Below are 53,002 nucleotides of genomic sequence, written 5' to 3'. Positions count from 1 at the left end.
AGTAGCACCAAAGATTTATTCCGTGGACACAAGAAAATGAAAGAATGTGATTTGTCATTGCTTAAACAGATGAGTTAAAGAAACCTATATGATATAATTTAGTTGTGTCATTATTAAGATATGAAATACCATATTTTAAGTTAAATTAAATCACCAGATTATATTTGTTTACACTTTAAAAGTTTAGGAGAAGCAACATATGATTCATGCGTTTGGAGAAGCAAGGTCTTGTTTCCTTATATGATAATGTACTAATGGAGTGACCTGTAACCACGTGGATCAGGTACCACGTGGATGAGTTGGCTGGATGACATTGATATCTTGTACCAAATGAAAATGACTCATATATAGTTCCATATTTATTACTCCGTTAACGCAAGTTGCAGCTGGAGTAGAGGACCACCATGGATTTCAATTTCATTAACAAGGTCAGAACATCTCTTTCCTCATCACCTTCTTTCTCTTCAATGATCTTAACTTTAGGCTAAAATATATAGATGATACTAGCTAGTAACTGGTAAGCACATGCTATAAAATCTGTAATTGTCTTTGTTCCATGTCCATGCCCCCTTGTTTGGTTTCTTTCTTTCTTTCTCTGAATACTCAAAATCTACGAACTTCTTTCTTATTGTGAAGTGCTAGTCAAATACAAAGAGAAGAGAAGGAAACAGAAAATGGAAAAAAGGGGGTGGAATGGGGGAAGTAGCAGTAGGTGGTTTTGGTTATCTTCTAGTGTTCTTGGTTCAGCTGAAGAATGTAATGCTAAAACTGCTAAATGATACACGGATGCTATAAAATTTTAAGTTTGCAGTGCTACAAGTATAGTAAGCTAAATTGAAACCATTGATCATCAATCTTTTTCTCAAAATAAATCTGAAAGTTCATCTTTTTACTTTCTTTCTTCAACAAAACTGCAAGTTTTTATTCAAGTATTTTTGACTTTTTGTCACCCCACTAATCTCTCCTCAATCATATTCTTGTTCAACAATGTATATTTTCTTTTATTTCTTATCCTCTATAAACTACTTGAATATCTGCAGGAAAAAGTCACGTTTGTAGAAAACATGGATAAGAATACATTAACCTTAATAATTGAAAAAGATTAACCTTAATTCCATACCACAAAGTAAAAACCACATAAAAAATTTGTGTATAAATCATTATTCATTAAAATAAGGTTTCATTTCTTTTGGTTTTTTGGCATTGCTTTGAATATATTCTCTTTCATTACTGCATCAATGGACAAGTTTTCATTATCTTACTATTTATTTAGGAGCAAAAGAAAACCGTAGACCAATCCATCTTATTGTGCTGCAAGTTATTTATTTCTGAATCACGTAGTATTGCTATTCTTGATGCAATCGAACGAGCTGCGAGGTTGAACCCAGAAACAGTCATTGTGAACACATTTCCTGATCGAGCTTACAACAGGGTAAGGTACACCCTTGTATCGTATGTTTTGCATGACTGCACAGGAAGTGCCATATACAGTCCCTTGCACCAAACTGTTGTAGCCATGGCTGAAGCAGCATTCAATGCCATCAACCTTGAATTGCATGATGGGGCTCACCCCCGTTTAGGTATAGTGGATGACATTGTTTTCCATCCACTTGCTCGTGCATCACTAGATGAGGCAGCGTGGCTGGCCAAAGCAGTGGCAGCAGACATTGGCAACCGATTTGATGGTAAGTCTCCAAGGACAAAACTCATGGAATGGAATACATTTTTGTGCGTCAAAGTTTGAGTTACATGATAAGAAAAGGCTTGTCCTACTAGAATAAATGTTGAATGTTATGTCACTCATCAGCTCCAAGTGACATTTGAATATGTATTCAAGGTTTTAAGGTTCAAAATATTCAACCATTGACAAGTTAAGGGTCATCATAGTATCATAGGACTCCAGTATGATGTGATGCAAGAGATTATGACAATCATTCATTTCTCTTTTAACTTTTTGTTTTGTTCAATTAGTTATATACTTATGCAGCTTTTCTTTTTATATGTGAAATGCAGTGCCTGTATTTCTGTATGCTGCAGCACACCCAACAGGGAAGGAACTTGACACCATAAGGAGAGAGCTTGGATATTACCGGCCTAATTTCATGGGCAATCAATGGGCAGGGTGGACTATGCCTGATATCTTACCACAGAACCCTGATGAAGGGCCTATTGTTGTTTCAAGAGCTAAAGGTATCTCAATGATTGGTGCACGCCCTTGGGTTGCACTCTACAACATACCAATCTTGTCCACTGATGTATCAGCAGCAAGAAGGATTGCAAGGAAGGTTAGTGCTCGTGGTGGAGGGCTTCCTACTGTGCAAACACTCGGGCTTGTTCATGGTGAGGATTCAACCGAAATAGCTTGCATGCTATTGGAGCCTAACCAGATTGGAGCAGACAGGGTGCAGAACCGGGTTGAGATGCTGGTGGCACAAGAAGGATTGGATGTAGAGAAAGGATATTTCACTGACTTTTCTCCAGAAATGATCATACAAAGATACATGAACCTAATCTCTGCTAACAGATTTTAACAGGCTTTGCAATTCCGTAAATAAAAAAATTGTAATTGCCTTAATGGTTGGCTGGAATGACAACCAAAAGGCTGACAAAAGCGAAGCAAGCACTTGAAAACTGCTGATGTGAGTGCCTGTTGCTTCTATAACTTTGAACCTAGAGTATCAAAATATTATAAACAAAATTATGACCTTTTGCATCATGAATATATGATCTATAAGCACACTTATGTACAATTGACCTTAGCTTACTTGGAGGGTTACACTTTCATCACAAACACTGCTTGCTTTGAAAATCTTCAGACAACAGCGTCTGAAACAGCTCATGCAGCCTCTCAGCACCAGGGCCTGGACTAAACACTGTATCATTGCCACGCAAAAAACATGGGTCTGCTCCACCATCTGAGGTACCAACACACCATGCGCCAGGCGAAAATCTATGTTTGCGCCCCAGAAGTTCTTTGTCAATCTTGTCCAGGACTGGATCATCCTTTGCAAACTTTCGGGCAAAGGGAGCCTTGCTTTCAACCATTTTGTCAAAGTCCTTCATAGTTAATGAGATGGGATGCTGTTTTGGGGGAGTGTCCCAAGCAATGTAGTGAAGATCATGGCTTATTGCAGTATGGTTGAATTTCTCAGTGTTAGAAATGACAGTGTGAAAATAACCCTCTGGAGAGGAGATAAAATTTGTATAATACATAAGGATAGTCCGTGGAAGGTTATCCCATCCCCATATGCAGTACTCCACAAAGGACCTGGTCAGCACAACCCAAGCTGAACCTGTTTATGAAAGCATACAACTATATATAAAGATCCACTATGCCTATCTAATGGCTAATATATGTTAATCTGACTATTTAACTGGATATTGTACAAACTTATCACTGCTAAACCTTTAAACAGCCACTTAGAATAAATATATAGTAGAAATGAAGCAATTGTTGTAAATAGACAACAGATACATACTTACCAGTATACAAATTAAAAGATGTAGGAAGTGTCCTTCGTTGAGTAGTCCATGCAATATCAGATTTCTTTGATAAGTGAAGGGCAGGATCAACAACAATCGGTCTTGCTCGATGCCTCCTAAGCATATAAGCAGTTAAATAAAGAAACCTCCATCAACAACCAGGGGGGAAAAAACAAATGGGGGAGCCGGCATATTTTACAGTAATTCCATATTGTATAATAATTAACTTACAGTTTCCAACCAGCAATTGGTGTATGCTCAATGAAATTCAGATCTCTTGACAGATTAGAGAAAATATGGAGCAAATCTGAAAAAACACGAAACAAATATGAAATATCAGATGACTTCACAAAGGCCTCTAGAAGGTTCAAGAAGGGTTATATATATATATATATATATATATATATATATATATATATATATATATATATATTATATTAGCATTGACATGTGTTTTTTCATGTGTGAACGAATGGCTGTACTAAGTACTAAGTAATGAAATACACACACAATTCCAACTCTTCTAGTCTAGCAACAATTATTAGGCTTATTCTTACCCCAAGCTAGTCCTATTAAGAAGGATGACCAACAGGAAAAAAAAAATCTAGTCCTTCAGTGGTAATGAAAAAAATGGTTATTATTGCCGTTCATTGTATGATCGTGAATTTTGGCATCCAACTCTAAGTATGTTTTGAAAATGGCTTATATGACAAAAAATAATGGCAAGGATATCTACTTTTTAATATTACAGGATAATCAGAAATACTTTGGATCAGCAACAAAGAAAGGCAGCATTTTCTAAACTTGGCTAGTCCTATAAACAAGTTATCAATAACTTATCATAGTAGTGTCAAAATTTATTTAAGACCTAAGCTGTTTTAGTACCTGCAACCTATGATAAAAAATAATAACACATGAGAATCCTAGGTAGAATAAGAGTGTAAATGAACATATTTAAAACAATGGGTGCCATAAAGTTACTTAATTTCTCACTTCTAATTGTGAATGCATAGAATATTCAAGAAAGAAAGTGCTTTCTGGGCACGAAAACAAGCAAGTAGCGTTGCAAGAGAAAATAACCTCTTAGCACTGTTACCTGACGGAGGCGGCGAGAGAGTTATTTAAATTAGAACATGAGAATCAAAGGGGTTGAAAGTTGAAACTACTATCAAATAATATCAACAGGGGAAAGAATATTGTTTCAGCCCGATTTTCACTATTGTTTGCCAGGCTTTGATGTGGTGGGCTAAATAGCAGTAGCTCAATCAATCATGAGATGCAGAAGAACATCATGTACGGTAGAGAAACACTTTTTATTCATTGTATTAAAACTTTAAACTAAAAAACAAAACAAAAAAATTATGAAAAAAATTCATAACTGGCCAACTAGAAATTACAATTACGGTACCAGTGGAAGCAGAGCGAGAAAACAGGGGGAGTGTAGATGAGTGAACTACCAGATCATATACAAGTAAATCATAATAAATTGGTTTTATCTGAAGAAAATAAGACAGCCTCAACTATATGGATGCAATTCAACTATAATCAGACTTTATCCAAACAGCATATGATACGCTACATGAATCTTTATAGACCCAGACGGAATACACTGATAAGAGCTTTGAGATGCACCACCCCAAAAGCTAGCTCAAAGGGTGGGATTGTCCAAGGCCTTATAAACTCCACATTAGTTGCCCATACAACCAATGTGGAACTCCAAGTCTCGTACCTTGCAAATGGGATCGTAACATTCCACCACGCTCCGCAGCCCCGGCGCCCACGCGGGCTGGCTTTGCGCTAGTCTTTTACTAGCCCCTGGCGAACACTGCAATGCCGACGTCACCACCCGTGCCGCTCGATTGCAACCGGGAGACATAGTAGAAGGCTCTGATACCATTTGATAAGAACCTTGAGATGCACCACTCCAAAAGCTAGCTCAAAGGGTGAGAGTACCCAAGGCCTTATAAACCCCACATTAGTTGTCCATACAACCAATGTGGGACTCCAAGTCCCATACCTTGCAAATGGGATCGTAACATACACCCAATGCCGCACACAAAATGTTGATGTCAGAAGATTCAAAGGTTACAAAATACCACCAAAAAAATTAATTTTCAGGTACTAGATATTTTCTCAGGGTCAAAAGTAAGGAGCAATGGGCAACTTAGGTGCAAAAAGGCTCCCGTTTTTGCGAGGGTAGGGGTAAGGGTCAATTGTACACAGCTTTACCCTTACAATTTCGCAAAGAGGTTTCCTGTATTCGAACTCATGACCTTCCGGTTACAAAGGAGTAACCTCACTGCTTGCTTCAAGGCTTGCCCTCAAGGTCAAAATTAATATTAAAAATAAAAATAAAAATTTGCATTTGATCTATCCAACACTTGTGTAGACTTGCAGGAGTAGTATAAATTTAACCATCCACTTCAAAGGGACAATTATCTAGATTGTTGAACATTTTTTACTAGGATTGCCCTAACCTCACCCTCACTAGTAGAGGTTTAATATAGAGTTATTTGGTTACAATTTTTACCAGATCAGTGGTTCTTGTCATAAAAAGAAGAAACTTAATCATCATATTATCCATGCCCTGCATATATTCAGAATTGATGTTGTGATGTGTGCGAAGATTCAACAACTGCTTAGATTATAGTGCACAGTGGTTTAGTGGAAAAGAAGGTTTTGACATTTCAACAAAACAATGACTATAGTTGCAGGAAAGAATGCCCATTTAATAGCTGCGAGGTTAACAATATCTTGAAAGTCCTTACTCTAGTCATCCTAGCTACAAGTCCCAGCCCATGAATGGAATCCAACAGGAATTAAGACTACAAAAGTGACTTGGAATTTAGACTCAAGAGTCCAGACAAACCACTATAAAATATGCAGGAAACGTGCACGGAAGATTTCCAATTTTCCAACAAAAATGCAAGGATGCAACAATAATGGGTACAAGGTTGCAACTTGTTGAGATATATAGTCCCACATTGATTAGATGGGCAACTAATATGGCCTTTATAAGGCCTTGGGCACTCCCACTCCTTGAGCTAGCTTTTGGGGTGGTGTATCCTAAGGTTCTTAACATGGTATCAGAGCCTCACCGTCCCCCGCTTTAAAAAGTAGAATTAAAATAAATAAAAAATTCCACGCTTCTAGCCTAAAAGGCTCTTGCGCGAGGGGGCGTGTTGAGATATATAGTCCCACATTGATTAGATGGACAACTAATATGGCCTTTATAAGGCCTTGGGCACTCCCACTCCTTGAGCTAGCTTTTGGGGTGGTGTATCCTAAGGTTCTTAACACAACTCAACAAAAGTAGCAAAGAGTGGAATATCAAAATAGCCTGAATTGTTTTTAGATTGCATTGCCCTTAAGCAAATCACAGAGGCAACATGAGCTCGCTAATTTTTGTCTTACTTCTTCATGCTTGAACTACTTAAGGAATCTATAATCAGGCCAGAATATCCAGGGGGTGGAAGATTGGAAAGAGAATTTCCCATAACTAGCAACACAAAATAAAACCTGAACAAAAAGCATGGCAAATAAACTTCAGTTATTATCTCCGGCCAAATTACATTTGCTAACCTCCTTGTATTCTTGAAGGCAACATAAAAAAAAAGTAAAGAAAATACATTTTGACAGTTTACAGCTCATCAATCCCAATCATTAGTAGTTTCAACAAAATTATATGAATATAATTTTATGTAGAGATCCATCATGATAGATCCACAATAATAAGAGAACAGATGAACTTTAATAATCTTCTGTCCTTCAAACAATAGTGCCAACTTTACTAATCTTATGTTTTTTGTCCTTCAAACAATAATGCTCAAGAAAAATAAAACAACAGCACTCTAAAAATGACAGGCAAACAACTCAAGTTCATCTAACTATTACTTGCCAAACATCAAAATACAATGAAGAGTTTAAAACCACTTGCAAAGCAGCATCATATGTTTAAACCCGAAGGATAAGTTAGTTATGTTTCCTGAAGTTGTGAAGGCTCACTCTATCATTCCACAACCAAGAAGGCAACAGTTTACGCAAGCATTTTAACAAGAATAACAGTCTATAACATCAACAAGCAATCACTGAAAAGGATCTGTAACTAACCATCCTGTGTCACAAGAGGATAATCTGAGGCACTGAGGTTTATAAACCAGTCCCAATGTGAGCTCCCTTTCAATAATATAGCTATAGCTTGGAGGGTGCAAGCAATCATGGTAGGACCCTTATAAGTCACCAAATTGGATTGAGACATAACACGCACATTCTCTACTTCACGAAATGTAGGATCAGCTTTCACTGCACTTGCCAATTCCAACCTTTCCCGGGGCGGCGCCTCAAGATCTAAATGCAAGATATACTGATTTCTTGGGTGATACACTGCCTCTAATGTCCTCATCATCCTAAGACTATCACCCTTAGTGCCTGAAATAAGATATGCCAACCTAGGTGCCTCCATTTTCTGAACCACATTAGCATTAAACGACCTTTCTATATCAGATTCTACAAAATATCCACTCGATCCTTCTGATATTGCAAATGAAATGATGTCAAACGGTGACGGCTCTCCCACACCAGAAGAGCTAAGTGCCCCCAATATAGCTGTCAGAACCAGACTCACGGTTACAAGCAAACTAGCCAAAAACGGAAAAGCCCACTTCCTGTCACTAAATAACCTTCCTGAATGAGAACTAGTATTCCTCCTCATACCCTTTTTCAGCACTGGTAAAATCAAAATCGAATTTTGAAACTGTTCACACCAATGGACAAGAACCAAGATCTCTATCTACCTAAATTTAGCTCCTGCAGATATGTTGAAAACAAAAAAAGCAGTACCCCACCAATCTTAAGAAGATAAGAGAACAACGAAAAGTTTGGTGGCTCGCCAACCTTCTTTTGGAAGAATAGTTAGCATCTAAGCGAAAGATCCAAGCTTTTTTTATGCAGGATAAAACATGGTTTTCAAAGCATAGATGCTTGATTTAAATCGACATAAATCCACACCAAATGCCAAAGATTTTGATTTGGGAGCTGAAATAGGCTCAGACCTATTATTACCTCAGCAAAAAAGGAACAATTTTTGAAGGTGCAAGAGGAAGATGAAAACCCAAAACAAGTCACCCTTCAGTCTCTTTACAAGTAACTTCAAAACACTTTAGTTCAGATTTCACCTCCAAATAATTAATGCAGCTTGTTCTTTTTCCTACACTTGTGTAGTATTTTTTTCCCCTTCTTGTGCTATTCCTTCCACAAACAGTGCCCAAGATCTACGTTAATGTCACCCCAAAATTAAATACAGTAACAGAAAAAGGACAGAACACGCTTGCAGTGTAAGGTTTTGCTTGTTAACTTGGGATTCAAGTGAGGAATAGTATTGGGGGGGAAAAATGGTCCATACCCAGAAGAGGCAGAGAGAATTAAAGGAAGATTCAGAGCTAAGGGAAAGGTTAAAAAAAAAAAAAAATAGAGAGATTAAAAAAGATGGGATTTTTAGGAAGTGGATTTGCAAGAGGGATGGGTGAGAGACCTTTGGCGTCAGAAAATGAGGGTTAGTAAGGATGTTTTGCTTTGATTGTTGGCAAAATCATTTAATTGTTAGTTTGAGGATTTTTAATGGAAATGTTTGGTTTTGATAAATAATAAAACGAAATATTACTCTAACTTTACACGGGTTAATTATCAAAAATATAGTATTTACTTTAAAAATTTCACCCATTTTTTTTTATCCTTTAATAATAGATGATTTCTTTCTGTAATATAAGAGAGATAATCTTTTATTTTGAAAATTTCACCAATTTTTTTTTTATTCTTTAATAATGGACCTCACGTGACTTTTTCTAGTAATATAAGAGAACTATTAGAATAGCATTCTCCACAATAAAAAAGGAAGTAGGTTCTTTCTTAAAAAATATGATAGGGTAACGTGCAAAATCATGATGATATAAAAATGAATTAATAATAATAATTAAAAAATGGGTTCATGTTTTCTTAGGTTGCATGAAAACATGAGATAACAAAAGTAGAGACAAATTATACATGAGTCCCACATTTTATATTAGAAAAGAAAAAAACAATTAATTAACATGGAAAACGAATTAGTGTAGGAAAACTTTTTACTCTCCTATTACATAAGAGTATAATTTTTCTTAAAAAATATTAAAATTGATAATTATAACGGATGTTTTACTTTTACAAAATTATAACGTGGAGAATCATATCATATATTTTGTTTTTTAATACGAGACGATTCATTTCCAAGAAAGAGTCTTCTTTCGATGAATGTTGGTTGGTTTTCCACGTCGGAATTCAGGCACGTGCACTGTTGTAACACGAACATTTGAAATTTGATTCGAAAAATAAATTTTAAATTTTTAAAATAAAAAAAATTGATAAGGTCTTTTTTAAAAAAAAAAGTTTAAAAATTATAACTATTTTTTTGTTTTGTTTTTAGAAGCAAATTTAGAGATATTTATTTTATGTTTTGATTTTTAACTTTCAAAATAAAATAAAAAACAATTATTTTACTAATTATTCTATAAAACAGTAAAAATCAGAATACGATCAAAAACAGACCAGAATTCATCGTTTTTCAAATTTGCGGTTTCTCATTCTTTTCTCAACTCATGCTTCATACCTGAAATCCAGATTTTCGACCAATATTATCTTTCTTTTTTTTAATATTTCGATTAAAACATTTTCTTCGTTTTCAAATTTGCGGGTTTCTCATTCTTTTATCAACTCATGTTTTTCCGATTCCCTTTAACACAGCTAGCATTCTATTAAATGCAAAATTGAATTAAACATTTTTTTTTTTCTTCTATCACAAATTCACCTTGAGCTAATACACGTTTTAATATGTCAAAATCTAAACACTTCTCTCAGTAGAATCATAAAGACAGAAGAGGCTATTTCTATTAGCCCAATGCATGTGGGCTCACGGCCCTACATTTTTAATTATTTCTTCTTCTTCTTATTATTAAACAAGTCCTAAAAGCCCGTTTGGATAAAAAAAAAATTCTTTCTAAAATTTCTTTTTTTTAAGAAAAAAAAATCTATTTGAATATCTACTTTTTAAAAAATAATAAATCATAAAAAAAAGTCAATTTTTTTTTTTTTTTGGAAACTAAAAATTTTAACTTTTAAAAAAACTCAGAAGTCAAATATTTAAAAAAAAAAAATTAAATAGCTATAGCTTTTTGTAAAAAAACACTTTTAAAATAAATAAAGCATAAAAAAAAATTGAGAGGGCAATCCAAACATACTCTAAGTAATGCACTGATAGCCAACTTCTGCAAGATGCATTTTCAAAATGGTACATTTGTGTGCTTATATATTAGGGAAATATTACTCTCCTTCAACATGAGATATCATCTCTCATTTTCTCTCTCTTCGATTTTCGTGCCCCACCTTTTTCTTTTTTTTTCTTTTTTTGGTAATGGTGGGACCCACCTATTTTCTCTCTACAACATAAGATATCTATCTTATGTTGAATGAGAGTAATAAAACCCTATATATTATTAGGATTTAATTCTAATACAGTACGTGTCCAAATTTTCTTTCTTTCTGTCCCAACTGAACAGTTTTCTTTCTTTCTTTCTTTTATTGAAGTTCTTTTAATTATGTGTACCAACATAATTTAATGATAATGTTTACATCATGACAATTTTCTTTTGTACACCCTCACCAGTAACTAAACCAGCATATTCTCAGTAATTTAAACCACTGGGCATGTCCATTTATAGTCTATGTAAAAAGATAGCACAACTCCTCAATGGGTGCGAGTAGTCGTGATTAAGAGTGATGGTTTGAATTTTGAAATCCCTCATATGTCAACAACTTCTAAGGATTTGTTTGGAAGAGGGTTTAAATCTTACCTCAAGCAAATTCTTAAAAAATCTTTGGAGTCATATGACATATTTCTCTTCTCGAATAAGGGATTAATTTCATAATACATCTGTTGTGTTTTAATAAGGGGTAACCTTCAGAGCTATACTTCTAGAACAAAATAACTGGAAGAGGTTGAATGAAAATACTTTGAGATTATAAAAAAAAAAAGTGATGTTTTGAATCCCAATATCAAAAATTGAATCCTTCATTTAAAGCAAAATTTTCGGAAAGACTTTTAACCTACATCACATTCGGTGAAAATATCAAAAACAATGTATATTTAAAAATAAATAAAAAATAGCACATCACAAATTAAATGGAGTAGGATCTGCAAACATATATGAAATCTTATGGCCTAAGCGAAAATTGAATTTTGTACTCCGTTATCAGCTTACCCAGTAATGAAAGCCAGCGGTTTAGGTAGAAACTTTATGAAGGAAAGCAAGTCACATGCAGACAGCAACTTCCCCCGAAACTTTTAATTAATTTTACATAAACTTAACAATAAAGTTAATATAAAAAGAAGATATGAGATTTTGTATGTCAAATCATTATATTTTATTCAACCCACCTTCACTTTGTCACAGTTTACATCAGAAAATTAATGAGTTCACTGCTTAATGAAAATGTTGTTTATATCTTTACATATATATATATATATAAATACTCTTTTTGGTCTTCAGTAAATTTTATGATACCCGCTTTAGTCCCTAACAAATAAAAAAGTCCATTGTGGTACTCAAAAAATTCAAAATGGACCCATTTTAGTCCTTTTAGAAACTAATATGGGTCTTTTTTGAATTTATGAGGGACCACGATTTCAACTAAATGGGTCCATTTTGAATTTTTTAAAGACTACGATGGACCTTTTTATTTGCTAGGGATTAAAACGGGCGTCGTGAAATTTGGTGAAGACAAAAAAGATATTTACTCATATATATATATATATATATATATATATAGTGTCAGGTTGAAAAATAATCGTCAGGTTGGATATGATAGTGAAGCACAATGGTTGATTCCGTGACAAAATGTGATCAGCAAACGATGATAGTTTAATTATTATACGTGAGTTGAACAGGTAGGACGAGAGAATATATTTGATTTTCTTTAGTACCGGTGTAAATGAGTTAGACGGATCTATAAGGCTTACGGCATAATCTATATTAGGTCAGATTTAATCTATTACAAATAGTAAAATAAAATAGACCTAAGCTTTTAAAATACCTATTTAAAAATGGGCCATATATTTTTTTTTGTATATTTTAGACCTATAAACTTACAGACCGGTTTGTATTTTAATAATAAAATTATTATTTTAATAATTTTGAATAATAAAGTAATATTATTGTAGTTATTCTTTTAATTATTGAATGTTTAATAGCTTAAACAGCCTAACAGACCTAGGCCAAAAATTTTATTTTTTAAATATAGGACCAGACTTGTAATTTGAGATCTACATAAATTAACAAGTCAAATCATATCCAATATTTTTTATACAGATAGAACCCGCTTTTAATATAATCGCCTCCCATTAAAAAAACACGTGATTTATAAAAAAAAAAACATGAAACAATGCAAAAGCTGATAAAAAATGTTGGTTCAAGTTGCGCTCAGATTCACAGGCAAGCAAGCATTGGACTCTGTGCAGCCACAGAACTTTGCATCCCTGAATAAGGCATTGCGTTGCTTTTCAATGATCATTTGACGCAAAAACACAACATAATAAATAAGATTTGGATCCTCATTTTGCTTTGTCAGCTACTACTGACGGTTATTGCAGCAATCCCCCACTATGCCACTTGATCAGGATCAGCACCTACTGGATGGCATGCATGCAATTGAATCAAATGTGTTCAACCACCAACGGGAGTTGGCTCAAATGGTAAAGTATTTGAGTTCGCTTAAGTAAGAACTCGAGTTCGAGATTTTATGTATGCAGAAAATTCTTGTTAGGAGACTCACCTGTCAATGCTAGGTAACCTACCCAGGTCGGACTGGACATAGTCGAGGCGAAGCCACGAAAACCAGTGGAGCAATCCAAAAAAAAATGTGTGGAACCAATGCACTCTACGAAAAGAATATAAAGGTTCAACGATTTTGATGATAACAAGCAAGCATGGAAAGAAAACTTCAAAGTGCAACCATAAAAAAGAAGTCTAAACAAGATCAAGACTCAAGCTTCAAGAGAAGTCTCTAAGTCCAAGCAATCTCCAAGTAACATATTATAGGACTTTGGATTATTTGAAAAGAAAATTGATTCCTTACGTGAACGAAGCTCAAAGTATTTTTTCAAATACATGCATTAAATCATTGCTTAACATTCAAATAGATTCCTAGCATAAAAATATAGTTTTCAATGTTTATCAAATGTTTAAGAAATATTTGAAACTGATTTAAATCAAGAGAAAATCATTTTAGGGTGAAATTAAACCTTTCAATAGGTTGGTAATCGATTACCCAATAAATGATAATTGATTACCTTTCATGGTAATCGATTACCCTACCAAAGGTAATTGATTACCTACTGCGCAGAAGACAAAATAACGGCTAATTTACGAAAATGAGTGTAAAAACAGCCATGGGCCCCTCTATAAATAGAGATTACTATTCTCATTGATGGGACACACTTCTTGATCATTATTACTCATTTATTATCATTCTATTTGCATTATTCTTGTCTTCTTGATCATAAATTCTCTTTGACCTTTATTCTTGTGAGAGTGTCAACAATCATTGTTCTTCAACCTGTGTTATTTGTACTTTGAGAGTACTTAGTCATTGTCAAACACCTCCATTTGATTTTTTGAATAGTTAGCGGAGTGAACCCTATACACTTGAGAGGTCACCAAATTCCTAAAAAAAATTAGAGTGAAAAATTGTAAGGCATCAAGAGCCCAAAGTCTCGAAAAGTTGTAGTGGTTTGTCAAGCACCCTCAAGCTTGATAGTTAGTGAAAAGAATTGATCGAGCGACTTCAGTCTGGACATAGGTCACGGTGGTGGTGACTGAACCAGGATACATCTAGTTTGCAATTTCTCTAACCTTAACTTATTTACTTAAGTATTGAAATTGCTTTTTAGATTGTCTTTATATATTCGCTTGCTTACTTTGTTCATCACTACACTTGCTCTCACACTTAGATTTTTTCCTATTAAATCACTTTATTGAAGAAATAGTCTTTAAAATATCAAAAGAGACACTTTGTGAAAAGATTTTGTAAAACTCAATTCACCCCCTCTTGAGTATTGAAGCCACTTGTCCAACAAAATGGTTTGGCAAACTTGGATAATTTTTTTACCCATGTTATCCTCACAAATCCTGTTTTGGGTTGTTTGATATAAGGGGAAATTTTAAAATTATGAGAAAATGAGATTGAGAATGTTATTTTCCTAAATTTGGTACGAGAAAGAGTAAAAATTTCTCCGAAAAATCTTGTTTTCATGGGATTTTAAGATGTAAACAAAAATCTCTTCGAATAATTCCACCCCACAGCTGGTATTTTACATGCTGGGAAAACATTCGCAAATTATTCAAACAAAAGTACCTTGCGTATCTTCGCCGCCAACGTTTTGCTTTCTTCGAACTTTGTTGGAAGCAAAGTTCTCCTATCCCCGAAAACAACCAAATCGACACCATTTATTTTCAAAACAAGGTTTATTAACACCAAATAAAACATCTTCAAGAACAAAAAGCCTCATCCTCAAGCTTTGGCCTTAGATAACATGAAGAAGGGCAAGGTTGATAGGGTCTGGTTCAACAAAGACAGTTCTGTCCTCCAACTCACCACCTTCAATGGCCGCCGAGCCACCGCCATCGTCCTCAACGACCCTAACCTCATCAACATTCTCAGTCGGGGTTATTTTTCAACAACCTGGTACTGGTTAAACCTAAAGGTGACCATTTGGAATGGTAGTAACTACTTATTGTTGCCTCAGTCTGAATAAATAAAAACGTTGATGAATAAACAAAATGAACGATAAAGGTTAATTTTGTAAATTCGATATACATTCTCATCAGTATTTCACAATCAACCAAACATAACATCAGGAAAATTGACCTAACAATCCCGGAAAATTCACTTTCCCATTCTCAGGTAAAAAAAAATTCTCCTCTATCAAACACCCCAAAATGAAAAATAAGTTTTTTCTCATCCTTCCTTTGCTGATATTATACGATGGTCACACCAAACAACTAAAAATATCATAACATATAGTATAAGTTTATACTATCAAGTCTTATACACATACCAAACAGACCCTTAGGACTTTGACCCATTTAATACATTAAGGGAAAGTTTTTTTTTTAAAAAAAAAATTTGATTCAAAATTCCAATATTTTATCAAAATAATATAGTGAAATGCACATAGGATGTAGTATCATAAGTCACACATCATCTTCATGCACGACTTGAATGTGCATACTCCATGCATCTTTTCTATACATGATTTAAATGCTTTAAAGGGTATTATTTTAATAAAATATTTATATTTTGAAACAATCTCGTATATTGATATGCCTCTAGCATATGTATAAATCTAAGCCAAAAAGAGAAAGAATCTTGAATAAAAAGTGGTGTAATTATTGTTAATTTGATAAATCTCAATCAGAGATCATACAACTGATTTTCTTCTGATTTTGTAGGAAAACAAACAATCAAGAGCCCAAATTAGAAGCAACAAACTGAAGCCCCACGCTGACAGCATGGGTGTGGCGCTAGTAGCGCCAGAAGAATTTTTCATCCAGAGGCATCTACGTTCACAGCGTGAAACTCGCGCTAGTAGCGCCAGACATTCTTTCCAACCATGCTAGTAGCGTGAACTCCCAGCCTTGTTAAAAGAACTCCCACGCTAGTAGCGTGGGAGGTGCAAACAAATCAGCAATAAATCCTATTCTGAATCAGAGAAAGGTTGGACTGAGATTTACGACGAAGATTTAATCAAGATATCTGAGCAAGACACAAAGTCATTAAATAGAGGCTTAGACTCCCAGAGACAGGATCTTTGGCTGGAGAGAATTGTGAGGATTAGAGAATTGAGAGAATTCTTAGAGACTCGTGCTGGAGAATAAGATTCCACCGGAGTTGAAGACTGAAGACCATTGAGTTTTTATTCTTCTTCTACTTTTCTTCTTAGTTTATGAACAATTTTTCTTATTTAAATTTGTTTAAGCCAGCTGTGTCTGGCTAATTTTTTTCTGTAGTTGGGATCACGAACCCGATGTGAATCCTTTATATTTTCTGTATTGTTTTTATAATTTAATTAGTTTGTTTGTTTTATTCTACTTGTGTTAATTTTTCCATATCCTGATTAGAATTGGCTACTCTAGTTATAAAGCTTTGAGGGTTAGAATTCACAATAGCCATATTGGGATTTTAGTCTGGACAAGGGTAGAATAACAATTTGTGTATGATCTAGACATAGGCTTACATAGATTGCAGACTTATAATTCATTTGCTTAATGCTTAATTCAAGAGAGATTACTAGGACACTAGGATTCTAATTGGGTTAAAGGGTTAAAATTACTAAAACATTAGGGTTCAACTAATTTATAGGGAAATAATGAATTGTCTGAGCAAACCAATTAGTTAATTATAAAATACAATATAGGAATATAAGGGAGGTTCGGATGTGAAGTGCATCCTGATCCTGGCTACAGTTTTTTTACAAATTTTTCATCAATATTTTCTTGTCATTCTTGATATTTTCTTGCATGCGTTTTAATAATATTGTCTTTAAATTCTGTTTTTAATATTATTGTTTTTAAATTCTGTTTTAAAAATTCCAAAATCAATTACTTTCACAAACCAAAAAAAAATTCTTTTCCAACTTAAGGGGAATAGTTAAATTAATACTTTGTGCATTAATCCTCGAGGGAACGATATTTACTTATCACTTTTATTACTTGAAACGAACGATATACTTGCCGATTTTGCAACATATATATTTTCTCATTTTGCATCACTATAATCAAAATGCTAAAATTTCATTTATAAAGCCTTACCTTGGATTTTAAATAGTGATTAGATGATTTAAACATGTGACATCACATATTGTTATGTTACTTTTTAATTGAAAATTAAAATAAAATGAAATGAAAGCATATAGAGAACTATTGAGCTATGTTTACTGCAATTTTTGATATCTTATAAGGGATTCTTGGAAACAGTGACCTAAATGACACATATCCCAAAAATAATTTTTCAAATGCTATGTGAACAGTAACATTTCTCAAATTATCACTTCTGTAAATTCACTACAATAGGTAACGAATTTAGTTTGCAAACGTGACATATTTTTAGTGGCCACCTAATTTGCTACTGGTAATAACGAGTTAGGTGGTCAAAATGCCGGTCCTTGCTATGAGCAAAAGCAAGACATGTGTAGATGTGGACAAATTTGTTACACAATATAGCAAATTAGGTGGAAAATATGCTCCAGGTTCTACAAATATCTTATTCTTATTTTTTGGATTTAGTTCGTGCTGCTACTCTTTCCTATTACTTATGCTTGAAATCCTTACCTTTCCATTTCAATCAATCAATGACTATGGTTTATGGGATTGTAACGCCCGACTGCTTCAAGAATCAATGACTATCTCCATATACTAACACGAGACTTTTCAGTGTACTTTTTCCTCACTCGCACACTTTCTTGAAAAACTTCTCAGGAGGTCACCCATCCCAGAATTACTGCAAGTCAAGCACGCTTAACTATGGAATTCTTCCGTTATGGGCTATCGAAAAATAGATGAATCTTGTTAGTATAGGTAGTACCAATTAATTCTTATAAGTTATCTCCAACTGTGCAGTCTCATATCTGCACAGTCTTTGGAATCTCTCTATTTCGGGTGTCGATTCGATTCATTCATGTAATCCCCAGCTGGAAGCTTGTCAGGAGTCGCTCCTTGTCCGTGCCCTTTCGCAACGACAATCATTCTCTACCCTCGTCAGCGCTCGGGATATTACATATGGGATATATGAGAATAGTAATTTGACAAATAATTTTTTTTGTTAACATATGTACTTCAAAATATATATATATATATATATATATATATATATATATATATATATATATATATATATTAGATACTGTTGTTAATAAAAATATTTTTTAAAGTTTTAAGAGATTGAATATTTTTATTGAGTTAAACAATTATGTAATTTTATAATAAATATCTTTTAAAATATATGATAGTAAAACTCTTTTAATGCTTGTTCTAATTATTAATGAATAGGATATTGAGCCGTTTTTGTACAATTAAGATATTAGATATATGCCTTACCAAAAATAAAAGATATTAGATATATTTATTTTTCATTTAAAATTCTTTACTAAATATTGAAAATACAACAAATATTTTGTTTGGTAACAAAATATATCAAATATTTATCATTACGTATCATATGAAAACATATATATTTAAAAATACTTTTAAAACATATCAAATATTTATTTTAGTAAATGTGTCTAATTTCGTACAATGTTATGTTAGTAACTTGATTCGGAGTACTAATATATTTATTAAAAATAAATACAATGATATTTCCCTACATATAAAAACAAATAAAATGCTCCTGTAAAAAATATATTTATATATTGTAAGATACTAATTATTCTTAACAATTTTTAAAAAAATTAGAGACTAAATTGACTTCTCTAAATAAATGATAGACCTGTTAAATAAAAGTGTGTTTATAATTTTTAATTATTTTTTTATTTGTCAAATTATTATTTCACTTTATCCCATAGACCATAGTTATTGATTTATTGAAATGGAAAATTGAAAATTTCAAGAAGAAAATAATATGAAAAAGTAGCAACAAGAGCACAATCAAAAAATAAGAAGAAAATATTCGCAGAACTGAAGTATATTCTTCACCTAATTTGCTACATGATGTAGGGAATTTGTTCATGTCTAACACGTGTTATGTTTTTTTTGCTAGGAGCATATTAATAGTTTTGATCATCTAATTCACTATTATTAATAACAAATTAAGTGGCTACCAGAAACTGCCACATTTGTAAATTAAATTCATTATGTGTTGTTATCAAAAAAAAAAAAAATTCATTATGTGTTGTAACCTATTTGTACACAACACTTTGGAAAATTTTAATATTCACGTGGAATTTACTTTTATCCATTGAGCGACGGTCTTTCCACTCGGTATCGTCGGATCACTAAGGCCGACTTTTGTCCCTGCTCGACGACTGGGTCTTGCAGTTAAGCTCCCTTTTGACTTGGCACTCGAGGGCTAATCTCCGTCTGGCCCGAGGGAACCTTTGCATTGCTATGTTACTTTTTGGGAGGCCTATGCCCCATAGAAACTGTCTACCTTAATGGAGAAAAAAAAAAAAAAAACAGAGTACCTAACAATATATCTTCACACACCAAGAACTACGAGATTGCGGAAAAGGTGTTTGGTATGAGTTATTTGTTTGAAATGATGGAAAAATAGGTGAAGAAGATTATTTTTCCATGTTTAGTATGGCTAAAAAGGAAAATTATTCAAGAAAAAAAATTTCCCATCTTTTTTTTTTTTCAACTACACATTCCTTAAACACAATATCATTCGACCCATGGTTTTTTTTCCCACGTACTCAGAATCGATAAACCAAATTTGGAGACTAAATTGCCCTCATCATACAAGACATCTCAGACCCATGTGCAAAACACACAATCGTTGTACATCAAGTTCTTCGACTTCGTGTACTCTTGCTCTGCGGTCTGGCTCGAGGTGTATCCACCATGACTCACTAGGTACTGCAATATCAAGGGCAGTGCACTGGTAGGATCACTATTCCCAACAATCACAACAGTAAAAGTTGATGGACCTTTGAAACTTTTGCTGAAGTATTCATAAGCTTTCAGTGGATCCACTTTTTGTAGGTCACTTTTTTCTAATAGGCCGCATTGCAAATAATAGCTGAAAGTAAAGAGCAGTTTATTCAGTGAATGATTTAAATTGACACCACAAAATACGCATACCCTGGAAAAATAGGAATTTCCCTAGTTAAGCTCCTTTACACGGTTTGCAAAAGCAGTGTATGGATCTCTATCTTGAGCACAGACCGCCTCTTCAGCCATCTGCATCACTATTTTGACATCTTCTTCGCAGTATATATGGTGTTAAATTTGTTGTGAACAGCTGATAGACAAGCTGGAAAACAAATAAATAAACAACGTCAAAATAATTATAAAGATATAATCAATAAATAGAACAGTGGAATTAGTGTGTGTGTGAAAGGATCCGAATAAAAACTAAAGAGTAGTGTCAGATAACATATTCAAGATTCAAAATTAAAGGGTATTTGTGTCATTTTATTTCATAATTTCATTAATATTTTATCACCAGCCAAACATAACATCTGTAAATTAATTCAACTTTTTCGATAAAATTTTAATTTACCAAACATTTTTTTATAACTTACCTAGACAATTTTTTTTTTTTTTTTCGATAAAAAAATATTTCGTATGTCAAATGACCCGTTGAGATTTTTGGAATATGTAGCATTTGGGTCACTGTCCGATTCTTTTGTTGTGCGAACCAAGGTAGTTAAGCCAGCGAATTCATTACTTTACATTTTATTTATTTATTATTATTATTAGGCAGTCCTTTTGGTAGTAGATGGTCGAGGCAGGTGTCGACCAAGGGTGGCGTGTAAAGAGTAAAGACTAGAGGTGACAATGTTTAAGCTCATTTCCTTCCTCAATTGGCTAAGGTTGCTGGCACCATTGTATTCAACATGCCAAATTCTTCTTCATTGGATTCGGTGGTAAGAAGGAGAAAAAAATAGAAGTCCCAAGAAGTCAAAATATTAGGTTGAGGGCACCAAACTATTTCTGTTATTCGGAAATGTGCTAATGAGTAGCAAGGACTAACCGCATAATAAGACGAACTCCGCATGCATATATATATAGTGTTTAAATTATCTCTTTTTATAGAAGATAATTATTTTAGTGAGACATAAAAAATTGTGTTATTCTTTTTTTTTTTTTTTAAAAAAATGGTGGGACCCACATAACTTGTTTCTATGCATGAAGTAAGTTATCTTCTATTGAAAGAAATTAATAAATTTCATATATATATAATTTGCAAATTTGTACTATCAAGCTGGAGGATCCTAGGTGATCAATTCATGTGCTCATGGTTGAACTCTGCTACCTATTAATCTTAGGCCAGCGGAAACTTTCAACACGTGATGATGTATCAAGAGTACTAAGGGAGACACTTTCATAGAGATATTGACCAGAATAACACGTTTTTCGATTTTTTTTTTTTTTTTTGAAATGTGATGCCATCAAAATATTTTTTCAAAATATCACGTTTCAAGACTTGCTATCAACAAAAGCAAATTCTTTCTCTTATGTGTCAAATGTTGAAAGGTGTTCGAATCCATTATCACAAAACTATTTGTAAATATATTTCCCTCAATCGTCAAAGCAGACTAGTGGACATAAAATTTAGGAAAATATATATTTTTCGTCAATGTCCCCACTTTCATACAAGGGCCTATTACGGTTTGATCATCAAAGTGAAAAAGTCTATCATCATTATAAACAGTACTTTGTCGAGGAAAAATAAAAGTAATAAACATTATCTTGGAGATTAATTATGTATGATATATATGCTACACTTGAAGGACCGGCTTGACTCAGCGGTAAGCTTGCTTGCCGTGGTGTGTCAGGTCGCGGGTTCGAATCAGTCTTTCCACAAAAAGCACTCGTTTTGGGGGCTTCAATAGCATGTCACAGTAAAAATGTTTAGCCTTTTCCGTTCTCACTGTAGCCTATTCACATATATCATATCATAAAAAAGAGGGAGTTTGTATTTGTCATTTAACATGACACAACAAATTTTCCTACACATAACTTTTTGTGGAGCCCATATTTTTTGAAGAAAAAAGAAAAAAAGAAAATTACGGCACGCAAAACGAATCTCTATAACATTACACAATCACTTTTCCTGCAACATAACCCTTGTAAAACCAAAAAAAAAGAAAAAAAAACGAAGGACAATCCAATCAATGCATTTCCTCTGCCTTTTGGCAAAATGATGATGATACTACATTGACTTGAGGCACAACACAAGTGCATGCGTCCTACCTTCCCAGTTAGGGGGTCCCAATATAGATAGATAAACCAATGCAAAATATGTAATTGAGAACTAAATAAAGTGTGTCCCTGCATTATCAAATCTCCAACACTTGGTACCAAACATGCTGCAGTGCAGAGTGAAATAAGTGCTGGAGACATAATAACAAATTGGACATAGATTTCTTAATCAACGGCTTCTATCAATGCTAAATATGCTCCCGAATCAAATGCATATAATAGCACATTGTCTACAATTTCAGTTGCAAATCAGACACATATTGGATTATTTGCAATTTGTCTTCATGAGTTGCAGCGTCAATGTTATATATTAATTCGATTGTTTGGTACTTCAGCTGCATCTGATAACATGATTAGCATATTGGCATGTGGTAACTATCATGGAGTGTACATTTGTAAGGAATAGTGAGCGACTTTTGTTATATATTAAACTCCCACAAAAGGGTATGGCGCACAAATTAAAGTGGCCACTATATGAAATGGCAACAAAAACAAATATAGATGTGAAAAAGCATTACTTTTGACAGTACTCGTGTTTCGCAACAATTAGGATATACATTTAAACTAGTGCATTTAGATTGTTTTTTTCTTGGGAAGATTTTTCATGTGTATATTCTCTTGGTAAACTAGCCTGCCATTTTGATCGAGTCCCGGTATTCATCTGCAACTAGCAAGTTCTGTGATATTCTTTTGAAATATTCAGCAATGTTTACTACGAAGTTCTCAAATGAAGACTTTGCCAATTTTGTCTCAAACGAAAAATACTAGCATAAAAGTGCTGCGCTTGACAGTCTGACTAGTCTTCTGTTCATCCTGTTTTGTATGTAGTGTAGAGCTAATTCTCCTCTTACCCTGTTAAGATTCTTAGCATAACACCTTATATCAATATTGTGGCTGTGAGTAACATAGAGTAATTATAAAAATATAATGGGAATAATTATAATGAATTTTATACTTCTCATATATTATATAAGATGAACCTTCTTGTATCATAAAGAAAAAAGTCATATGAGATCCATATATTGAAAAAAATTATGTGTAGAACTTATGTTAACACAGAAAGTGAAGAATGTGTAAAAAAATTTATCTTCTCGTATTATATAAGAATATGAGAAGTATAAAACTCAATTATAATTGCTTTGAAGTTCATTTAAGACGTATTATGCGGTCACCGTTTTGAGATAGGTCATGGTTCACGCCCCTTTTCTTGGGAAGCAACATGACAAACAATAAATACGAGGGAGTTTGCATTCTGAATATACATAATGAATCTTGAAAGCTGTAACGTAATCTCGATTATCACCGTGAACATAAAGATATCACCAAATGGAAATGGATGATCTCACGTGAAAAAAAAAATATGACAGTCACGTAGGAAGATCACAATTATATAAAAGTAAATCAACGATTATAATTTTATAACTACTTATTTTAATATATTTTGTTCTCTCTTCTTTTATTACCATTGATCCACTTGTATGGTTATAATTTCTTACCGGGATCCAGATGCTTACCAAATTAATCCATGCCATAACATTTATATTACATAATGAATGGGTTTGTGCTACACCGGTATAACTCACATCAATCATGTCGAACCGTATCGCTGTTTATGCAGTAGGGAACCAAATTCTTCTTCCAAATAGTCTTCTTCATTAAAACTAAACTCAATTTTCGTCCCATTTTTAATGCAATATCATCCAACTTGAACACTATTCCCCGAGAACAGTAGCACAGTGCAACTTCCTAGCAAATAAAAATAAAAATAAAAATAAAAAATTAGAACGAACAACTATCGAAAACCTCGACTATTCCCATGATAGGGACTTCCTATAAACGAATGCCCCCACCCCAAAGCAACCCCTCTCTCTCTCTCTCTATACTGTCATATCATGCAAATAGCTCCCTAAGCCTTTAACCCCCTCACATTACACAACATTTGTTTTGCTTCGCCAGCTCATTCATTCAAACCTATCACCAACCAAACCCCTCTCTCTCTCTCTCTCTCTCTCTCTCCTCTTAATATTTCAACTTTTTATGCCAGATCTCTCGAAGTAACCCTTGGGAGAAGCGTGCTGTGTTGGGCCTTCTCTTCTCTTCTCTTATCTTCCTGAGCGGTTTTTCTCTTCTGGGTATTTCTATCTCGTACCAAAAGTCCATCATTTGGAGGATATCCTTTGTACTTTTCTTTCTGGATTTTTCGCCGCGTATCTCGCTCGACCCACCCACCCTTTATTCGATTTTCCTTCCATACATACCCCTCTTGCCAAAAACAGAGTCTTTTTTAGGGAAAAAAAAAATGGCGAATGGGTTGGAGAGAGAGAGTGGGTTCGTGATGTTCAGTGATGATGAGCTGAGAGAGGTGAGTGGGGTGAAGCGAGTTGGTGACTATGTTGAGGTAACTTGTGGATGTACTAGTCATAGATATGGTGATGCTGTTGGAAGGCTTAGGGTTTTCGTTAATGGCTACCTTGAAATCACTTGTGAATGCACCCCTGGTTGCCAAGAAGGTCTCTCTCTCTCTCTTTGACAATGATGTTTTTGTTTATATGCATGTTGATTTCCTGTGCGTGGCTTTGTTTTGCGTCTTTTGACCTTGATAGGTGTCAGACCTTGAGAGTTTATGTGATGGTGGTTATTTTGCAAGTCTTTTTTATTTTTTTTTGTTGCCGGTTACCCAGTTGAAGTGTATGTTGTTTTGTCCCAGTGAACTCGCTGGTTTGATGATTCTAAACCAGTGGGAAGTGTTTTTTATGCAAATGTAGAAAGTTCTTTATTAGCATGGAGTCTTTTGGAGCTTGAACATAACTTCCTAGTTGTTACATGTTGAATATAATATATCTTGACCATTATGGTTGAGATGAGATGGTCTGACTCTAGGTTTCTCAAACGTCATTGAAATCTGCTTGGAAGAGTCAGCTATTATAAATAATGGGTTTGGTTGTAAAATTTGTTCTCTTCTTTAATGGTATATATATATATATATATATTCTCTGAAGTCTGAAGTGCATGTGTTTCATGAAATGAGCCTTTTTTATTTGGCTTAGGTCGTTGGAGGAAGATATCCCCACTCAAGAGTAGTTCTTTGCTAGGGGACCTGGGGTAAATCAATGCCTTGGGGCAGGGGTTGAAATTCGAATATTATCCTTAGATACACCATGCATCTGCATTGTCATTTTAAGTTTGTTTCATGAATAGATTATCTGCATAGTTTTGCTTTCAGAATGCATTTATATGTTCAGGCACAAGGTATCAAAGCACAGCATGAGAATTTAAATAATTTCTTCAATAATTCTACATGAAATACTGACATAGAAAATAAATTTTGATGGAGTTGCTATTGTAGCATGTCATTTTGATTGAATGTGATAATCACTTGACAGATCAGCATCCGAGGAAGAGAGTGTACCATTTATTGTGTATAAAATTCTGAATTTTTATCATTAAAAAATATTTCTTATCCAAATTTAATTTTCTACCTTCCTTGACATGTAATGTTGAATCAGAATGCTATATTTGTTTGTTACAGTGTTCTTCTTTCTAGAATTTTTATTTAAATCATGACTTTCTTATTTGCATAATGGTGTTTCACTATTAGAGAAGTTGACTCCTGCTGCGTTTGAGAAACATTCTGGAAGAGAGACAGCCAGAAAATGGAAGAATAATATCTGGGTAATAGTTAATGGTGAGAAGGTTCCATTGTTTAAAACAGTGCTGCTCAAATACTACAATCAAGTATCAAGAACTGCTAATGGGTCCCATAGATCCCAAAATGGACGAGCTTGCCACCGTGATGAGTTTGTTCACTGTACTAGGTGTAACAAAGAGCGCAGGTTCCGTCTCAGGACTAAAGATGAATGTCGCATTCACCATGATGCTTTGGCTGATACGAATTGGAAATGTTCTGATCTTCCATATGACAGGTATACTAATCTCTTGTATTACAATTCCTCAATAAGATAAAAGCTAAATGATTAAGTTATGCTTTCAATGCTGATGTTAGAAATGTCCATGTGTCGGATTAGAGCTCATATTTATCCCTAGTCCTTACTTTTAATTAATTTTTGTTTAACCAAATAGCATTTTCTATCTATAAATTTGTTTATTGAAGGAAATGGTTTATGGCTATTTTCCGAGGTAGGCTGCTTTTGTTATTTTTTCTGTTTCTGTTTCCCTTGTTAGCTTTTCAAGGTATTGTAAGGAATCCTTGATAACCTGTAGTCTCTTCCACCGTGCTGCTTAACATGAATTAATTTTTGTCTAAATCCAAATTGAATTTTCTATCTATAAATTTATATGAAATAAATGGTTTATTGCCACTTTCCAAGTTAGGTTAACTTTGATCCTTTTTCTGTTTTATTACCTTTGCTAGCATCTAAAGATATGGTAAGGAATCCTTGATAGTCTACCTCCACCACCACACACACTAAAGTTGCACTCATCATTATTCTACTGCCTTTAACTTTCTCAAATGTTGTATACAGAATATTGTCTCTATACAGTTTCCAATCCCTCTAAAGTTCCTCAAATAAAAGCATCTGGCCAAATCAAAATGTACCTTTCTGACAAACAAAAGGATATATTTTCCGGGATTCATATCAATATTACATATTAACCATGAATTCAGTGTTTTTACAATCCCAATAAGTTGATTATATTTCATCTGGAATTTATAAAATTGTCTGCATCCAGTCAAGAGGATAAAGCAATGATACAAGTCCAAGGTGTAAACTGTATAGTTAAAAATTTATAAAAATCCTTCAGAGATAACAGCTTCAGTTGTTCAACAATAGAATTTGTACTTCTCAAACCCAATTACTGGGATATTTTGTATATTCACCAGTACTATATTTACATGATTGCTATGCATTTCATGGAGAAATTATTAGTAATAACTGTAACCTATATTTCAGAATTACATGTGATGATGAAGAAGAAAGAGCAAGTCGCAGAGTTTACAGGGGATGCACTCGTTCTCCAACATGCAAAGGATGCACTTCTTGTGTGTGCTTTGGGTGTGATATATGCCGTTTTTCAGATTGCAGTTGCCAGACTTGTACTGACTTTACAAGGAATGCCAAAGCTTGAGTCCAAAGACTGGGTTCCTAAAGTTCTGATTTTGAGTACCATTCTCTTTGTATGGACTGTGAAGTACTTACCAGTCCTAGTTAAACATTCAATGTTCTCATTTACTGGATTATTAATTTCAATTAAATATTTTCTGTGTTTTATTAACCTGTCTTCCTAGGCATTAAAAATAAAAAAATACAAGTATTTAGTATATTAAAATCTTATTAAATATTTAATATTTTATTAATTAAGATGATTTAACAAAAGGAAATATATATTATTTTTAATCTCTTAACATATTTTTTAAAGGCAAATGAAAGATCATTTTTTATTTTTTTTAATCTTTTGAGGAAAGGTTTTGTACCTCACTCAGCCCAAGTAGTCTATGCACAGTTGGACATAGTAGTCCTCCCCAAAGGGGCTTGCTTTTCTCTGTGATCCACCGGAGGAAAGGGTATGTACGAAAAGGTTATCTTGTTTCTGAGACTCGCCTTTGTATCTTTTATGAGATTTATTATTCTTATGTTACATAAGAAAGAATTTATCTCTTACACACACAAATTCAAGATGAGTTTCATATTTTTTTTTTTTTTTTCTCCTCTGAAAGTGGATTTCACCCGCATAAATGAGTCTGTGGGAGATGATAATAATCTCCTACTGCACGAGAAAATTATTGCTCATCTTTTATCTCACAAACAGAGCATGCGGTTAATTATTTGGACTGACTATGGTAAACAACCAATGAGCGTTTGATGGTTCTAATTCATGTTTAAGATAAACGACTTCCAAAGGCTGAATCAGGTTAATTAGTGGCTTTTATGATTGGAATATTAAAGACTTATCCTTGCTGAATAGGGTTGGTAAGTTGGTGACTTTAATGGATGGAGATTAAATATTTATCAATGCTTTTGATTTAGATTATACTTCTCGTACATTTGACAATTGCTACATTTCCTACCATCATTCTAATGGAGAGGATGTAAGTCATTTGATCTTAACAATTAACATGAGGGGGCATAAATCATAGCGTGCTCATACCATCAGTGTATAAGACAGTTCAGTCTAGACATTTTTTTTGGAGGTTACCAAAAGAAAGTTCCAATGAGAATGCAAATGTTAGCCGTTTGCAAGAAACCTGATTAAGACTATGTTCACCTGTCTTGTATCCTGATTAATGAAGTATTGCTACCAAGAAACCCACTAATCAATGAAGTAGGCGTATGTCAAACTTGGCGAAGCTTGTAGCTATAACGTGCCACCGCATATTTTCTCTCGTCAACCAAAGAGGAAACCGTTGGTACCAAACTATACAAGCCAACTCTAATGAAAACAAGTGACGACGGTAAAAAATATAAGTTAAGAATTCATTCTAATTCTATGAATTACAAGAAAAAGTGAAGCACGCAGTGCCTCCACAATAGCCCAACCAGGAAAAATTGTTTCAATGTGCATTGAAGTAACAATGAACTTCACTTGGCTGGTCGCCAGCCTTTCCTACCACCTCTTTGAAATGTTTTTCTCCCGTGGTTAGCAGATGCGCCTGGATTAAATTGATGGGGAGTATACTGATTGAAAGGAATAGAACTAGAATGAACATTTATATTTGGTTGAATCTGCGGGAAGGGTGAGCTCAACCCAAATGTAATTTGGTTTTGATCCACAGGTCCTTGTGCATACATGGGTTGTGCAAATATATTGGGCTGTACTCTAGGAAATATAGGTGGTGGAGGAAACCCGTGGCTGGGATTTAACTGCTGTTGAAATGGAATTCCTGCAACAGGCAACTGATGAGGAATTTGATTATTTTCTAGGTACCATGATACACCATTTGTAGGATATCCATTAGGAAGCATTGCAGACTGTGGCAGCGGAAGTGCTGTCCGATTTGTCCAAACTCCACTTGTAGTTGAGTTAGGCCCTGCATTTGCGGGAGGAAATGGCCCAGAAAGGCCTTGTCCAATGCCTGAAAATGATGAACAATGTCCATGATCAAGCAATGGCGTCGCAGGTGCTACAGGGAATGCAGGCACGAAACCATCTTTTTGTGGAACTTTCTTTCTATTGTTTTTCCTCTTCCCAGGATTTTGACTATTTATGCCTCTCTTTGTCGTTCTTTGCATTCTCTTGTATTCGGCCTCTCTCTCATCATCTGAAAATTCTTCTTCATCGGACACCTCTTCATCATTTGCACCAGACGCATCATATCCTTTCTTGTAAAGATCCTTGTTATTAAGCAAATGACTGGCAAATTCGGGAACACAAGAGATCAAAGTGCCCCCATGGATCCCCTCAGGGACTTCCTTTTCAGAATTAAATCTCACGATATAATAAGGATTTTTGACTGGTCCAAAGATCTCATCAATTAATCCTAGTGGTGTTTGGCTTTCGGTCATCCAGAGAATAGAACCCTCACGAAGAGGGTCATGCTTCTCCACCCCTTCCACAATGACTTGAGCACCAAGAATCTGTAAAACGGGTTACTGGATTAAGTTGATTCCAACAGTAACTGGTATCCCTTCTGATCTGTTTCCTCTTGCCATATTATCCAATATAGTCGCAAACAAACAGACTAGGGGATACCATGCAACCTAAAGAAATTAAAAACTTGCAACCAATACAGTTTGCACTAGAATGCCTATTTTGCTTCTCTTATCAGACATGAGGTTTCTGTCAGCTTACCGACATAACAACTCCCACTGGCAGCATTTGATGATGTGGTTCTAAGGTCACATTCACAGGAGGAACTAAAGGAAGAATCTGAAAAGTTCACAACCAAAAGAAAAAACCCAAAGCAAAATAAAATTAAACAATATCCATTGACAAAATAAATAAATAAACAAAAAACAGCGCACAGCAAGGCCTGCTAGTTATTCAGATTAGTTTTAGATAATATAGAATAAAACGCACCCTTCACCGGCATTCGTGTGTAACATATATTCCATTGAGTAACAAAAGATTATACAAATTTCTTTTATTCAAACTTTCTTCAATTTCCCTAATATAGATTCAAAGTAAAAGATCAAAGACTCAACAGGTCAAAGGCTATGCTTTAACCGGTGAGAGTATAATCAGCTCACAATAATATGCCAGAACAGACCAAACTCATAATTAAACATCTTGAGAGTGAAATCACAGGATTCAAACCCACCAAGTGCATGTCTTTAATTGTAATGTGATAATCACCAATAAAAAAGGGTATAATATAGAATTTATCTGTAAAAGAGTTCATAGACTAGCTTAGGGGATGAGACTGTTGTTACGATCTAGTTGCAAGGTATGGGACTTGGAGTCTGACATCATAAACATAAAGGTTCTAATGTGGGGTTTATAGAGAGTTTGAGCTCTCTTATCTTACAAGCTAAATTTTGGGGTGAGACTCTCCCATGGTTCGTATCAATTGATATCAAAGCTTCTACTATGTCTCCCAGTTGCAAATGAGTGGTGCGACTGGTGACACTGGCATTGCAGTATTCGTCCAGGATTAGTAAAAAACTAGTGCCAAGCTAACTCGCGTAGAAGCCGGGGATGCAGAGCATAATGGGATGTTACAATCCAGTTGTAAAGTGTGGAACTTGGAGTCTCACATCAGAAGCATAAGGTTCTGGTGTGGGATTTATAGGGACTTTGGAATCTCCTACCTTACAAGCTAGCTTTTAGGATGAGACTCTCCCAAGATTCATATCAACTATAATGTCAAAAGGGGGAGAAAAAATGTAAAGTCACTTTTTTTTTGTATTTCGTCACTTTTTACTAAGAGGTAAATGTGGTTGGCAACTTTTGACTTTAAAGAGACACGGTTGGCATGATTGATGGTGCTGAAAAAAATAGGAAGAGGTTTTCACCTATAGATACATGCCTCATCCGTTAGTTTCGTCATCCTAGTTTAAGAGTGAAAATACATTTAGAGTCTTCTAAATACTTCTCTTATTTTGTACAGAAAGAGGTGTGTGCTCCCATTTCAAGAGAAAGTAATTGTTCTCGCCATGCATTGAGAGAGAAGTTATAATTTCCTCCATTTTGTGAAAAATCTTCTACTCTTACCCAGGGTTTTTTCCTTTTCAATTGATGGCTTTAACTTAAATAATGTGAGTCAATTCCTAATTTTCTGGACTCTTATGGTTTCTATAACTCTAGTACCCTACAGAGACCTCTCACCAGAATCCCCAACCACATCTAAATAAACCACTGATATCCATTATTTTTTAAAAAGATTATGTGAACGCATCTAAGAATAAGACTTCACAGCCAAACTTGTAAACAAAGTCAGACTCATCTGAACAGAATATACAGAAAGTGGTTCTTTCACCTGCATTACTAGCTCAATTTAGCCATTTATTAAAGAGTTTATAACAGAAATTTTTTCAATGGATGATAAATAAAAACAACACCTCAAGCTCATTCCTTGACTTAATGCGACCACCCTTGTCATGGTCATCATCACCAATATCATAATCATCATCATCATAATTAAGAATTCCCCAACTAGTAATTTCCTCTGGACCTTCTTCACCATCATCATCATTATCAACAGCATCAGAATCTACTATTTCACCTTCTTCGATTTCCCCTTTCTCATCCAGTGGTTCCTCATCACTATCACCGCTGCTGCTGCTGCTGCTTGCGGAGAAACTCGAAGACGATGTGGCGGTGTCACTGACACTCTCAGATTCAGAACTTTCACTCTCATCCTTAACCACATTATCAACTTTTATCTCATCACTAACATCGCCACTTCCATTTCCCCCAATTTCAACTAAGCTGATTTTCTCAATCCCTTTCTCAATACTATTACTGGAACAATCCAGATCGGAAGATCCTGACCTGGATCCGACAGCAATTGGGTCGGATCCATCGTCGTCATTTTGAACAGGAATGTCTGGCATGTAATCGAAATTGATGAACGAATCGGCAAGAGCAAAGCCGCTGAGTTGAAGCGAGTCTTCAACCTCAGCCATCTCCTGGCACTGGAAAATTAGGGTTAGGAACCCAGAGAATTGAAATTAATAGGAAGGGCACATTTCCCATATCGGTAAGGAGGGTTTGGGTTTTTGGTTTTGGTTTTGGAAAGTTTTTCGCTCCTAAAACCCTTAAACCCTAGACGCGCCCCTGCAGGGTTTAATTGGAGCAGTTTTGAAAGTTGGAATACGATGGCGTTTAATTATTATTAGTTAATATTTTTTGGTTTATTTATTTATTTTTATTTTTTTTGAAAGTTGGTTTATTTATTTTTTGACTTTGTCTTTTACTATACATATTTTCAAGTTGGAAAGCCCGTTGAGGATGTTGGGCCTATCGGACCCAATAATGGATTTGTTATTGGGTTATCTGACCAAAAAAAAAAATTATCTTTCAATTCCATCCAGCCTGTTGTGATTTTGGAGGAAAATTTTTAAGTTGTTTTTTTTTTAAACATATATATATTATTATAAGCTTTTAAGTTAACAAAAACATATGTTAGAAATTGCGGATTTTGGCGGCCATTGATAACCGACAATACTTTACCTCTCACAGACCAAAAAAAATTCAAATAAAGAAGAGACGAGTGCTTCTAGATAAAGTTATATTAAGTAATTCTAAATTATGCTATTTTAAGGTTTAAAAAAAATGCAGGGTGTTTTACAAATTTTACTTTCCTTTTATATTATGAAATTTATTAAAATACTTTGTATATTTTTTTCAAATCTCAAAATTATATCATTTTGAATTTTAAAAAAATAATTTTCTTATATTATCATAGATAAGTTCATTAAATTTTTAGTTGTCATTTGTGGCTTTTTATATATGTATATAAATAATTTTCACTTAGAAACAATAATACACTTTTAATTTTGTCCCATGCATTCACACGAAGAACACAAGACAATATTCTCGCTGAATGCATTCTTGGGGAGGGGGCTGAACCTTTAGCCATCACTGTTCCCCCGCACTCCAGATTAGTCTCATAGCCGGCTCAAAGAGTCGAAGCTCGTGGGGATACCGGAGGGAGCCAACTCGTCTCAAAGAGATAATTAGGGTTGGGTAACTCCAAAAAAAAAGAAAAAAAAAAAGAACACAAGACAATTTCTTTCGGTGGCGTTTGGTATAACATATTTTTTTGGATTCTCGAAAAATTGAATTTTTCTAAATTTTTAATTTTGAGATATTATCGTAAACTGAATATTTTCATCATATTTTTTAAAATCAAGATTCACAGATAAAAAAAATTCTTCTCCACCAAACGTTCCCTTAGTGTAAAATTAAGTCTGACATCTCGAAGTTGTAACATGCACCGGGGCAGAAGAAAAAGAGGAGTACCTAAATGAAAGGACACTGAAGTGCGCTATGAAGCACCGACACTTCGAAATTCCTAACGTGTCGTGTCCTACACTTTTCGACACTCACCGATACTCGGAGACTTCCCGACACTCCAATATTCATTGCAAAGACTCAAAAAGGTTCAAAGGTTACATTGCGTTATATTTTGAGTTCCAACTATTAGATTCCTTGGATTACAATTACTATTTTGTTGAATTTAATATAAACATTTGGGATATCTTGTGTTTCTTTACAAAATTGACGAGTATTATAAGTTTATCTTTACTTTTTTGTTAAATTATTGAATATTAAATATATTATACACTACATAAATTAAAAAAATTATATAATATCAAAATGTGTCGAAATTTAATATTTTTTAGAATTAACATGTCGTATCTCGTATCACATGTCGATGTCGGTCCAACATAACAAGTGTATATGTATGTGATCGATCGCTTGATAAAACTTCCCAAGTTGTTTTTAATGATTACCGCTTTCTACAATGGAACTGGACAAAAATGAAAAATAATATATAACTGTGCTGTAAATTTTCGAAAATGACCTAATAAAGAACTTAAATACTCTTTATCTTTTTGCTAAAAAATAAAATAAAATTTGTGGCAAACCAGCCTAATTTATAGATTTAAATTTTTGTCTGATTACTCTATTACCTAATAATTAGCACAATCACCAAACTGCGTGAATCAATTTATGAATATTGTTTATGCTTAATCAATACTCTTGAGTTCAAATCTTAATATGCAATTATGCAATTATATTAAGGAGAATATTGATAAGTATCACTTCAATCCAAAATCTTAAAGCATTAGGTAAAGTTAAATTAATTATTTTATATTTTTCTAACATATTCTCTCAGACAAGAACTCTTTAGGCTTGGATATGGTATATGCCTATTTTTGTTCTGCCTTGTGCTACACAAGCCTTTTTTATTTATTTATTTGCATGTGCTTTTTTTAATCCCACCTGGAAGTGAGGGTAGTAATAATCAAACTCATGACCTCGTGGTTACTGAAACTTTGATACTATGATAAACGTCACTTCAACTTAAAATCTTAAAATATTAGGTGAGGTTAAATTAATTATTTTATATCTCTCTAACAAATATATTTCTCATGTTATATGAGATAAATGTCTCATGCAACACATAAAAAAATAAATAAAACCCACTAAGGAGAATAAAGAAAGAGAAAAAATATGCTTACCAAAAAAAGAAAGAGAGAAAATATGTCTCACTCACTCTGTATATGTTGTACGAGATAAAATTATCACATATAATATGATAAACATATTTTCCTTATATTAGAAATATACTAGAAAGCAGCCTTTCTAATTGAATCATCTTGACCATCATCTTCCTTTGCTTATTCGAAATCCAATTGCATCTCAATGGTAACTCTAATTTATCAATATTTCAAAAAATTTGATGTGTTTTGTCTGACACTCTGACATTCTCCGATATTCTAACACACATTGCAAAGACTCAAAAAAGAATTCGAAGACTGTATTGCGCTGTATTTTTAGTTCTATTTATTAGATTTGCTAGATTATAATTATCATTTTATTAAATTTAATATAAATATTTGTAATATCATATGTTTTTTTTGAAAAATTAATGGATATTATAAGTTTAGTTTTATTTTTTTATTAAATTATTAAATATTAAATATAATATACATTACATAAATTAAAAATAATATTTAATATCAAAATATATTTTAACATGTCAAAGTCTAATAATTTTTTAAAATTAATTTAATAGAGTGTTATGCCATATAATATAGTGTTCCATATCTAATTTAATTTTTAAAATTAATTTAATATAGTGTCATTCCATATAGTGTTCCGTATCTCGTATCCCGTATTAATCAATCGTAGACTCTCATTATATATTTGTACAGAATTTGGTAAGCTACCCTAGTAATATAGCAGCAAGTGCTTTGATGTCAATACAGAAAAGCTGCGAATCATTAACTATTCTGCATTTCCATGTCTACCCACTGTCAATGGCAGTTGTGGGGCCTCTAATAGAGAGCATTTTTAATTTTAGTGCAACCGTCGAGTACTTAGTGCTAGAGCTCGGTGCCACCGTATTTTTATAACTATATATTTTGAAAAGTATATAATTATAATATTAAAATTAATTGTTTTTTATGTTAATTGACATTTAAAAAAATAGATTTTATAATTATCATTTTACATGAGAATTGAAATCTCATGTCATAGAGATAAAAAGCACGTGGAACTCATATGTTAGAAAAATCATATGCGGGACCCATATCGGAACAAAAAATGAAGGGTGTGTAAAAAAATTCTAACTCTCATGTTACATAAGAATTATAAAATCCAAAAAAATTTAAATTTACAATTATATATTCCTCAAAATATATAATTATAATATTATCATGCGATTGCACTCAAAATATTTTCCTCTAATAGAGGCACAGTATCTCATGGCATGGTTGCCTCGACACGCTTTGTGTAGAAAAATACATGTTGCATTTAAAGTTTACACTCCCATCCACATGTGACTGAATCTTTGCACTTTTTGTCGCATGGTCAAGGGAACAAAATTAGGGAGAGTAGTTGCATGAAGCAACCTAGTCAGATATCTCAGAGTAAACGCTCACTTCTCACTTCTCACTTCTCAGATCCGTGTATAATGGATCATTTGTTTATTGTTCGGTCTAGCTTTTGTTTATTTCAAGTGAATCATTTTATTAGGGGCAGGGTAGGCCTTGAACCGTACTAAAATTTGAAAATTAATCACATTTTTAACATGATTAAATAATTGTGGTTAAATTTTTGAATAAAATTTAATTTTAAGTTTTATCTAAATTTTTATTTACCCTAACTCAATAAATGAGTTGGTTCCATCAGTGATATCACCTCTGTGAAATGAAGCATTGACCCCGGATTCTTGATTTATTTGTTCTAGGGAAAAATTCATATATATATGGATGAATTCATATTTAATTTATATTGATGCTTTATTACACTATTTTTTTTGCGTAGATCTTTACATATCCGTATTTTATATCATTGATATCTCTCTCTTTCTTTCACCTCATCACCTTATTTATCCATATATTTTTATTGCTTTACAACCCAGAATCAGATTCGTTTTTTTCTTTTTTTTGTTTATGAAAAATTTAAGTTGCTTGTTATCAAAAAAATAATAATTTAAGTTGCTATAATCATATCCACTAATATATCAAATCTTTATTTATATTTTCTATTTTTACTAGTTCTTGAGATCCGGAGAAAGAAAAGCAATGAGTTGGTTATTAGTTCTTTATTCATTAAATTCATATTATAGATTGTTTTTTTGAATTTAAAGCAATCTAAAAAAAACCAACGAGTCGCACACTAAGCATAGCAATTCTATCAATATCCAATGATTCATTGAACTTTTTTGGATCTGCAATGCACTATTGCTACAACAAACCCAAATTAACAAACTTATCCTTGTTCCAACGCTCACTCATTTCTTTCAATATTGACAGAAAATATATATTTAATTTAAAACCTATTAATCACCGACCCACAATCTTTTTCACCTAAAGCCCCTTATTTAAGCAACTTTGCTGACTTAGGAGGGTGTTTGGTAGAAGAGTTTTTTTCGAGTGTCTAGGAAAGTTGAGATGATTTTCCTAATTGATCGTGTTTGATAAGAGATTTTAAAAAATTTGTCCATCATTCAGATTTGCATATCAATCTTAGTTTCTATGTAAAGTTAAAAAAATTGCCCATCATTCGGATTTGGCCAGTCAAGCATGAGCCCAAGACCAACCAATCCAGTCAAGCATGAGCGCAAGACCAACCAATCCAGTCACGCATAAGCGCAAGACCATCCAATGCAGTCAAGCATAAGCGCAAGTGTAACACCCCGTGTATACCCGATTTGTTATCATGTTATCGTATTAAGCAGCGCTTAATAAAAATGCAAAATAAACTTTTTGCTTTCAATTATGACGTCATTGTTAATTACCAAGTTAATTACTTAGTCCTTTTCAAAATATTGTCTGTATATAAATTTCAATAAAACAACTAATTGAAATACCTCAATATATAAATAACTGTGAGTATCTAAATCACGGAGCTACAACACGTAGTCCGGACTATAATCCTGATACAATTATACAACTCGAATCTAAATCAACAAAGTCAACACAATGTGGCATGGACAACCCCCACGCTCACCAAATAAGGCAGCAAAGCCTAACATAGTCTCAAATCAAATAACATGATAATAAATAAATAACATGTCAACATCCAAGCATATTATCATAAACAACATATATCTCAACTCAGCTCCGGCCTCCTGCCGCCCAAGGTATCAACCCCCGAGTTACCTGAACCTGAAAATGTGCCCCCAAACGTGGGGTGAGATCTCTAAAAAGAAATCTCACTAAGACAAAGGGTCCTCAAGGATTTCTCCACCCCAAGCTCACTTATATGTGCAATATAAGTTCAAAAATCAGTAAAAACAGTATAAGTTCCAAAATCAGTGCAACGCAGCAGAATAATCATGTCATGTGTGTCAGATATTCTATTGGCCAGAGAAATGCAGGATTTACATACGTCTATTACCTACAATTAGTGCAAGACTCCACTTGCACTCACCCACAGAATCACCCTATTGTATGTCTCATACACGCTCAGGCTTACCGTCTAGGTGGAACAACACAAGCATATCATAAGGCACTTGCACATACAGCTCAACAACATTTTAAATATCCAAACATGAAAACACATAATGTATATAAACCATTCCCCCATGGGGTATGGTGGAACCAACAATGGCTAAACCGAGGACACGAAAGCTTACCTCTTAAGTAATCAATCCAAGCCAAGTCCACACAAGCTCGAAGTCACCAAACAGCACAATCATAGTCTGTTTATACAATAAATAATCATTAATATTCATTGTTCATGGCTCAATTAAGTGATTAAGGCTTTCCAACTTGTTTTAGGTGATGTCATGCAAATTCTGCAGGAGGTATTCGAATACTCCTCGATGAGTATCCGAATACTCCAAGTCTCTAGAAAGTATCTGAATACTTTCACTAAGGTATTCGCATACCACATGGTATCCGAATACTTTTCCCACGGTATCCGAATACATTTCTCCCAGTATCCGAATACTTTCCAGTATCTGAATACTTCTTCAAAGGTATCTGAATACTTTTCTTCCCAGAAAAGTATCCCAAGTTTGGTCCACGAAAATGCACCACAAGTTTGGTCCTTTACACCGAAAGGTGGCTTCTTGAAGCCTCCAATGACAAGAAAATGGTTCCCTCCACAAGACTCAATAACTCAGCCCACAACACCTCACAAAATAGAACCTAAACTCAGAACACAAATGCTTTTCTCCCACCCAAGTCTCAACCACACTCAACCATGGTGTTTTGATGAAGAAACAATGGAGAAAAGTGGTCACTTTGGAGGTTTATATGGAGAAATGAAGGTGGAAAGATGAGGGAAACCAACTCAGAAAATGGAGGAACGTAGAATCAGTTTTGAAGAATGAAAACTGACCTAGAAAGGTGTGCCCTTAAGTATATATAGTATACTTAAGTTTTAATCGTCAGTATTAGCGCTAATAGCTAGGCTTATCATTTTAATCTCAAAATTGGGATTCTGAACCTAGCCATTTTTTTAAGATTATTCATATTTTTATTTTATTTTTCGCAGCACTTTGCCGGTACACACTTTTACATAGCCGGTATCAGTTTTGACGCCAGTTCTCATTATTTTGACTTGAAACTTGACATACCAGTCCTAAATATTATTATAGGAATATTCCCACACTTATTATAATTTTTCGGGATACTTCCTCGGTACACACTTATACCGTGAGGCAGAACCGGTATCTGCACATTTCGTCAGAAAAACGACTTTCAATATTATTAATCACTTACCATAATTATTTAAGCATTCTCATAATTATTAGGGTCAATTATGAAATTATCTCATCAATCTCATAATTAATTAATTAAATTCCTAAATTAATGGTGCGGTGCGGGTTCTTACAACAAGACCATCCAATCCAGTCAATCATAAGCATAAGCGCAAGACCAACCACAATATAAGAACATGCGTATACACCCAATTATCACACCAATGTACACACATGCTATACAAACCAAAACTACCCACACGAGTGTGGTGGAGCAATAAGGGGCAAAGTCCCCAAAATCTAAGAGTTTACCTCTTTGAAGCTTATCGTCTAACATCCTCTTAGTATGATCCGCATAATATCACTAATGACAATTGTCCAACCTATTCACAAGGTGGAAGTTAATCAACAATCAACAAATATTCTTTAATTTCCACACACTTAAGGCTTAGGAACTTACCATAATCCTTGAAGTTTCAAGAATGCCTAACCCCAACCTAAGGCCGATGTAGAAGATCTATTCTTCAGATAACAAGCAGTAGCCACTACCTCCGCCCAAAACTCAGCTGCCAAGCCTGCACCGCTCAGCATACTCCGTGCTTTCTCCATGAGAGATCGATTTAACCTCTCTACCACCCCACTCTGTTGAGGTGACTAGGGTGTAGTCTTCTACCATTTAGTAAAAGATAAAAACATGTGCACTAAGCAAAAAAATAGATGCAGGCACTATATTCGAGTAGATAAATCATAGGCTATGTTGTAAATTACCAAGGGATGAAATGAAATATAAATAAAATGAAATGAAGAAGATCATTTACTTTGGACTTGGAATTGGAATAATAAAATGTTCTTATAACGCGTTTGGCCCCACAGAGGAATGCATCACTGACTGGTTTGATGCAAGCATATACATGACCTTCTCGATTTAGTTGAGCTTCATCCTCTCCTTTAGCCTGTAATACAGGCACTCCAAGTAGCTCAAAAAGTTCCTATCACCGAACAACAGGTAACTAAAGTGAAAAGCCTTTCAAAAGAACAACAACAAACAAAACAAAAATAAAATACATTTATCCATATCTTCAAAGTATATAACTAAGGAAGTGTTCTTGATATAAGGTATGAAGGCAACATTAGGGAAGAAAATATGAATGAATGCACATGTGTAGCAGCTAAATGCCAAGGTAGAAGAATTATCATACCACACATTCTCGAACCCAAATTAAAAATGTTGGATTCCTTTCAACTGAAACACCCTCTTTAGGCTCTGGAAAGCTAGTCGGATCAACGCCAGCAAACTTGCAATATCTCAAAATCCTAGCCTCTGATTTCATCACTAATGAACACCAGCAACGCTCCAAATTGCAAAGCCACTATATCATGCCAAATTAATATACTAAAATTTTATTTTAAAAGAAAATAATAATAATTTAATATCTCTTCTTTTTTAATTATCCGATTAAAAGGGTCATTAAAAAAACTAAAAATCCTCCCTCCCCTAAAAAAAGCACCAAAGTTATATAACTTTCGCCCTCATCCTCCACCAACAAGCAAAAAGGTTTCAAGAGAAAGAGAGAGAACCTTGGAGAAGATTTTGACGGTGTGGAAGAACATGTTTCTAAGATGGGGTTTTTTGACATTTTTGTCCTTGATGGCATTAATGTGCTGAATAATCCAGAAGGACAGGTCCACAACAACTTTCTTGCTCCTCAAGAAATCAATACCTTCGATGCGTCTATATGGTTCAAGCTTATCCCAAAAATTACCACCAACCCTCATTTTTTTCAGAAAGAATTCAATGAATTGAGTGTACGAGGCTATACTAGCTAAACAAAACAATTGCTTCCTACCTAAGGACCTAACCTAATAATACACAAACAAGAATGAAGATAAACTGAAAAAGTTTAGGATTTTAGCAAACAACAATTTGCAAAATTGGGACTTCCCCTTCGGGCTTTTGTAATTGATTTATTGGGGAAACCACAATTAGCTACATGCATGACAAATCACATTTAAAACGAATGAATCTGAACCATCAATTTTATCAAACACCTAGCGTGCAATTTATGCACACACATGTCACATGGCTTCTCTAACACAATTCAACGAACAAGCAAGCAGTACACGAAAAATGAAAGCCTATAAGGCAGCACCGAAAAGGTTAAGGTGGTTTCATTTCGTTACCCGCTTTGACGAGTACCAAGGGTTTTCTGCTATGCTAAGCGTATAAGTATATACTATATAGACATATATAGAGACATAAGTTATATATATATATATATATATATATATATATATATATATATATATATTTAAGATGATATGGTGTAATTGGTATTATTTAAAAAAAATTAACAAACCGGATATTTAATTTATAAATTGTAAAGACAAAAATGTAAAGAGTAAGAAGTTTGAAATAAAACATTTTTTTGTGATAGTGGTCATAAACTTTAAAAAAAAAAATATTGAAGATTTTTCTTTCTGAAAAGTTTAATATTTTTTTTTGATGGATAGGTTTTTCGTAAAAATTAATATCATATGATATATTTGGAAGAGTTTATATAATATAATACCAAACACCGGGTAATATTATCTTATTCAATATATTATCTTATAATCATACAATACATTGTCAAGTATTATACAGTGCATGACAAATCCTGGGCATATTTGGTGTACAGAATAGGATAACGCCTGATAGTAAGTTAGACCTAATAGTATAAGACCTAATTAAATTTTAATATTATTCAGGGTTTGACATTGTATAGTATAAGATAATATTATCCAGTATTTGGTAATACATTATATAATACTAGATAGGATAAAAATAAATATTTTAGACAATAATACACTTTAATAAAAAATTTATATAATTATTCTAAATAAGTTATACAATATTAATTTTTATAAAAATCTATCTATCAGTATATTCAAAAAATATATTAATTATCTTAGAAATAAAAATTTCCAATATTTTTTTAAAAAAGAGTTCCGGACTACAAAAGTTATATAACTTTCTATTTCATCCTCCACCATCATGCAAAAGGGTTTCAAGAGAAAGAGAGAGAACCTTGGAGAAGATTTTGACGGTGCGAAAGAACATGTTTATAAGATGGGGTTTTTTTGACATTTTTTTCCTTGATGGCATTAATGTGCTGAATAATCCAGAAGGACAGGTCCACACCAACTTTCTTGCTCCTCAAGAAATCAATACCTTCGATGCATCTATAGGGTTCAAGCTTATCCCAAAAATTACCCCTAATCCCCATTTTTTCAGAAAGAATTCAGTGAATTGAGAGTACGAGGCTATACTAGCTAAACAAAACAATTGCTTCCTACCCTAAGTGTAACTCCCCGTGTGCATCGGTGTATTACCATTAATCCAAAATATGCATGCCAATGCCACTACTTAAGCCTCTTTGCCTGAGGTGCGTCAATCATACCACTAGCGGTACTCGAAAATAAGCCCCACACGGGGTGAGATACAATCTCCGTAAACTCAAGGACTTTGTAGGCTCCTCTAACCCTGAGCTCATTTACATGTTATACAGTCATCATAATAGCATATAACATTTAACACATGATAATTCTACTGGCCAAAGAACAATCTAGTCAAGCAGAAACGCAAGACCATCCAATCCAGTCAAGCATAAGCGTAACACCAACCAATCCAGTCAAGCATAAGCGCAAGACCAACCAATCCAGTCAAGCATAAGCGTATGACCAAGCAATCCAGTCAAGCATAAGCGCAAGACCATCCAATCCAGACAAGTATAAGCGAAAGACCAACCACAATAAAATGTTCAAATAATGCGTTTGTCCCCACAGAGATCACTGCCTGGTGTGATGCAAGCATATGCATGACCTTATCTATTTATTTGAGCACAGAGTGCTTCAGCCTCTCCTTTTGCCGTAATACAGGAACTCCAAGTAGCTCAAAATGTTTCTATCACCGAACAACAGGAAACTAACTGGAAAAGCCTTTCAAAAGAACAACAACAAACAAAACAAAACAAAAATACCTGCATCCATATCTGCAAAGTATATAACTAAACAAGTGTTCTTGATATAAGGTATAAAAGCAACATTAGGGAAGAAAATATGAATGAATGCACATGCGTAGCAGCTAGATGCCAAGGTAGAAGAATTATCATACAACACATTCTCGAACCCAAATTAAAAATGTTGGATTTCTTTCAAATGAAACACCTTCTTTAGGCTCTGGAAAGCTAGTCGGATCAACGCCAACAAACTTGCAATATCTCAAAAACCTAGCCTCTGATTTCATCACTAATGAACACCGGCAACGCTCCAAACTGCAAAACCACTATATCATGCCAAATTAATATACTAAAATTTTATTTTAAAAGAAAATAATAATAATTTAATATCTCTTCTTCTTTTTTAATTATCCGATTAAAAGGGTCCTTAAAAAAACTAAAAATCCTCCCTCCCCTAAAAAAAGCACTAAAGTTATATAACTTTCGCCCTCATCCTTCACCAGCAAGCAAAAGGGTTTCAAGAGAAAGAGAGAACCTTGGAGAAGATTTTGACGGTGCGGAAGAACATGTTTCTAAGATGGGGTTTTTTGACATTTTTTTTCCTTGATGGCATTAATGTGCTGAATAATCCAGAAGGACAGGTCCACAACAACTTTCTTGCTCCTCAAGAAATCAATACAATCGATGCGTCTATAGGGTTTAGGCTTATACCAAAAATTACCACCAACCCCCATTTTTCAGAAAGAATTCAGTGAATTGAGAGTACGAGGCTATACTAGCTAAACAAAATAATTTATTTTTACCCTAAGTGTAACACCCCGTGATCACCGGTGTATTATCTTTAATTAAAAAATGCATGCCAATGCCTCTACTTAAGCATCTTGCCCAGAGGTGCGTCAATCATACCACTAGCGTACCCGAAAATATGTCCCACACGGGGTGAGATATAATCTCAGTAAACTCAAGGACTTTGGAGACTCCTCCAACCCTTGAGCTCTCTTACATGTTATACATGCATCATAATAGCATATAACATTTAACACATAATAATTTTACTAGCTAGTGAACAATTTAGTCAAGCATAAGTGCAAGACCATCCAATCCAGTCAAGCATAAGCGCATGACCAACCAATCCAGTCAAGCATAAGTGCAAGAGCATCAAATCCAGTCAAGCATAAGCGCAAGAGCATTCAATCCACTCAAGCATAAGCGCAAGACCATCCGATCCAGTCAAGCATAAGCACATGACCAACCAATCCAGTCAAGCATAAGCAAGACCATCCAATCCAGTCAAGCATAAGTGCAAGACCAACCACAATAAAATGTTCTTATAAAGCGTTTAGCCCCACAGAGGAATGCATCGTTGTCTGGTGTGATGCAAGCATATAGATGACCTTCTCTATTTAATTGAGCACAGTGTGCTTCAGCTTCTCCATTATCCTGTAATACAGGCACTCCAAGTAGCTCAAAAAGTTCTTATCACCGAACAACAGGTAACTAACATGAAAAGACTTTCAAAAGAACAACAACAAACAAAACAAGAATAAAATACCTGAATACATATCTGGAAAGTATATAACTAAGGAAGTGTTCTTGATATAAGGTATGAAAGCAACATTGGGGAAGAAAATATGAATGAATGCACATGTGTAGCAGCTAAATGCCAAGGTAGAAGAATTATCATACCATACATTCTCGAACCCAAATTAAAAATGTTGGATTTCTTTCAACTGAAACACCTTCTTTAGGCTCTAGAAAGCTAATCGGATGCAAACTTGCAATATCTCAAAATCCCAGCCTCTGATTTCATCAGTAATGAACACTGTAACTCTCCAAACTGCAAAACCACTATATCATGCCAAATTAATATACTAAAATTTTATTTTAAAAGAAACTAAAAAGGGTCCTTTAAAATCCTTTCTTTTTCTTTTTTAATTATCCGATTAAAAGTGTCCTTTAAAAAAATTAAAAATCCTCCAAAAAAAAAACGTCAAAATTATATAACTTTCCACCTCATCCTCCACCAGCAAGCAAAAGGGATTCAAGAGAAAGAGAGAGACCCTTAGAGAAGATTTTGACGACGCGGAAGAACATATTTCTAAGATGGGGTTTTTTGACGTTTTTGTCCTTGATGGCGTTAATGTGCTGAATAATCCAGAAGGACAGGTCCACAACAACTTTCTTGCTTATCAAGAAATCAATGCCATCGATGCGTCTATAGGGTTCAAGCTTATACCAAAAATTACCACCAACCCCCATTTTTCAGAAAGAATTCAGTGAATTGAGAGTACGAGGCTATACTAGCTAAACAAAATAATTTATTTTTACACGAAGTGTAACACCCTGTGTGCACCGGTGTATTGTATTATCTTTAATTCAAAATATGCATGCCAATGCCTCTACTTAAGCATCTTGCCCAGAGGTGCGTCAATCATACCACTAGCGTACCCGAAAATATGCCTCACATGGGGTGAAATATAATCTCAGTAAACTCAAGAACTTTGGAGACTCCTCCAACCCTTGAGCTCACTTACATGTTATACAGGCATCATAATAGCATATAGCATTTAACACATAATAATTTTACTAGCTAGTGAACAATTTAGTCAAGCATAAGCGCAAGACTGATACAATAGCCACAACCAATGACAACCTTGAAGACACAAGAACAAAAGAAATAGAAGAAAAGAACAGTGAAGATGCAAATCAGTTGAAAGAACCAAGCATAGAAGCAAGAAGGGTTGTTAGAGAAAGGAGAAAACCATTACGATTTAGAGATGCTTTATAGATAGAAGAAAATGTAATAAATGTCATAGAATGCTTAGTGTGAATATGACGTGTGAGGAGTAACTGAAACGTGTAGTATAAAAGGGGCACTATGTGTACATATGTCATTATGAAAAGAAATAAAAGAGTTACTCGAATTTTCTCATCTCATCTTTGAATTCCCTCTTTTCTCACCCCTTTCTATTATTGTTTTCTTCAGATAGAGATTAAACTCTATCAATTGGTGCTTTCATCCCGAACTATGGCACCGAAAACACGCACTCGATCCATGGATGATCGATTGGAGCACACACAAGCCGAAGTGGATGTTTTGAAGGAGCAGATGAACAAGCGTTTTCAAGAATTATCATGCAAATTGGATGTGATTTTTGATGGTACAGAGAGCATCAACCACCACACAACACCGCCACCAGTTCTCATTCTGCATGTTCCAGAGATCATATCGTAGCCAAGAATCTACGACTTAAGGTTTCACGCTACGATGGCTTATATGACCCACAAGGTTGGATCTACAAAATTAATAAATTTTTTGATTTCTATGATATGGCTGAAGATCAACGATTGAAGATAGCACCATTTTATTTTGAGGGAAAGGCATTAGCCTGGTTTCAGTGGTTGAACAAGAACACGATCATTGATTCATGGAATGGGTTTTGTAAAGCTTTACAGACCAGATTCGGACCATCGGAGATGGAAGATTTTCAGGGCAAATTGACGAAATTGGTTCAAACAGGGACCATAATGGAATATCAAGAACAGTTTGAGACAATTTCAAACCGGGTAGATGGATTGTCTGAATCTTTTCTCATCAGTTGCTTCATTTCGGGTTTGAAATCAGATATTTTATATGATGTTTCATCCTTTCGACCCACATCCTTAACCCATGCCATTTCTTTAGCCAAAATCCAAGAATCCAAGCTCCAATTAAAGAGCAACCCCCCAAAATTACACTCTTCTTATCCTCCATTGTTACGCACGCCCCCATACTCTTCAAAAACAACACAGAACATAAACACAACCAAGAACTCTTACCCAGTTGCTAACACCAACACACTCAAACCCAATACCGAACGGTTAACACAAAGCCAAATCCATGAACGCCGAGAAAAAAATTTATGTTTCCATTGTGGAGACAAATATTTTTTTGGTCATAATGCAAGGCCTCTGTACATATATTGATTGTGCCAGACGAAGAAGCAGTAGAGGAAACTCATTCGGTAGATAATTCATCCAATTTCCTGCCAGAAAATGACGTTCAGGAACATGCTACAGATCTTCCTCAAATCAGTTTCCATGTGTTAGCAGGTGTGGTTGTTCCTCAGACATTGAGATTCACAAGCCATATTGGTAAGTCTGAGTTCTCTTTGTTGGTGGATGGAGGAAGTACCCATAACTTCATCCAACCCAAGCTGGTTTCGACGCTATCTTTATCTGTTACCCATGAGAAGCAGTTTGAAGTCATGGTGGGCAATGGTCATACATTACATTGCCAAGGCTTCTGCCCAGCCGTACCTGTCCAAATACAACACCGTATTTTTTTGGTGGATTTATACATATTACCAATTCAAGGAGCTGATATGGTCCTCGGTGTTCAATGGCTACAAGTCCTTGGACCAGTCACGTTGGATTATGCTAAGCTAACCATGGAGTTTAAGTGGAATAAAGAAGTTATCAAGCTTAAAGGAGAGTCTTATACAGGTCCTATTTCTCTCAATCAATTTCGCAAAATACAGCAAACAGGACAAGTGGCATCCTTGTTTCAATTAGAAATGCTTGACACTATTTCTGACTCGTCCACAGAGACCCCAATCCCACAGGTACAAACACTCCTAACAGAATTTGATTCACTTTTTCATGAACCTACAGACCTACCCCCACACCGACATATAGACCATGAAATTCACCTTGAACCCAACACCCTACCTATGAATGTTAGGCCATATAGGTACCCACATTTTCAAAAGAGTGAAATTGAAAAACAAGTTGCACATATGCTTGATTCGGGATTTATCAAATATAGTAGCAGTCCTTTTTCATCCCCTGTACTTTTAGTAAAAAAAAAAGATGGCACGTGGAGATTTTGTATTGACTATAGGGCACTTAATAGCATCACCATCAAAGATAGATTTCCCATCCCAACTGTCGATGAGTTAATGGATGAGTTGGGAGGTTCTCAAATTTTTTCTAAGTTAGATTTGAGAGCTGGCTATCATCAAATTCTCCTTAAACCAGATGATACACACAAAACTGCCTTTAGGACTCACCAAAGCCATTATGAGTTCTTGGTTATGCCCTTTGGGCTAATCAATCCCCCTTCTACATTTCAAGCCACAATGAACCACATACTTCAGCCCTATTTGTGCAAATTTGTTGCTATTTTTTTTATGACATACTTGTGTATAGTGCCTCTATGGATTTGCATATACAACACTTGAAACAGGTATTAGTTACTTTGCAAACTCATCAATTTTTTATAAAAAAGAGCAAATGTTCTTTTGCTCAAGGAAAGGTTGAATACTTGGGACATATTGTCTCTTCCAATGGTCTGAGTATGGATCAGAATAAGGTAACAACTATACTAGAGTGGCCAGCACCCAAAAATGTCAAACAACTTCGAGGATTTCTTGGCCTCACAGGTTACTACAGGAAATTTGTTCAAGGATATGCCACCATTGCAGCCTCTTTGACCGATTTGCTTAAAAATGATGCTTTTCTCTGGTCTACAGCTGCTCAAACAGCATTTGAGAACCTCAAGGCAGCCATGGTTACTGCTCCAGTGTTGGCCTTGCCTAACTTTGATCAGGACTTCATCATTGGGACCGATGCTTCTGACCTTGGTGTGGGTGCTGTCCTTCTTCAAAATGACCATCCCCTTTCTTATTTTAGCAAGAAATTGTCCTTGAAAATGCAGAGAGCAGCAGCATATGTAAGAGAACTATATGCCATAACAGAGGCAGTGAAGAAATGGCGACAATACTTGTTGGGCAGACGGTTTCTTATTAGAACTGATCAGAAAAGTTTGAAAGCTCTCTTGGACCAAGTAATTCAGACCCCGGAGCAGCAGTATTACCTCACTAAGCTCTTGGGATTCCAATACTCTATAGTGTATAAACCAGGCAAAGAAAATAGAGCAGCTGATGCCTTATCAAGACAGCCTGAAATCATGAGTTTTATGGCCCTTTCGATACACCAGTTTGCCCTTTTGGATGAGCTTCGTGAAGAGAATTCCAAATCAGAATTTTTCCAGCAACAACAACAACTATTATCTAATTCTCAAACTGGAGACCATGGTTTCGAGATTAGAGATGGTTTACTGTTAAAAAAAGGAAAGTTACTCCTTGATCCTCATTCACCTTTGATTCATAAGGTTATGCAGGAATGTCATTCCACACTGACTGAAGGTCATCTAGGAATACAGAAAACAGTGGCTCGGGTTTCTGCAAGTTTCTTATGGAATGGCATGCACAAGGATATTAAAAAATTCATTCACTCTTGTCTTGTGTGTCAACAAGCCAAGATCCCAACACAAAAGCCTGCTGGTCTCCTGCAGCCCATTGTGATACCTGAGAGAGTGTGGGAAGACCTCTCTATGGATTTCATCATTGGCCTTCCTAATTCCTATAGCCTGCTGGTCCAAGTTGCTACCATGGGCAGAATTATGCTACAATACTGCATCCTACTCAGCAACCAACATGTCACCATTCAAAATTGTATACGGCCGTGAGCCCCCTGGCATATTAGATTATGTTCCTTCCACTGCTACCACACCAGAGGTGGACACTTTATTGAATGCTAGACAGGTGCTACTGCAGCAGTTAAAATACAATTTACAAAAAGCCCAGCAATCGATGAAACAACAAGCAGACAGCCGAAGAAAGGATGTTCATTACACACCAGGAACCTTAGTTTGGGTTCGTCTCCATCCTTATCGACAACAATCACTTGCGGGCCGCATCTCAAACAAGCTGAGCTACAGATATTTTGGGCCTTTTCCGATTGCAAAAAAAGTTGGGAAGGTTGCCTACAAACTTACACTACCTGCCACAGCCAAGATCCATCATACCTTCCATGTATCCCTCCTCAAACCATTTCAAGGAGATCAAGACACCCAACCATTTCCTTTACCCGACATGTTCACTGGTGGGTTACCAGTTATACAACCCAAGCAGATTCTAGATTCTCGACAGAACAGTGATGGTGCTGTTGAAATTTTAATATGGTGGGAAGGTATGCCTATTGAGCAAGCTACATGGGAATGTGTGGAAGAGATCCAACAGCAGTTTCCTACTTTCAACCTTGAGGACAAGGTTGTTTTCAATGGTGGGAGTATTGATACAATAGCCACAACCAATGACAACCTTGAAGACACAAGAACAAAAGAAATAGAAGAAAAGAACAGTGAAGATGCAAATCAGTTGAAAGAACCAAGCATAGCAGCAAGAAGGGTTGTTAGAGAAAGGAGAAAACCATTACGATTTAGAGATGCTTTATGGATAGAAGAAAATGTAATAAATGTCATAGAATGCTTAGTGTGAATATGACGTGTAAGGAGTAACTGAAACGTGTAGTATAAAAGGGGCACTATGTGTACAGATGTCATCATGAAAAGAAATAAAAGAGTTACTCGAATTTTCTCATCTCATCTCTGAATTCCCTCTTTTCTCACCCCTTTCTTCTATTGTTTTCTTCAGATAGAGATTAAACTCTATCAAAGACCATCAAATCTAGTCAAGCATAAGCGCATGGCCAACCAATCCAGTCAAGCATAAGTGCAAGAGCATCAAATCCAGTCAAGCATAAGCGCAAGAGCATTCAATCCAGTCAAGCATAAGCGCAAGACCATCCGATCCAGTCAAGCATAAGCGCATGACCAACCAATCCATTCAAGCATAAGCAAGACCATCCAATCCAGTCAAGCATAAGCGCAAGACCAACCACAATAAAATGTTCTTATAAAGCGTTTAGCCCCACAGAGGAATGCATCATTGTCTGGTGTGATGCAAGCACATACATGACCTTCTCTATTTAATTTAGCACAGAGTGCTTCAACCTCACCTTTAGTCTGTAATACAAGCAGTCCAAGTAGCTTAAAGAGTTCCTATCACCGAACAACAGGTAACTAACATGAAAAGCCTTTTAAAAGAACAACAACAAATAAAACAAAAATAAAATACCTACATCCATATCTTTAAAGTACATAACTAAGGAAGTGTTCTTCATATAAGGTATGAAAGCAACATTTGTGAAGAAAATATGAATGAATGCACATGTGTAGCAGCTAAATGCCAAGGTAGCAGAATTATCGTACCACACATTCTCGAACCCAAATTAAAAATGTTGGATTCCTTTCAACTGAAACACCCTCTTAAGGCTCTGGAAAGTTAGTCGGATCAACGCCAGCAAACTTGCACTATCTCAAAATTCTAGCCTCTGATTTCAACTGTGAGGGGGTACCATCAGTAATGAACATCGGCAATGCTCCAAACTGCAAAACCACTATATCATGCAAAATTAATATACTAAAATTTTATTTTAAAAGAAAATAATAATAATTTAATATCTCTTCTTCTTTTTTAATTATCCGATTAAAAGGGTCCTTAAAAAAACTAAAAATCCTCCCTCCCCTAAAAAAAGCACCAAAGTTATGTAACTTTCGCCCTCATCCTCCACCAGCAAGCAAAAGGGTTTCAAGAGAAAGAGAGAGAACATTGGAGAAGATTTTGACGGTGCGGAAGAACATGTTTCTAAGATGGGGTTTTTTGACATTTTGTCCTTAATGGCATTAATGTACTGAATAATCCAGAAGGACAGGTCCACAACAACTTTCTTGCTCCTCAAGAAATCAATACCTTCGATGCGTCTATTTGGTTCAAGCTTATCCCAAAAATTACCACCAACCCTCATTTTTTCAGAAAGAATTCAATGAATTGAGTGTACGAGGCTATACTAGCTAAACAAAACAATTGCTTCCTACCTAAGGACCTAACCTAATAATACACAAACAAGAATGAAGATAAACTGAAAAAGTTTAGGATTTTAGCAAACAGCAATTTGCAAAATTGGGACTTTCCCTTCGGGCTTTTGTAATTGATTTATTGGGGAAACCACAATTAGCTACATGCATGACAAATCACATTTAAAACGAATGAATCTGAACCATCAATTTTATCAAACACCTAGCGTGCAATTTATGCCCACACATGTTACATGGCTTCTCTAACACAATTCAACGAACAAGCAAGCAGTACACGAAAAATGAAAGCCTATAAGGCAGCACCGAAAAGGTTAAGGTGATATCATTTCGTTACCCGCTTTGACGAGTACCAAGGGTTTTCTGCTATGCTAAGCGTATATGTATATACTATATAGACATATATAGAGACATAAGTTATATATATATATATATATATATATATATATAGTGTAATTTGTATTATTTA

General features: G+C 34.7%; 4 protein-coding genes across 4 annotated transcripts; 2 read left to right on the top strand and 2 right to left on the bottom strand.

Moving 5' to 3' along the window:
* The first annotated feature begins 362 nt into the window (after positions 1-362).
* On the top strand, positions 363-2,735 carry LOC133292330 (uncharacterized). The gene is made up of 3 exons (XM_061490736.1): positions 363-428; positions 1,274-1,685; positions 2,014-2,735. Exons 1-3 carry the CDS (start codon positions 405-407, stop codon positions 2,529-2,531), a joined length of 954 nt encoding a protein of 317 aa, XP_061346720.1. The 5' UTR covers positions 363-404; the 3' UTR covers positions 2,532-2,735.
* Positions 2,736-2,784: 49 nt separating this feature from the next.
* On the bottom strand, positions 2,785-8,977 carry LOC133292377 (beta-glucuronosyltransferase GlcAT14B). Its single transcript, XM_061490784.1, has 4 exons — positions 7,594-8,977; positions 3,715-3,790; positions 3,484-3,599; positions 2,785-3,293 (listed from the first exon to the last, which is right to left on the bottom strand). The coding sequence occupies exons 1-4, from the start codon at positions 8,192-8,194 to the stop codon at positions 2,785-2,787; spliced, it is 1,302 nt and encodes a 433-aa protein (XP_061346768.1). The 5' UTR covers positions 8,195-8,977.
* A 15,434-nt stretch (positions 8,978-24,411) lies between these two features.
* On the top strand, positions 24,412-27,710 carry LOC133292336 (protein ULTRAPETALA 1-like). Its single transcript, XM_061490744.1, has 3 exons — positions 24,412-25,000; positions 26,089-26,413; positions 27,404-27,710. Exons 1-3 carry the CDS (start codon positions 24,790-24,792, stop codon positions 27,576-27,578), a joined length of 711 nt encoding a protein of 236 aa, XP_061346728.1. The 5' UTR covers positions 24,412-24,789; the 3' UTR covers positions 27,579-27,710.
* A 1,319-nt stretch (positions 27,711-29,029) lies between these two features.
* Positions 29,030-29,953, bottom strand: LOC133292354 (H/ACA ribonucleoprotein complex non-core subunit NAF1-like). Its single transcript, XM_061490761.1, has one exon. It carries the CDS (start codon positions 29,951-29,953, stop codon positions 29,030-29,032), a length of 924 nt encoding a protein of 307 aa, XP_061346745.1.
* Positions 29,954-53,002: the final 23,049 nt, after the last annotated feature.

This window comes from Gastrolobium bilobum, unplaced genomic scaffold, assembly GCF_033153095.1.
Source record: "Gastrolobium bilobum isolate Gb01-03AN ecotype WA unplaced genomic scaffold, APGP_CSIRO_Gbil_v1 utg2134, whole genome shotgun sequence".
NCBI lineage: Eukaryota > Viridiplantae > Streptophyta > Magnoliopsida > Fabales > Fabaceae > Gastrolobium > Gastrolobium bilobum.
The sequence above is the reverse complement of the archived record's forward strand: the minus strand, read 5'-3'. Positions and strand labels throughout refer to the sequence as shown.

Bases quoted from the DNA above. Each gene is read 5' to 3' on its own strand.
- LOC133292330 (XM_061490736.1), top strand. From the start codon at position 405: ATGGATTTCAATTTCATTAACAAG. The intron at 429-1,273 runs GTCAGAACATCT...CTATTTATTTAG, and splicing joins ATTTCAATTTCATTAACAAG to GAGCAAAAGAAAACCGTAGA. The intron at 1,686-2,013 runs GTAAGTCTCCAA...TGTGAAATGCAG, and splicing joins CATTGGCAACCGATTTGATG to TGCCTGTATTTCTGTATGCT.
- LOC133292377 (XM_061490784.1), bottom strand. From the start codon at position 8,194: ATGAGGAGGAATACTAGTTCTCATTCAGGAAGGTTATTTAGTGACAGG. The intron at 3,791-7,593 runs GTTAGTTACAGA...GTGTTTTTTCAG, and splicing joins TCCTCTTGTGACACAGGATG to ATTTGCTCCATATTTTCTCT. The intron at 3,600-3,714 runs GTAAGTTAATTA...TTATATGCTTAG, and splicing joins CCAATTGCTGGTTGGAAACT to GAGGCATCGAGCAAGACCGA.
- LOC133292336 (XM_061490744.1), top strand. From the start codon at position 24,790: ATGGCGAATGGGTTGGAGAGAGAGAGTGGGTTCGTGATGTTCAGTGAT. The intron at 25,001-26,088 runs GTCTCTCTCTCT...TTTCACTATTAG, and splicing joins CACCCCTGGTTGCCAAGAAG to AGAAGTTGACTCCTGCTGCG. The intron at 26,414-27,403 runs GTATACTAATCT...CCTATATTTCAG, and splicing joins TCTGATCTTCCATATGACAG to AATTACATGTGATGATGAAG.
- LOC133292354 (XM_061490761.1), bottom strand. From the start codon at position 29,953: ATGACCGAAAGCCAAACACCACTAGGATTAATTGATGAGATCTTTGGA.